A 72,089-nucleotide genomic window follows, 5' to 3' on the forward strand; every position below is an offset into this window, starting at 1 on the left:
CGGATGTCGGGTATTTCGGCTTGGATCTCACCCACATGTCGTCTGACTGTGGCCAGATTTACCGCATTGGCGGTAGTCATGCCGATGTTAAATAAAGTTCCCACAGCCGCGGCAGCTCCTAACAGGGCGCCCAAAAACCGCTTGGAACGCCGGTTGTACCCGCTTAACTCAGCTTGGGTTACGGTCATTTTTTGTAACTGGCGCAGCATGTGTGTCACATCTGCTTGTGCGTGGGCGAAGGCTTCCCGAGTCCAACGGGTGCCTGCCCACGTGGTCTTAGGAGATGGGAGGGTGTAGTGTGCTCGGAAAACGTCACGGGGGTTGAATCGGACGTACACCTTTTGGGTGTAGGTTTTACAATTAGTGATCAATAATCCCGGTTGTTCGCGGAGTACGATCCCTGACGCTGGTCCGAACGTGGCGACTTCTGGCTGGGGTACGACCCCGACTACGCAGAGCAACAGGACGGCGAGTCTGAACATCTTCCTGGTAACAGAGAACACAAAAGGGGACAGTTAGCTATGAGGACCATGGGTGGCGGAGCCGCCTTTATTGTTAACCGAGATTTGTGACAATAGTTTGCTCATAATTTGGCGCACAGTGTCAGTTCCACCTTCCGAATCTATGCTCAAAGGAAAAATGGGTTAAGTTTTGGTGGGGCCTAGAGGAAAAGGAAAGCGGAAAAAGGGAAAAAGGGAAAACAACACACAAAGACGTTAAACGAGGTTAGACGTCAGGGATGATCGTCTCCTCGCAGAGAGGCGGTGAGGACAGGTGTAGGTGGTTTATGTTGTGTTTGTGAAGGGGGTTGTGTGTGTTTTCCTAGGGGGATAAACAAAACAAAAACATACAAACAAAACATAACAACTTGTGTTAGCGTGAGATGTGGTCTGGGCTTGGTCTGTGTCAGTTGGTTTGGTCTTCCCCCTCTTCTGATCTGTTGGAGCCCCAATGTTTCTTGATCTGGTTTCGATGTACCCATCGAAGTACTGGTTCGTTGCGGCCTTGCCTGATTCTGATTCGGTAGGCAACGGGCGAGAGCTTGTCTACGATCTGGTGGGGTCCAGTCCAGTGAGGTAGGAATTTCTTTGACAGACGATAGGGCCCGCTTTGCCATGGCTGGGCAAAGCGGAAGTACCACACTTTGTCCCCAACATTGAATTCCTGATGTGAGGCCTTTTGGTCGTAATAGGCTTTACGACCTTCTGCGCTTCTTTGGAGTTGTTGTTGAGCGAATGAGAAGGTCGTTCTCAGGTGTTGGTGCAGTTCTTCAAGGTACTGGTGAGTGGTGTATGCGGTGGCGAGGTTTGTATCTCCGGGTTGGTACAGCAGGTGTAATGGGAGTGTCATTTGTCGCCCCGTCATCATTTCAAATGGCGGTACACCAGTGGACTTGTGTGGGGTGGCTCTGGCAGCCATCAGTACCAGGGGCAACTTAATGCCCCAATCCTTTTGGTTGGCTGCTACATACTTTTTCAGCATGCTGACCACCGTGCGATGAACCCTCTCAACTTGCCCCGAAGATTTTGGATGGTGGCTTATATGTAGCTTAGCTTGTATCCCGAGCAGTTTCCATACTTCCTGCATTATTTCAGCTGTGAAGTGGGTTCCTCGGTCAGAGTTGATCCTCAGAGGTAGCCCGAACCTTGAAAAGACGTGGTTCATCAGCAGGCAGGCAGTGGTTTCTGCGGTGTCATTAGGGGCGGGGAGGCACTCCACCCACTTGGTGAACTCGCAAACCACGGAGAGGAAGTATTTGTTACCTCGGGTTGATCGCGGCAGAGGTCCCACCCAGTCTATCTGAAGGTCTGACCAAGGGAAGGTGACTCCTTTCCGTTGTAGTGGTGCTCGGTGATTTGAATTTGCTGGTTGGAACTGGCAGCAAACGAGGCATCCCTTCACGTAATCTGCAATGTCTTGCTGCATTCCAGGCCAGTATGCCACCTGTTTCAGCGTATCGTAGGTGGCCTTTGCTCCGTGGTGTCCAGCACATGGGACATCGTGAGCGTGCGCGAGCATAATCCCCCTTTGGCACTGAGGGACCACAAGCTGCGGCGCAGTGAGTGGCTCAGGGACGTATGTGAGGAGACCGTCGCGTAGATGCAGCATGTGCTTGATAGAATGGAGCGTGCGGAGGTCGGAAGACCGTGCTAGGTCGGAAGGAGAGATAGGGTGGTTTGTTGGATCGGAGATATGAGAAATAATAGTCTGTAGTATTGGGTCTGAGGCTTGGAGGGTGAGTAGGTCACTTGGACTGAACTGTGGGGACAGTTCGACATGGGTGGAGGCGGGGTTGTGGTTGGCATTGGCCTGTTGGCGGCGGGTAATAGCGGAGACAGCGGGGTAGGGTGCAAGGGGGGGTGGGGTCCACGCTTCTCCATGCAGTGCACCTGTTTTAGCTAGTGCATCAGTTTGATCATTAAGGTCTTTGTCTTGGCCTGGTTGTCGTGAGTGGCCTCGGACCTTCTTCCAATACACGGTTATATCATGGTTTAGGATGATGGCCTCGCATGCTTGGAATAGCTCTTGATGCTTGACAGGTTTGTTGTTGGCAGTCTTGTATCCATTTTGCTTCCATCCAGCCAGGTGGCATGTGAAGCTCAGGCGAGCGTAGTTTGAGTCAGTGCAGATGAGGAGTTCTTTGATGTTGTGGGATGCAGCCAGCTGCAGCGTGATGAGGATGGCTGCCACCTCTGCATATTGAGAGGAATGCGGGCCTAGTTTGAAGTGTTGTGGTTGGCAGGGGTTGTTGTTGAGCCAGACCACGCCAGCGCCCGCTTTCAAGGTTCCTTGGTTGTTGTAGGAGCAACCGTCGACATAAGCAGTGGGCATGCCTTCGCACACATTCTCATCAAAGTATTTGTGGTTTGTAAGCAGTGGTTGCGCTGGTTCGTTGGGCTCTGTGATTGTGCATTGTGTATCGCTGGAGCAATTCTGGCAAGCTGCAAGTCCATTACCCAAAGCTGATTTGTGGTTTTGGGCATATCGTGCCTCGACATCGCGTCCTTGAAGCGTCATCAGCCAGGTGGCTATGCGTGCGTTTGTTACCACGCCATCTCGGATTCGTTGGCTGTTGAGGAAAGTCACGGGTTGGTGACAGGTTTCTATGATGACTTTCTGGGCTCCGATGTAGTTAGAGAAGCGTTGAATGGCCCAGACGGTGCACAACAGAGCTTTCTCACAGTCTGAATATTTGCATTCAGGTGGTAACAGTGTTTTACTGGCGTAGGCGACCACTCGCTTGTCTTTGTCATGTAGCTGATATAGGCCTGCGCTGAGGCAATGTTTGGAAAAACCTGCTTCCAGATGGAATTCTTTTCCTGGGTCTGGGTAAGCTAGACAGGGAGCAGAGCACAGACGTTGTTTAAGCTCGCTCATCGCTTTGTCCTGGTCTTCCGTCCAAATGAAGGGTTCATCTTTCTTGAGGAGAGATGTGAGTGGTCGTGCAATGTCAGAATAATTTTCAATGAATTGTCTCGAATAGTTGCAGACTCCCAGGAAGCTTCGCAGCTCAGTGATATTAGTGGGGGGTTTTATGGTTTGGATTGCTTGAGTGCGGCTGGATTGCGGTTCGATTCCTTCTCGTCCAACAAGGAGGCCGACATAGTTCACTTTGGTTTTGCACCATTGGCCTTTGTGGAGTGCAATTTTGGCACCTGCTGTAGTCAGCTGATTTAGGACGTGGTCGATTTCCTTTAGATGGTCTGCCGCGTTGGTGTTCTGCAAGAGCAAATCATCAACATAGATTATGTTGCCTCTGGCTCTGGCATCAGGGCAGGCTTTGTTTAGAAAGATGTTGAATTCAGCTGGTGAGTTGGCATAGCCGAAAGGACACCGCGTGAAGGTATATTGTCGGTTGCCAAAATTGAATGCCAGCTTGTGTTGGTCGTCTGGATGTACGGGAATGGTCCAAAATCCGGAGGCAACGTCCATAGTGGATAGGATCGTGGAGCCTTTGATTTTGGGTATTTCTTGGTCCAGTTGTGTCATGGGCCATCATGACAGGGGTACCTGTTTGTTCAGTTTACGATAGTCAATAGTAGGCCACCATTTGCCGTTAGGCTTGAGAACTGGCCAAATAGGTGCAGAGTATGTGCTGTTGCAGGGGCGGATGATTCCCTTTTCTAGCATGGAGTCGATGATTTCCTGTACCGACTCATATGATGCGATAGGAATTTTGTACTGGCGCACATATGTGGGGGGTGCACTTGGGTTTGTCGGAATGCGCACGGTGTGGATGTTGGTTAGGCCACAGTCCAGAGAGTCCTTAGCAAAGGAGTCTTTGTATTTATGTAGGACTTCTTTGAGTCCCTGGCGCTCAGCGTCGCAGTGGAGGGCGTCTGCTTCCTCCAAGATCTGTTGAATCTGTGCGTTGAACCCGGGGTAGGGTTCATCTGTGGGTTGTGTGTTTAAAGAGTTCTGAGCCATGAGGGTCACTTGTTCTGCTTGTGCTGTCAGAGGTTGGGAGGAGACAGCGTAGACTGCCAGGTGTGTGTCATCGGTCAGCTCTGAACGACAGACGCTTTCTTTGGATACAGGCAGCACAGATGTGATGGAGATAGTTCCATGCGGTTTAGTGAAGACTACGGCATCGTCCTCTTCGTCTGTCAGCAGATGGGCTGGTATGGGGCCTATGATAGGTACTGTTAGCTCAAAGTCATGGAATTCTTGGCTGATGAGCCATCCCACGTGGCTGGCTTTAGAGAGTTTGATGTCTTGAGCCGTGCAGTTGTTGACCAAGACGTATACGGAGCGGGATGACACTTCCATGAGGGGCGTGGCTTCCAGGGTCAGACCTAGCCTTAGGTAGGTCCTGGAAGGATGGAAGAAACCTAGTTTGCTGTTCAGAGCTTGTCCTGGTCGCATGTTCAGGCGGACGCTGACGCTCTTTCTGTAGGCAGGTATGGTGACTTCCTGTTCGTTAATCATGGCACAGGCGTCCGGCACTGTCTGACCAGATTGAAGGTTTTGTAGGTTGACAGTGGGGTTCAGTTGGTGTGACGCCGGGGCCCAGATGATGTCATTCACCGTGTCGATGCAGGCGTTGAGTCTGACAATGATGTCGGCTCCAATATATATTTCGTGAGGCAGATCAGGGATTACCAGGAAGTAGTGGCTTAGCAGCCGGTTGTTCCACTGTATGTCTGCTGCACAGATTATTTTGGAGGTAGCCATTGTTGTTGATTCGGGACTGAGAGGGAAGCGGCTATGCTTGGAAACATGTGGCAGGTGCTTTTGTCTCTGCTTCAGCGTTTTGAAAAGGCTTAGACTGATGGCTGAGATCTCTGTCCAGAGAGCCAATACTGCATCGGACACAGGAAGGTCCTGGATGTTTACAGCAGTTCTGATTTGGGGAGGACCTGAGGTTGAGTCCCACGCCTGCAGTGCGCAGAGAAAAGGGTCGAGAGCCTTGTTAGTTGCAGCTGGACTTGGGCTTGGCTCTGACCTTGACCTTGCTTCGTCCCGTCGTAGACGATGGTCGGTGTCTGTGGTTTGACACTGCGGTGCTTGTGGGTTTACTGACTGTAACGGGAGGGGCTCGCGGACCTGTGTCCACATCTTCAGGTGTTTAAAGTCAATTAGAGGTTCAAAGCGATTTAGCAGGTCTTTCCCGATGAGAAGTGGGTAGGTGTTTAGTGGTGAAATGTAAACTGGGTGGATGAGATCCATTGGTCCTACAGTTAGCTGGATCGGGGCCACGTGTTTGAGTTGCAGGCCCGTGTGTGAGTATGCTTGGAGGTTTAGTTCACACCTTTGGAGCTTGAGGGTGCTGTTTGCTCTCCTGTTTCTCTCTTGGATTTCTTCCAGGAGTTCAGTTGACATTAGAGTGATGTCTGCTCCTGTGTCCAAGAGGGCTTCCACTTTGATGTGGCGTTCGATGATGATGGAGAGGTAGAACTTTTTAGCTATACCCTTCTCGATGAGGTCGCCCAGAAGTTGAGGCACTGGAGTGTGGGATGAAATGGGTAGACTATGGAAACTGGTTTGGGTTTCTTCAGAGGCATGGCAGACAACCAGAACGGCACTTTCGGGCACTGTGGTGGTATCGTCAGCAGGTGGTGATGGGCAGCTGCTAACATCCACCGTGCTAGGTGTTAGGTCGGTGTCACCCGCTGGAGCGGGGTGTTCGGGGTGACTTCCCTGTTCACCTGTGGTTGAGATGGTTGCAATATTTTGAGGGTGAGGTGCACGGGTGTTTTGGTCTGAGGTTTGTTGTGCCAGGTGGGTGCTGTCTTGTTGTTCTGCCGCTAGTCAGGCCGAATCTGGTTTTTCTTTCTTTTCCCATTTCCGATCCTGCTCTCTGCTCTGGAAGAACTCTTTCATCATCATCTTTAACAGTTCTTGAGAGTCAAGACTAGTTGATGTCTTTTGCTCTTGTACAGTTTCTGTTTGGGTTCTGTCAGTATGGAATCTCGGTGGGTTTTTCCGACGGTTTCTTGGGCTGGTGGCCCCAGAGCGTGACTGTCGCGTCCCGTTGGACCCTCCGTTAGAGTCCCAAGATCCTCTGCCTGAGTGTTGCGAGTTCCATTATTTTTCCCATCGACCTTCCTGCTGCCGTGGCTGGTTCCGCGATCTCTCCCAGCGTTGTCCAGTTGATGACTGTCCATCCCAGCGGTCGTTTTTTTGTTTTGGTCGGGTGCCACTTTGGAGGTTCCGTTCCTTGTTAAGTGAGGATGACTTCCATTCTTTGGGTCGTGGCTTGACGCTGTCTTGGGGACCGGCGCCCTCCAGTGCCATCCCTTGACTTTGCGTGTTGATGTCAAGAATTGCGGCAGGTTTGGAGCCCTTTTCTGAAGCCATTTTTTGCTTGGCGTAGGCTTTGTGTGCCAAGTCTCGCAGTTGCTGAGATGTCATTGTTCGTGGGCATGCTAGGACGCCAAGGTGGTGGCTTACCCCAGGATGGAGATTTCTGAGGAAGAGAGTTCTGAAATTCTGGTCCTCTTCCATGCCCGGCTCATTGCGAGCTCCGAAGTATGATCGTCTCAGTCGGTTGTAATAAGCTTGGGGCGTTTCGTGACGACCCTGCTTGGTCTCCAGGGCGGCCACCAGTCCTTGCTCTGATTCAGGGTCTGCGAACTCTTTGATGAGGGCTTGGCGGAGCAAATGGAAATCAGTCTTTGTGTGTGAAGGCTGTCGGTCCAAAAAGCTTCGTACCTCAGAGCTCGAAGTCGATCGCAGAAGATAAAGTCTGTCTTTGTCCGTAACATTGGGTCTCATTTCTAGATGAAATTCTATGAAGTCTTTCAAGTAGGCGTGGACGTCTTGAAAACCTTGAGCACTCGGGGAAAACTTGCTTATGTTTCGAGCCAGCTTGTCGAGGTCTTTTAGGTCCAGTCCGTGCGATGCTTGCAGGCCGGCCCGTGGAAGTTCTCGTAGCTTGGGTGTGAGGTAGGTCTCTTCGGAGGGAGCTGGTGAGGGTTTTGAAGTTGCCCCCTCCCCCTTTTGTTCACGTGAGGTTCCAGGGACGGGGGACCCGGGCCTGCTTGGTAGGGGTGAGGCCGGGGCCCGTCGGGTCCTGGTTGGCTCAAGGCGCAGCTCATAAGCGTGTTTGAGTTCATCTCTGACACTTTCAGCTTCTTCTTTTATGTCGTCCAGCTGTTGAGTGAGGTAACTTAGTTCAGTCCTTGCCTCGTTCAAATGAGTTTCGAGGGCTTTAATTCTGCTGTTCTTGTCTTCGAAGTCCAGTTGTGCCTTTTCTAGTAGCTGTTCGGCGTACCGGAGCTTGTCGCTGACTTCCGTGTAGGCTGCCTTTGCTTGTTCCATTTCTTGGGCGGTGGTCGCCAGAGTTTCTTTCAGTTTGTTGATCTCCTCAGTAGTTCTGGGGTTCGTTCCGTCGGACCATTCCTGATGGTCTTGAGCCTCCAGTTCAAGCTGTCCGATGCGTTGTTGTGCGCTTTTGAGCTCCTGCTGGAGATGGGCGGTTTGCCTGTCACTCAGTTTGAGGGAAGCGATGAGGGTGTGACTCAGGGAACCGGTGATCTTGGCTAGCTCTTTGTGTCCATAGCTTTGGCTGGGATCATTCTCCATGATGCCTGTTATGTTGTTGTCCAGTTGGTCTTGTGTCTGATGTTTGACAGCTTCGGCGGCTTTGGGTAAGAGGCTGTCCGTCATGGCGCTTAGCCAGATTTCCAAGTCCTCCCAGTGGCCAATGGGGTCTGTGGTGTGAGACATGTTTCGATGCCGCGAGGGGAGACCAGACCACTGACTGACACAGACCTGAAGGAGAAAGAACAAACAAAAAAAACAAAACAAAAAGAGAAACAAACAGACAAAACTGGAACAGGGGTGTGAGTGTAGTGATGTCAGGTGTAAGTGGTGTCAGGTGTAAGTGGGGTCTGGGCGCGTGGTATGGAGGTGAGCGTGTTTCTCCCCACAGGTGGTTCGCTGGTGTGTGTGGCCTCCAGCTAGTGTCGCTTTGACGGAGGGTGAGGGGAGGTGTCACGGGTGTTGTAACTGAAAAAGAGAAAAGAGACAGAAAAGAACAAACAGCAGGGCCGGCGTGGTTGGCTGCTTCTCCTTTTCCTAAGACAAGAGAGAGAGGAGACAACACACAAAAAAAAAAAAAACAAACAGGAAGAAAAAAAAAACAAAAAAAAAACAAACAGACTGTGCACTTAGGGAAAGGCAGGAGGAGGAGAGAGAGATTGGGGCTTCGCCACGCCTGGACTATGACTGCTATTGCAGCTGCCTCCGGGGAAGGAAGCGTACGATAACAATGACTGTGTCGGCCTTGCAGCTGGTAGAAGTGACACTGTACACCAAACAGAGAGTTTCTGCTGACGGCTTCACGACCGGTGCCTATCGACCTTTGCTGTGCTCAGTGGGGCTTTATCTGTGGTAGTTCAGATGGGGAAAAGAAGGGAGAGTTAAACACGAGTTTAAATGACAACCTCAGGTTGACTGGGTATCGATTAATTGTCTTTTAACAGCCCAAATTCTCTGCTTGCATGATTTTCACAGGCACAATTGAGGAAACAACAGGTCCATCCCAGAGGAGAACGGTTAGAAGGAGAGAGAGAAAGGAGGGAATGAGGGGAGAGTTATCCAATCAGAGAGTGTGGTCTTGCTCCCGCCCGTCTAGAAATGTGACCAGTCCTACCAGGGGGCTTTGCTTCACCGAATAGATTTATGTTTACATTCAATAGTGATGGTTATAAGACTCGATTGTGTAATACTTGTTAGTGTTTTAATCAGTGGTTGTGATCAATTAATCAGTACAAACAATTGAAGTTAAGGATAAGGAGTGACTATTGATTGAGAAATACTTAGTTCTTGTTTCAAATCAATGAACGACTATTTCTGTTTTACAATTTTGAAGACCTCATCAAAATCAGTCAAGCCACCGTCATGTTACTGCTCAAATGTGCATCATATGACATGAGAGTGGAAAAGCAAAAATTAAAAAAAAAAATTATTTTTATGTTATTGTGATTAAACTTAAAAATCAGAAGTGTTAAAATTATAAATTAAATCAATTACTTGATTAATTAATTTAAAAACATAACGTAAGCACCAATTTCAGAATTAAAGATCAATAATCTTAAAATTAGGAATTAAAGTTGAACAATCACAGTCCAAAATTTAAAGTTCAAGATGTAAGATTTAAAAGAAAAGAAGGAAACATAACAAGAAATTAATTTTACATAAGTTTTCCACTTGGAGATGACAGGTGGTGACCAAACCTTAATAATGTCTCATTAACTTGATTACTAATGATCAACATCAAATCAAATCAAAGAAATGTACTGTAGCAAGGAGATGTTGTTATTTATCAGTATTGATCAAAGTAACCAAATTAATCAGCTTTAGTATTTGATTGCAAAGCTCACCGCTTGGGGTCTTTGGACAAACACGCACTCAGCAGGAAATGGAGCTTTTAAATCAAATACATGTAAATAGACAAACCACAAACTATAATGTAATTTCGAGATTTTATAATAATATAATATAATAATGATAATGATTCTGATGGCTGGTTACAGTCGCATCAAGAAGGGACTTAAATTTAAAATGAAATCGTCAGTATTCCTGTCAGATGGGGAGAGCAAAGAACAAAAAGGAATCACTGTGCAGCGATATGAAGTTATGAAACTTTGGGAAGTGAAAGTCAGACAGTTAGACAGAACGTTCAGCAGCTTGAGATTAAGTCACTCAGAAAACGTCACACACACTGCTTCAACTGTTACAGATCCACAACAATCGCTATGTGCTAACTGCTATTCCTCAAAGCTAATGACTGTTACATCGGCTTGAATTAGCTTTAGCTAGCTTAGCTGTTCCGCTGTTGTTTACAATCGTGCAAGGGCGGACTGCGCCTGCGCACCGAGACTTTACCCGGAAAAGGTTTGTTAGGACTTCCGGGCCGTTTCTATGGCTGCGGAGATACAGTCAGCATGAAGTTCAGCAGTTTTAAATACCATGCATGAAATGGCAGCGCATTTCGGATTTGCACAACAAATAAGCACTATTTAGATTCTCATCTTATGGCATTGGATCATCTCAGCTCGTTAGAGTGAGGCACATTTATCCACAGCTTTACTGCGAAAAAATACACAAATTGTGTGCCGTTTTAAACAACACACAGCACATGTGGCCTGAACCACTTAATTCTATTTGATTAAGGTTTCACAGTACTCCCATAAAACTGACGCTTGTGTGCTCGCTTTACGCGGCGCGTCTCAAGTTTACTAGTTTTAAGCAAATATTTGGTAAAAGAACGTTAGTTAGCTATTCTAGCGATCTTAAACGTGGGAGGTGTGTAACGTTAGCCTAGTTGAAAACAACAGTGGAACACGCACCGCGTTGCCAGGCTAGAGCTCTATTTAACAGGAAAACAAGGGATTCGCTTGCTTTTCTATTCTTTTTGTCTCGGCGGACAATTTCTAAACGTTTAATCTGTAGTTTAAATTCTTTAGAAGACAACTCGAGGCACACTTTTCACTCAATCCAAACTGTAGCCACAATAAAACTTGTTAACACAATAACTGTTTCACTATCTGGTCTATTTCTTTCCGGATAAAAAATAGAACAAATACATACAGAATGACTTGAATTTTATATCACAAAGTACAATTTGCCAGCATTATCCTCCACCATTTATGTAGAAATTAACTCAAATTTAATGTTGATTCGGATATAGAATCGAATCTAAACTTCAGGGAAATCAATTTAGAATTAATAGTTTATATTTCCTGACCGGTCGTCCACCGAATCGGTCAAATCAATACACTTTATCAATTCCGAAGTCTATTCACGCTCATTGGCCGGAGCGTAAATAAACTTAAATATTAATTTGGGAAACTAAAGCCAGGTAGCTTGATCTAGGCAAAATAGTACTTTGTGAACACAAAAAGGCAAGACAATTCTCTCAATGAAAACAATGATTTATTGAAAACTATACTAGGATTACAAAACTAAACTACTCAAAACACGAACACATACACACACACATTCACACGCACACTCATACAGTTTCAGAGATGGGATTTTATGAATTTTGAGAAAACCCAAGACTTGTTATATTACTGTTACTAGCTTCTCAAATCGCAACCTCAGAAAATCATCAAGCAGAGATCTAACTTAAACAAAACGCACCAGATTTCAACAAGAAATGGGAGACCTTGTTTACTTTCTCTTGGCCGGAATGGGGATTCCGTCCTGGCTGGAGGCTCGTCTCAGCGGATGCCCTGGTTGGCTGCGTGCTAGTCGGTCTTTCGGATGACGTCTTCGGGAATTCCTCAGGAGCTTAGAGTTGGGCAACGTGAGTTGCTCTCAGAGTTCGATTGGCGCTTGGGTTGCAAGGCGCGTAGGCTCTGAAGATTCAAACCGGGATGCGGAAGTCTTTTGCAGTTTCTTGTGAGTTCTGGAGGGCAAGAATGCCTTGTAGTTGGAACGAGCAGGCGCTCTTCGGCAGAGAAAGTTTAGAGTCTTTCAGGATGTTTCAAGGCTCTTCTCGCTCAGTTCAATCAGGTCAAGTCGGCACTTCAAGCACAATTCAAGTCAATTCAAGCCAAATTTCTGGTTCGGGTCAGTAAGTTTTAAAGGGTCTTCCTAAGTACCACCCCGAGGGCTGCGAACCAATGGGGTGGCCACGGGGCGGGGTCCCGCACCCATGCCACTCCTCCTGGCATGTAATTTTATTTGGGATATAGATTTCTCTGCGATTTAGTTATTAACTTCTGTTAACTAGCGTAATGCATACAATACACACAAAATGAAATTCTCATTCACTCAGACAACCTGCAGTCGTTATGATCTTTCGAAAGAGACTAAATACAGAACTATAAGGTTACACATGGGATACACGCTAAATAACTTGATTAATTAAGGCACAAGGTATAGTAAAGTACATGAATACACGACACCCATTGACATACAGAAAGGAGGGTGTCTTATCCTTTTGCATAGTAAGTTCGAGTGATCGAAATAGCGTTCTTGGTATCTGTTTTTCTGTATCATATTTGTCCGCACATCCTTTGCGCGGTGGGGTATTTCTGGGTTTTGAGTGGAAAAACCCCACGCTGCTTGAGCGGAGGTCAGTAAGAGTTCGGCAGGCCAGAACGGGCAATCTGGAATTGATCAATGTTCTTTGTTTATTCGTGACTCAGTTTATGATGGTCTCGGCCAAAGTGCGCGAGACAACTGGCTCTTTGTGGAATGTCGAGGGGGGAAGACTATCTTTGGGGAATTGTCCTTTTCCGGGAGTTTCACCAGGATCAAAAGATTGTAGTCATGAATTAGCGATTAGCTAGTTTACGCCGAACACAAATCACCGTTGTCTCCCTAATGGGATTAAGTTTATGGCCGCTCTGTTCCCTGCGGCGTAGCAAACGGACCATCGGGTAGACATCGTGACGCCAGTGTTTTCGCGCCGTTTCGGCAAATGGTTCAGACAAAAGAATCTTGATCTTCACATGGAGTATGGAAATTTGTTCATTACTTATGGTTTTTGCGTAACTAAAATCCTACAAATATATAAACTATTTGTAAATATAAATCAATATTTCTTCACCTTATGTACCAAAAATGAAATGAAACATTCAATATAATTAGCACCGTTACACGTGTAAACTACACCAGGCGCGTCTCTGGCCATTAACTCAGGCTATTTCCTTCTAGCACACCTTACGTGCAATATTTGCTCATTAACAGCAAATCGGACCTCTTTTCTTTATGAAACAACTATTTTAACAACATACCTGAATGAAAATGAAGAGAGGTCATCAGTGGAATAAACGTACATCAACTTCTCTCACTCTGGTCACACTCTGAGCAAAAAATGCTAACTAGTTAGCATCATAACGAATTTAACAACATTTGAATTATAAATTAATTCACACCAACAAAACAAACACAATCTGATTCTGCTATTGCTCAATCACGCTTACAGATTCAAAATAATGCACATTTTACAGAAACGAAGACATACCAGAGATATTCACGGAGAGAAGTGAGCAACCCACGCGCTCGTCAGCATCACATACATTAGACTGACGATATCGTACGCACGCGTGGGGAGGAGCTCAAGAGGTGTTCCACTAATAACACTCCATTCGTGCAACAAACACCCGAGAAAAAGTCGGCTACCTTAATGTTTATAACTCATAAATATTAACTAGAACAAAATTTCGTGAAGTTCATTAACTTCATCTTAACACAGAACACAAATTTAAAACATAAACAGCAAATAATATATATACACATAAATAATAATACAATATAAAAAGAAAAAAAACACAAACAAGTCACATTAAATCAATGACTTATTTATACCAGTTACACCATTCTTCATGGCGGATTCTGATTAGCACACGTACATCTCAGAGATGTCTATTTGACGTCTGCATTTACATCTGCAAGACACCTACAAGACGTAGTTTGCTCATCTTCAATATGTCTATTGGACGTTTCCTATCAGATGTCAAATAGACCTCTATTAGATGTTTGTGATTCAGAATGTGTGTAAAACTGACATCTTACTGACATCTGCCAGACGTTTGTACACAGCAGATACTTTCCAGATCAAGAGATCTTTAACAGACATCTTGCAGATGTACGTGTGCTTTGTGCGGTGTACAGTATATTGACACGGAGGCGCCAGAATTGTATCTGACAGAATGTGCGCTGTAGCACGAAATATACTATATTTCTACAAAAGCAGATTGTGGAGACCTTTTAATTGTCCACAATAAAAAAAAATAGTCATACTTCACACCCCTAATTGCCATGCAGTTTGTGCAACGCCGGTACAGGGTTTGGTTGAGAGAAAGAGAAAAAACACATCCAGTTCCAAGTTAAGCGGAGCGCAGTGTCAGTGACAGGGAGTGACTGACGGCTCAGGGCTCGCAAAGTGTTAAAATCTCTGGTAGCCTTTTGGGCAGGTACTCATCAGATTTTGGGAGCCCGAATAACTAGCCCAAATAAAAAATACCTTTTTTTTTTTTAATTTAGAAAATCAGATAGTTTACATTTTAATCAAAAATGTTTATATAAAAAAAAAGATATAAGATTATTTTATATATATATTACGTAATTGTTTAGATTTTTAAAAGGCATATTAACTTTTTTCACATTTACACCTCTATGTGTCTGCTGCATAAAAACATGGATTGATAATTGCAATAATTTGACCATAAAGAGCTGGAAAAAAATTATTGGAAATAAAAAATTATTCTGTCACTAGGGGACGCTTTAGGAGCGCTGAAATATTATTTTCCCTAGTAACTGCTGTATACAACTCAGCATTAACGCTGTTTTGTCAGACAAGAAAGGAACATGCAACACGTTTCTGAAGACAGTCTGTTCCCTTCAGATACATTCATCTATAGACATCCGTGCAGCGTTTTGACTTTGAAACATGCAGTGCACATATTTATTCAATGACATCATTGCCTTTTTGAAGATTTATCCAACCCTATCGCGGTCGTCTTTCCGTCCCCAACTGTAAGACCTCTTAAAATTATAATCAAGACTTTTCTTTTACTATTTTAAATATTTATAACTTTTTATGGCCTTACATTTTATACAAAACTGCGAGTCACCGTTACCCCCCGTGACCGATCGTGCGCTCAGTAACTGAAATTTAAACAAAATTATCAGCAATATTCTAATATACAGAGATGGTGAAACAAATTTCCATGACTTTTCCAAAACTTTGTGGGTTAATTTAATTTTCCAAAACTTTTCCAGGCCTGGAAATTGCCATTTTAAAATTCCATGACTTTTCCAGGTTTTTCATGAACGTACGAACCCTGTCTGTTTCACTTTTCCAGAAGGCCCTATTCTGGCTGCCTCTTCGCTACTCAGGAGTCCCTTTTTTTTTTTAAATCTTTCGAAGCTTCCATTGGAGTGTTGTATATAACCGGTCCATTTTCCAGAAAGACTTTCGCTGGCGGTGGTGTTTGGAAATAAATACCTTTCACTTTCAGAATTTTCCTGATCGGTGCAAATGTCCTTCTTTTCTGTTGGATCTCAGGTGGATAGTCTTGGTCAAAGAAGATCCTTTTTCCATTCCAGTGCACTTCCTTCTTCCTCCAAGTCCTTCGTCCTATACTCCAGGAAAAATACAACTACCGATCTAGGGTATGCATCGGCGGGTGGTTTGGGCTCGAGTGCTCTGTGACATCGCTGAGAGACAGCTCCGTTTTGATAATCGATTCCACCAAACCCTGGCCGTTATTACCTTCGCTTCCTTTTGGGATTCCAAAATCCGGATTATTATTTCTACGTGAGCGTGTTTCAAGATCTAGCAATCTCTCTTGTAAGTATTCTTGAATTTGGATGCTCTGGCCGAGTATCTCTTTGGACTCGGCTGCATTTTTTTTCTCTAATTCTGCCACTCTTTGCTCCGCTTCATTGATCCTCTCTGCCGTGACGTTTAGGTCTGTGACAAGCCCGTTCAGTTTTTGATTGACGTCTTGCTTGAAACTGCTCAGCTCCTCTTTCACATCTTTTGTAAAAGAATCTTGGAAGGCCGTTAGTTCAGCCTTGTTATCCACCCTGAACGCTTTAATGTCTGGAGGTTGCATGTACCTTTGACTCTAGTATGAGGAAGCTTTTATGACCAAAGTCATTAAATATCAACCACTCTTAAATACTATTTCAGAGATAGGTTATCGATGTCGTCTGTTTGTTTTCATATTTGGCAGCTTGGGACATGTACACAGGCTGGTTGTAAAAGGGCTTCAACAACTTAGGATGCCCAAAAAGAGGGCTAAACGGCTAGCAAAATATTGTGCCTTGTCTGCTATTATAGGCAGTTGCCAGATAGGAGACGGTGTTATTTATACCCATAACAATAGGGGATATGCTTAATGTTGTAAAGATATGATATATGCCATTGTTCCACAATTTTTTTTTACATGTTTTTAACTGCATCTGCGTCAGGAAGGGTATCCGGTGTAAAACTTGCCAAATTGGCTGTGTGGATCACTCCGCTGTGGCGACCCCTGATTAGAAGGGAGTAAGCCGAGAGAGAAAGAAGTGTAACCTTCCACTTTTATTATTGGCTAAAATCTCTTAATAAAGTCAGATAGAATTTTTGTTTGATGAATTTTCATCTTGTCCTCTTTTCAATTTTTCCTCGTCTTTCTCTAAATTTGTTGAATTTTATCACCTAGAAGACAAAAATGGCAATAATTGAGGTCAATGGCAATGGCAATGGCAACTTTATTTATATAGCACTATTTCTTACAGCCAGAGTTGACCAATGTGCTTTACAATAAAAACTAAAAACAGCAGAGGCACAATAATGATAAATACATAAAAAAGGTTATAAAACCACAAGAAAAATAAAACACATTTAACAAAAACATAGGACAAAGATATAAAGTGCTTCAACCAGAATTAAATGCCTTATCGAACAGATAGGTTTTTAGTTTAGACTTAAAAATAGCCACAGAAGAGGCCATTCTAATAAAAATCGGAAGACCATTCCAGAGTCTTGGGGCAATAGAGGCAAAAGCGCGATCGCCCCTGCACTTCAGCTTTGTCTTTGGAATGGACAAAAGTCTCTGGTTAGAGGACCGGAGGGATATGGTTACACTGTGCTCAGCGAGTAATTCTGAAATATATGGTGGAGCAATACCATGAAGTGGTTTATAGACTATGAGTAAAATTTTAAAATCTACTCTGTAACGCACAGGGAGCCAGTGTAGGGACTGTAGAACTGGAGTAATATGATCCCGTTTATGAACCCCGGTCAAAAGACTAGCTGCCGCATTCTGAACCAATTGTAATCGGGATAAAGCTGTTTGACTAATCCCAACATAAAGTGAGTTACAGTAATCTAATCTTGTAGTAATGAAAGCATGGATTACCTTCTCAAAGTTTTTAAATGGAAGAAAGGACTTTACTTTAGATAGAAGACGCAGCTGAAAAAAGGATGATTTGACCACAGAATTTATCTGTCTATCAAACCTCAGATGTTCATCAAACACCACACCCAAATTTTTTACATATTGTTTAACACATGGGGATAACCCACCAAGGTTTGGATTTGGAACATTTAAAGAATCTGAGGGTTTAAAAACAATAATTTTAGTTTTGTCCTCATTAAAATTCAGACAATTTAGTGACAACCAAGCCTTTACATCTGTTAAACAAGCAAGGATAGTATTTAATCCATCTGAATTCCGGTTTATTGGCAGATAGACTTGTGTATCATCAGCGTATGAATGGAAAGACAGCCCATATTTTCTTAAAATGGAACCAAGAGGAAGCATATATAAAGAAAAAAGAATAGGAGCCAAAATGGATCCTTGAGGAACCCCACAAGGTAACATAACACTTCTAGAAGAAAACTCTCCTTTCTTCACTGAGAAAGTTCTATTAGTAAAATAAGATTTAAACCAGTCCAATGTAATACCTACATAACATTCCAATCGATCAAGAAGGACAGCATGGTCAATAGTGTCAAAAGCGGCCTGAATCACATGTTAAAAGAATATCATTAAAAACCTTCAATAAAGCAGTCTCTGTAGAATGATATTTTCTGAATCCAGACTGAAAAACTTCAAAAATCATGTTGTCCGCTAAAAAGGTTTGCAATTGTTCAAAAACAGTTTTCTCCATAATCTTTGTAAGGAATGACAAGTTGGAGATGGGCCTATAATTTGATAAAATGGTGGGATCCATGCCCTGTTTTTTAAGCAGTGGACGAACTATTGCATGTTTTAGCAAATCAGGTACAGTTCCAGTTTCTAAACAACGATTTATCAGAAACAAAAGATGTGTAACCACCACATCCAAACCTTTTTTAAGAAAATTCGGGGGAACCACATCTGTTGAAGAGCCAGATGGCTTAAGATGTTCCACTAATTCTAGAAGATATGTTTCAGTAATGGGAGTAAAATGCAGACATGGGGACTTGTGACTTGGTGACTTGGACTCGAGTCGCTATTTTTATGACTTGTGGCTTTACTTGACAAAAAATAAAATACTTGAGACTTGGACTTGGAAGTTAAAGACTCGGGACTTGACTTGACTTGAGACACGATGACTTGAATGACTTGAGTGTTAATCACATCATGTTTTCAGTTTGAATATGAAATATATAAATTATTTAAAAAAAATAAAGTTGATTACCCAGCTGGAGTGCAGGCTGAGAATAGCGTTGTCATGACTGGATCACGACACTATAATCAGTCATGCCCTCTCGTACCTTACGCACACCATGCCCACTTAGATCATATATCACATCAACATGTCAGCCGGAGGGGTACCGAGGGTCATCACTTTCGGATTAAATTTTTTTCGCAAGATGGCAAAAGAAGAACAGCGCTTTGCAAGACATGCCATATAAAAATTGCAGACAGCCAGACGACAACCTCCAATTTCGTCCGTCATCTGAAGAGCCATTCTGCCCAGTATGTGCTTGTCTATTTGTTAAAAAATGGCCCAAATATAAATGATCACATTCATCTAATCTTTCCTAACGATCAGTTAGCTCGCTGCCCCATGCAGGCTGTCAAAAAACGTGTTTCTGTAGCAGGGGTGGCGCTAGGGCTGGGCTAAGGGGGCTTAATGTTTATAGTAAAGCCCCGAATATTTTGTTACCTTGTCTTTCTCATAGAGCAAAACAATTAATCAGAAAAACAAATTTGAATAAGACTACAGCTGCCGCGATTACCTAATCATGAAAAGTGCATATTACAGTTTTATATATATTTTCCCCTTTGAATTAAATGTACTTGCGCAGTGCTTTTGCAGCGTTAAGCATTGTAGCCACTCACAGACATGTCTGTTGAACGCATTGGCCAATCAGAGGAGTGCAAATGAGTCGCCGTTCTGAAGATGTGTTTTGCGCGAGCTCACCAAGTTCTACACTTTCACAAACCTGTCATTATTATTGGCAATAAACTTAAGATGCAAATAAGAGGTTCACTGCAAAATATTTGATATTCTTGATGCTGCTCTGATGCACTCCATTACGCACCGCTCTGTTTGTTGTTAGGAAGACTAAAAGTTCAGCGGTCTATCATCATTGACAAAATTATTAAAGAGGTGAACGAATGCCTGGTAAAATGTAGTTAGATAAACATTTAACATTTTTAATTATTTATTACATTTTGCCTTTTTGAATTGAAAATATGCTATAATGTCCTTTATTCATTTAGAGACAATGCATGCATAATTAAAAATAAAATATTATTTGCAAATAGTTAAAATTATTTCACTGATACAATAAGCCTTCCTTTCTTTTTCTTAATTCATTCATTAATTTAAATAAAAATAGAGTGTGAGAGAGAGAGAGAGAGTGTGTGTGTGTGTGTGTGTGTGTGTGTGTGTGTGAGAGAGAGAGAGAGAGAGAAGAGAGAGAGTGTGTGAGTGAGTGTGTGAGAGAGAGAGGAGAAATGTAACAAAGTTTAATATTGTACGTAAACTCTGTGTTTGAGAGAGAGGTGTTCAGAGGAGTCTGTTGGATTTTAAGCTGTTATTTGTTTTATGGACTCAATGTTGGAAATTTAAAACATTTCAAACACTGTTGGCAGAAGTGAAAAATAAATGATTTTATGAAGTTACAATTTTGTTTGATTCCATGATGTATTTTACTGAACATGAGTATTTACAATGCAAATCCAAATTATTGTAATTTACTCAGTTATTTATATCTTGTCTTTTCACTTTATTAAGATCAGATTCTGCAGGTAAAATTACAATAATAAGGTGACTTGACTTGACTTGACTTAGCCTGCGACTTGACTTGACTTGCCCAAGAAAAAAATACTTGGGACTTACTTGAGACTTGAAGGTTAAGACTTGAGACTTACTTGAGACTTGCACATGTGTGACTTGGTCCCATCTCTGGTAAAATGACTTAAAACAGCAGTACAACTAATGGGAATCGTAGGGTCAGACAGAACAGTATTTACCCCTATTCGTAACGCATATTTATCTTGTTTACAAAAAACTTAAGAAACTCATCACATGATAGTAAAGACACTTCAGTATAAGAGCAAGGAGAAGGACTAATAGTAGCATTGATAATGTTAAAAAGTATTTCTGGTTTATGGCAGTTCTTATTTATAATTTCTGTGAAATACCTTGATTTTGCTGTTTTTACAGCTTTCTGATAGCGGAATAATGAGTCTCTAAACATTTGCAAGGAAACCTGGAGTCTATCCTTTTTCCATTTTCGCTCACATCTTCTACAGATTTGCCTAAGACAGCGAGTAAAGTCATCTAACCATGGCTCAGATCTCGATTTATGATGAAGTGTCTTTAGGGGTGCCACTAAATCTAAAACATGTGCACAGGTGGAATTAAACCGAAAAAGAAGCTCTTCAGCACTTATATCACAGTTTAAAACATCCATTAGTAAAGACACTTCATTAAAAGATGAGGAAAAAGCTACCCTGGTACTTGGAGTAATAAGCCGAGACCGGCGAGCAGAACAAATCGGCTTAAATACATTAGACATAGATAAAAACGTAAACATAACAGTCTTATGATCAGAAAAACCATTTTCACACACCTCTGAACCACAAAGAGAAAAACCATAAGTTAACACTAAATCTAGTGTATGACCATGCTGATGAGTAGGTACATTGACCTGACAAGTTAAATCAAAAGCATATAAAAGATTAAGAAATTCCTTTGCTAGAGAATCAGCAGCACAACAAACGTGAACATTGAAATCTCCTAAAATTAGGAGTTGCTCATATTTCGGTATTACATCCCCCAAAAAGTCTGCAAAGTCCATTAAAAAGTCCTTATTATATTTTGGGGGTCGATAGATCAGTGCAACCAAAAGAGGCTCACACAGCTTCACTACAAACAGCTGCAATTCAAAACTATTATAATTTTTTTTTGACACAACTGGACGACAAGAAAACATATCTTTATATATATAACATATATATACATACTAATGCTGCCTTCATGTGATATGGGAAAGATGATGCTTTCCACTTGTGAAGTGGAAATTACCAGTGTGTCGTGTTCAGGTGCTTTTGTTGTCGTAGAGAAGAGAAACATGGCGGACTCGGAATTTGTCCTCACATGCTATTTGGGTAAAAGTTTTAAAACGGTTATAAACTCCCTAATGCATCTGCTACAGGAAGATCAAAACGCAAACGATAAATGATAGGCTGTCTATCTTATTGATCATGAATAGTATATTTTTTAAAAAGACAATACTAACTAATGATTCTGTTTTAGCTAGCCTGTATACGTTTTTATATAAGCCTATGTAAGTATATATATTTTATATAGCCTATATAAGTTTTTTTTTTTACTTTTATCATCATGCAATGTTTACCATTCAGTATAGTTTCGTTGCTGTCCGCCATGTTGAAAGGTCAAAGTTTATCCCATCTCGGCAACTCGGGTATCATAAAAAATTTCGAGCTTTCCAGTAGAAATTATAACGTGAGTGAGTGTTCATGTGCAATTTCGATGTCGGATTTTGGTATTTACCATAATTACGATAGCACATGAAGGCAGCATTATTCCATACTATTGTTACAACTGAACCAGATGCATGATGTCTACACACATTATTCATTAATATCTTTAATTTCAGCTTTGAGAATAAAATCCAAGATACCTGATGATGTTTGTTCCTCAGTATCTTCATGTTTGACTCTGAAAGTTTCTTCAATCTTAATGTCTTCATTCTCCTCTTTAATAAACGCCATCTTTATAATAGTGTGTCACATGGATCTCTGTTGATTCTCCAGGAGTTTTTCTGTGAGTTTAAACACTTTGTCCTGTTTAAGATGACAATAATAGAGAGAAAAATCTATGCAAACTAAATCTCTGTGTGTCTCAATCAGCTCCTAGTCGTATTGTTTGTTGTTGTCGTTTGTAGTCCGCATGCCGCTGAATCGAATCACTGAATAATTTCACAAATGATTCGATTCAAATGATTCGGATTCTCAGTTTCTCTCATCACTTCTTATAATCACACGATTGATTCATGATATATAGAGAGAGAAATAAGACGCATCTTCTCTGTTACTACAGGCTAACGTCTTCAGTAACACTAAAACATTACAACGTTAAATTTAATAATTATGATTTATATTACATAGCTTGTAAAAACGCTTTATTGATGCAACAATATGCATTGGTTTAAAAACTTTAAAGCACAAACCTTTCTTCAGGTGAATCACAACAGATGAGGAGCTCAGCGCATCTTTATGACGTCACATCACCAGAGCAAAATAAAAGTCCCATTGGTGCACTTCTCTCTAGAATCACAAATACACATACTATCAATGTTCAATCGTGAATCTATCGAAATTATTCTCTATTTTTATGTACATTTATAACACTTTGTTTTATGTTGATATACCTTATTCATTTAATTCACATTAAACTAGTTCATGCAGGGGCTTCCGGTGTGGCGCTAAAGCAGATGGCAGCTTAAAATAACCTCTCGTAACCGGTTGATTCAAACCCCCTCAGAAATTACATTTAGAAAGTTGAATTTATATTGAAAGTGAATATGGAAGGGGAGAAGCAAAAAAGGGGTAAAAGCAAAACAGGCTCGAAACGCGAAAAAGGAGAAATAACCGAAGACATCGAAGGCGTTGAAGAAAGCCGCGGAAAAGATGGCGAACAGGGAAAGGCTAACGAAGAAGCAGCTATCTCTGGCATAAGGGCCTGGCGGGACGAGATAAGAGCGTTCAGAGTGGATTTTAAGAACGACATGGATGAATTCCGTCTGGCTCTTCGGGAAGATATGCGGATGGAGTTGAACGAGCTCAGAGAAGAAATTAACCAGAAATGTAAAGACTTTTCAAGCGATCTACAAGCTACCACAGTCAGAGTGACTGAAGTAGAACAACGTACAGCCGATATCGAGGAATGGAATGGAGCGGCGAACGACGCACTTCTTGACGTGTTGGAGAAACAAAGGGATTTGCAAGAAAAGTTAACCGATTTGGAAGCACGCTCGAGACGGAATAACCTCCGCATACACGGAGTCCCAGAGGGATTTGAAGGTAGTAATCTGCAGGAGTTCGTGACGAGTTTTATAAAATCGGAGTTGGGATTGTCTCTAACGGACACGGAGCTGGGTATCCAGCGCTGTCACAGAGCGCTCGCTCCGAAGCCTCCTCGGGACGCACCGCCTAGATCATTGGTGCTCTGTTTTTTAGAGTACAGAGTGAAAGAGCAGGTGCTGCATACAGCATGGAGAAAAAAGGAGGTAAGACTTGAAGGAAAGAGGATATATTTTGACCACGACTATCCCTCGGAGATTCTAAGGAGAAGAAAGGCCTACGCGGGGATACTGAAGGAGCTCAAGACCAAAGGGATCCGGTTCCAAACCCCACACCCAGCCAAATTAAAGGTGTTCTTTGAAAATGGCATTACAATCTACGACAGCGCGGCGGATGCAGCTAAAGACTTGAGGAAAAGAGGATTTTCTGTGGAAAATGTTAAAGACTCCACATACTGGAAACAGCAGAGCACGGCAATATGGAAGAGGGCAGGTGTAGATCGACGTCGCACAGCAGTGGATCAAGATCGGATACGGGAAAAGTTACAGAGCTTTCAACGTGTCAGGATGGAATCTGATAAGTAAAATTGATCCCTAAAAGTTGATCCTTAAAGTGATCGTGGGGTAAGTGACTGATGTCATAATCCTCCACGATAAGAAACTTTAAAGACTAAAATACATGGTCTTTAAGTTTGAGGATAACGTGGACAATCTAAAAATTTATTAAGATAAATGAAGCGGTAATATATTTTGGCAAGTGAATATTTGACGAGAGAACTTAGTAGATGTCACTGTAATTCATGTAAAGGAGATATTTGGTTAATTTTGAGCCTGTAAAATTTGAATATTGAAACCGATCGAACGGGAGAAACTAGAATAGTGCATTGAACATCTGAGAGTGTTTTTCTTTTGCACTGAAGAGAGGCCCTTGACGAACGTGAGGATTCCCTCTCAAACTGGAGGTTTTATGTTAAACCTTGGACTTGGAAGTCTGTTGTTTTTTGTTGTGTACTTTCTTCGTTTTGTTAAGAATGTTCAAGTATGGTTTATGATGTTTAGTCGGTTGTCATGGAAAATGTTACAAAAAGTTATGTGGTCGGAAATGAATAAATGCATAGTCAGGAATATAAGGTAATTACGCTCAATGTCAATGGTTTACATAGTCCAATTAAGAGGAGCAAAATTATTGCTAAAATGAAACGAGAAAAAATACAGGTAATTTATTGGCAGGAGACTCACCTACCTGCATCGGAACATGAGAAATTGAAGAAATTGGGTTTCCAAAATATTTATTACTCTTCTCATAAATCTGGACGCCGGAGAGGAGTTGCTATTTTGATTCCTAATATGATAAGATTTGAATTTGTATCCGAAATTAAAGATGACGAGGGTAGATATATCTTAGTACGGGGCAAACTAGATGATAAAGAAGTAACGTTGTTTAATGTATATGCTCCGCCAGGAAGCACTAAAAGATTTTTCAAGAAAATATTCAATTTAATAGCTACAGAATCGCACGGAATCCTGATATGTGGTGGGGATTTAAATGTCCAACTTCAACCCAGGCTTGATACAACTAGTCCCTCTAAAACAAAGAATCCAAATGCTAAAATGGTTCAAAAGTTGCTTAAGGAATTGGGTATGTTCGATACATGGAGAGAATCTCACCCAAAGGAAAAACAATTTACTTTCTATTCAGCATGCCATTCTGTATATTCAAGAATTGATTATATTTTTATGAATAACTCAGACAGACATAGAATAAAAAACTGCTACATAGGGATCAAGGATGTATCTGACCATGCTGGGGTATACCTCACCCTACACTTAGAAAATCTAAAGAAAGATACACTTTGGAAACTTAATACAAGTATACTGAATGATTTAGCGATCCAGAAGCAGATCCAGAATGAATTCGAAATATACCTCCAAAATAATGATAATGGTGAGGTATCTCCTAGCATTTTGTGGGACGCTGCTAAGGTAGTAGTTCGGGGTAGGATTATCGCTCTTTCCGCGTCACGCAAAAAAGAAAAACAGAAAAGATTACTGAATTTACAAGCGGAAATTAAAAATCTGGAGGCTGAGCATGCTGAGCGGAAAGACCCACAAATAAGGATTCGGTTAAATAAACTAAAACAAGAGTTGAATGGGATATACGATATTGAAATAGAAAGACAAATCACATTTGCCAAACAAAGGTACTACGAAACAGGCCCTAAAGCAATGAAATTATTATCTTGGAAGATACGAAAACAGCAGGCAAAAAATATAATAACTAAAATTAAGAACCCTAAAACACAGAAAGTATGTAAAGAACTAAAGGATATTCAGGAATCTTTTGAATCATTTTACAAAGATTTATATACCCAACCAGCCAGGGCAGATAACCTAACCCTAAAAGTTTTTTTGGATTCATTGGACCTACCATCAATAGGGGAAAGACAGAATAAAGAATTAATGGCTGAAATAACGACGGAACAACTAGATTGTGCTATATCAAATCTGAAAGCAAATAAAGCACCGGGCACAGACGGTTATCCGCCTGAATTTTACAAAACATTTAGAGCCCAAATAATGCCCACACTGCTTAACTGCTTTAATTATATACTTAGAGGAGGGGAAATTCCACAAACTTGGAAAGAAGCTGTTATCTCAGTTATCCCAAAGGAAGGGAAGAATACGAGTGATTGTAGTTCATATAGACCGATATCGGTCTTAAATGTGGACTATAAATTATTTGCTTCTATCTTATCTAGGAGGCTGGAGGGCATTACTCCCGAGTTGGTAGATCTAGATCAAACCGGATTTATACAAAATAGACATACACAGGATAATTTAAGGAGAACGCTACAAATAATGAGCTATATTAAGACAGAAAATAAAAGTACGATCTTGTTGAGTCTAGATGCTGAGAAAGCATTCGACTCGGTTGGGTGGGATTATTTGTATCAAGTCCTGGAAAGATTCGGATTTAATGATAAATTCATCAAGTGTATTAAAATGTTATACTCCTCACCGACAGCTAGGATTAAGATCAATGGACATTTATCTAAAAGAATTAGCTTGGAAAGAGGGACACGTCAGGGGTGTCCCCTAAGTCCGTCTCTGTTTGCATTATTTATTGAACCTCTGGCGCAAGCAATAAGAGAGGATTCTGAGATAAGGGGGGTCACAATTAAAGGAGACGAACACAAGATCTGTATGTATGCAGACGATGTTCTTCTATTCCTGACAAGCCCGGAATCTACCATTCCTAAATTGATGACACTTTTAAAAACATATAATTTATACTCTGGATATAAAATAAATGTCCAAAAAACTCAAACACTTACATATAATTTTAGACCTAATTCAGATATAAGGCAGCGATATAAATTTAAATGGAATTCTTCTTCACTAAAATATTTAGGGATCAATTTAACAAAGGATGAATCAAAACTTTTTGTCAGTAATTATGGTCCTATTTGTAAAGAGATAAAATCAGATATTGCTAAATGGACTCTGCTCCCATTAGACATGAGTAACCGAATAGAAATAATTAAAATGAACGTGTTACCACGGTTACTTTACCTTTTTCAATCATTGCCTCTGGACATAGCACAAAACCAATTTAATGAATGGGATGGGATGATTTCGAGGTTTGTCTGGAGTGGAAGAAGACCTAGGATAAGGTTTAAGACATTGCAGTTGGCAAAAGAGAAGGGAGGGAGGGCCCTACCTTGTTTTCAGGATTATTTTTATGCTGCACAATTGAAACCTTTAATATGCTGGTGTATACCGAGCTACGAGTCTAGATGGAAAACTCTGGAAATTACACAGATAGATAAACCTTTACAATCATTACTTGGGAATAAAAATTTAGCTGAAATGAGTTACAGGGAATTAAATAATTGGACTGTATTTTCAGTGAAGTTGTGGTTTAGGGTCTTGAGGAAAACACAATTAGAAAAACAGGCTGGGTTATTAAAGTGGATAGCATATGATCCAGATTTTGAACCGGCTAGGTTAGATGAGAGATTTAAACAATGGGTCTGGAGAGGAATTACATCTTATTGCTCAATCACCTCTAATGGAAATTTATTAAGTTTCCAGGCCATGTCAGAAACATTTGGATTAGAAAAGCAGGATTTTTATAGATACTTGCAAGTTAGAGATTATTTTAATAAAAAGGTCAAATGCGCAGTATCAAGTGATGACAATTTGATCACTACATATATTAATGCATATTTAAAAGAAGACAATAGGAAGTTGGTATCAAAATTATATGGATATATACAAGCCAGCAAAAAACATTCTTCAAATTACATAAAACAGAAATGGGAGAAAGAATCAGACTCCCAAATTACGGAGGAAGTCTGGACAGATATATGCGTTACACAGGTAAACACTACAAATTCAAGATCCTGGCGGGAGTTTGGATGGAAGAATTTAATAAGATTCTTTATAACTCCCAAATTAACAGCAATACGCACAGGCGAACAGAGTTTGGGTTTTTGTTGGAGGCAATGTGGAACCTCAATGGCTAATCATTTTCATATTTTTTGGGCATGCCCAAAAATACAATTTTATTGGCATGAAGTGGCAGCTGAAATTGGGAAAATATTAGGGGTAGAGTTGAATTTTTCATTCATAACATTGTACCTAGGAGAAATACCTAAAACAGTTCTAGACAGGGATAAATACTTATTAAAAATACTTTTAGCAAGCAGTCGGAAAGCCATAACACGTAAATAGTTTCAAGCTGACCCTCCAACAAGAGACCAGTGGTTGGGAATTGTTAACGAAATATATTGTATGGAGAGACTTACATTTACTGTTAGACTTAATTTGGATAAATGGATTGTGTATACATGCCATTGAGGATAGGTGTGAGACTGTACTTCAAAGAATGTATGGAAATTTGAGTGTCTTGACTTTGTAATGTCCATGATGACCTCTTGTTCTGTGTTTTCAATAAAAAAAAAGTAAAAAAAAAAAAAAAAAAACTAGTTCATGCAGCTGTTTAACGGCTACAAAGGAGGTGTGATGGGAAATTTAATCTATCTCTCTTTGGACTATTGTAATAAATCTCTTGTTATTTTGTTTGTTTGTTTATTTATTCCTGTTTTGGAAAGTTACTGAAAGACTGTCAGGGCTATTGAGGCAAAACTTTTTTTTTTCAGTTTCTATTTACCATATGACTTACATTTCCCCAGAGTATTATTACTTTTTTTTAATTTGGTATAAGTATTTAACCCACAATGCCCCAACCTCAGTCTACAGTTTAACTGAGTCCCTACAGGATGGACAAGTACAAAAACATTTGTTTCTAACTTTAGACTTTAGAACAGAAAAATTTTTCTACCCTTGATTTCCTTTCCTCTCTGCTATTCCTTTATTAACCTTGATTATGACCTTTTCTGCATCTTTAATTGGAAAAAAACATGTCAACATATTCAGTTGTTTCTCCTCATCTTCACTTTTAACAGTGAACAGTTCAGTTAATAAATACAAGATACAATACCTCTTGATTGAGATGTTTCTGTGTGGTGCTGCAGTCATCCAGACTGACTAAACACTCAATCACTGTTTTATTCAGATTTCAGGATCGTCATTAGAAGATAAAATATGCAAAGGATGTAAGCAGTTACAGGAATTTGCCCAGTTTTTCAGTGACTCTAATCCAATCAGCAGAACTATAGACTCATTATCACAGAGATCAGGGAAAGTCTCACCTTCAGCCTCTGCATTCATATTTAACTCAGATATTGATCAGAAACAAAGACACCAATTAAAGAAATGAGGCAGAAACATCAACAGCCAATAAAGACAAAAGATGACACTTACCATCATTTCACATTCATATTCACACACTTCTAAAGCTTAATAAATTCATTTTAAAATTCAAATGACATTTATCTTTCTGCTGATTTTCTAATGCTCTTCAATGAATGTCTTTTGCAGATATTACACCTTAAACACATCTGTTTAAAAAATCAGCCTAATTCTGTGGTTCCTTTAACCTAAGATGCTAGAAAATGTAATGTTGGGCCAATTAGTCTTTTCTAATTACTTAAGATAAATTTCAGTCAGGTTTTAAGTCTATTCATAGCACTGAGTCTGCTTTGCTGACTCTGACTCCTGACTGTCGCTTTTACACAATTTACTGTGCAATCATTAAATCAAAATAAAATAGAATATCAAGATTTAATAAACATATTCAAACAATCTAAAAATTCTTTCATTCATATTTTTCATAAATAGTAATGAAGTACTAAGTATACACTGTAAAAAGTTTGCTGTAAATTTTACAGTAACTTACTGGCAGCTGGATGCCAGTAAGTTACTGTAAAAATGTTTACAGTATTAATACTGTAAGTGCATTTACAGTACTAAAAGGTCTTTACTGTAATTTCATTTACAGTATTTTTACTGTAATTTCATTTACAGTATTTTTACTGTAATTTCATATACATTATTTTTACTGTAATTTAATTTACAGTGTTTTTACTGTATCTTCAATTACAGTATTTTTACTGTATTTTCAATTACAGTATCAGTACTATAGAGTTTATTTTCATTTATTTTAAACATTTTTTACCTGTAAAAACAATCCAATTAACCTACAGCACTGTAATTCAAGATTTTTACCACCCCAACCCCATAAAAATCACAATAACTCATAAGCATTAGTTCTGATAATATTCTTTTTAATTGTTGAACATTTTCTTTTTAAAAGTACAGAGACTTTGTATCATGGCAAACATACACATACTGAAAAGCAAAAATAAGTAAGTACACTACCAGTCATAAGTTTTTGAACACTAAGATTTTTTTAAAGAATTCTCTTCTGCTTACCAAGCCTGCATTAATTTGATCCAAATTTAATTTATTCCTTTGATCAAAGCTGAATTTTCAGCATCATTACTCGTCTTCAGTATCACATGATCCTTCAGAAATCATTCTAGTATGCTGATAAACATTATTTAATTTTTAGATTTTTCAGGATTCTTTGATGAATAGAAAGATATTATTTAGCAAGGATGATTTAAATTGATCAAAAGTGATAATAAAGACATTCATAATGTTACAAACTATTTCTGTTTCAGATAAATGCTGTTTATCTGAACTTTCTATTCATCAAAGAAACCTGAAAAAAAAATGTATTTTAGCATTATAATAATTTCAGCAACATCATAATAATAGTTTTTGAGCAGAAAATCAAATTATTAGAATGATTTCTGAAGGATCATGTGACTGCAGTAATGATGCTAAAAATTAAGGTTTGATCACAGCAATAAATTACATTTTAAAATATATTCAAAAAGAAAACAGTTATTTTAAATAATAAAAATGGTTCAAAAGTGTACTGTGTTTGCTGTACTTTGGATCAAATGAATGCAGGCTTAGTGAGCAGAAGAGACCTTCTTTAAAAACATTTAAAATCTTACTGTTCAAAAGCTTTGTCTGGTAGTGTAAATAAAATAAAATCATACAGTAAAAATGTGTTTGTGTTGTGTTAAATTTTAGTAGTTTTGAGTCAAAGTTGACAAGCTCTCTGATGAGAAACGGCAGAATGGGATTCAGGCTGATGCTTGTTGTTTGCACCCTCTTTCCAGAAGTCCATCTGATCTGTGACTGTCAATGCATTTGCTGCCACAAAGGTTGACTGTCTGAACAAACCTGCAAGCACAAGAAAAACAGTGTTTAAAGAATTTGCCTCAACTGTCAAACTTGGTGCTGTATGCATTTAAAAAAAAATGATATACTACATACGAACGCAGTAGTAAGAAAAAAAACTGAAGAAACTTTTTCTTGAAATTTTTTATAAAGAATTTTATGAATGGGTCAGTAAGTCACTGATTCTAGGTGTTTAAAAAAGGTAAATTCATTCAGTAATGAAACACTGCTGTGTGCAGAGATGCACAACATGGCTTTGTTAAGAACCGTTTTTACTAAATGGAGCAAAAAGACAATACTTTCTTCATGATTTAAATCACTTAATATTACATTCTTGTTTATTGAATTTTGTTGCCCTGACACTCAAAAGTCTGCCACAGACCATGCTAAATGCTAACTAATCTGTTCATATAAACATTCTAAACGTGTGTTTCCTGGAAAGTCTGTGCATATAATAAGCCTACTATGATTAAAAATCTCTAATTGTTGCTTTACAGTAACAATAATGTAAATTGACAGACGGTAAGATTGCTATTATGAATTTAAAGGTTACAGTAAGTTAAAGATACCTGAAGCAGCTGCATTTTGCTGTTTAAATGCTGGTTTAATAGAAATAATTTTAATGTGCATGCAAACTCAATCTTGATGTGACAAGACATGGTAATAAAAAACATTCCCCGGAAATAAATACCTTTCAAATGTGTACTTTAAATACAATATAACTTGCTTAGGATAAAAGCATCTGAAAATGCATGAATGTAAATGCAATGTAAAACAAAAATGTTTTGGGTTACCTGATTCTGCATGTCTGTAAAATGGACAGCTGTATGATGATTCTGCCCCTGATGGTCAGCATCCAGTTAGTGCTTGGAGAAATCTCCTGTAACAGACAGTGTCACAACACCCTTTTAGTGTTACTATAGTTTATGATCAGAAAAGACAACTACTGTACAGTAATAAAATCTACATTTTTAATAAAATAAACATTTATAATATTTATTAGCAAAACTTGTTATATTAATATATTGCTAGCCCGTTACTCTCTTTAAAAGGTTAACCTGTTCTGCAAGTCAGTGGAGAACAGCAGCCTGTGGCTAATTTGGCTAATTTAGTAACGTTAACATTAACTTAGTTAAATTGATGAAAGGGGAAGCTCACCTGTTGTTTGCACCGCGACGACGGCAATCACCAGAAAAGACTCTAATACACCTCGATGCAGACGACATGACCACGAGACCACAAACTTGAAAATAAAACACAAAAGATGCAGTTAACCGCGGTGTTCAGTTTTACCTCAGTGTTTCATGTTAGCGCGCTGTTTATGTCACGTCTGTCACTGAAGGGACCGTCTATAAAGTTACATACGACATTCATACACACATTTCTTACTTAAACATCATTTGAAGAGAATTACCTTGCCAGCTATAAAGAGGCAGCGTTTAAAAGATATTATGCTGCTCTGTGACTAACGTTAAGTTTGTCAACTTCGGCTTACTGACATTATTAGCTTACCAGTTCATTATCGTCGATACTATGGCAGTCATTCACAGAAGAAGATCCAAAATACACCTCCGCGCTCCGACGTTACAGACGACATCCAGACCAGAAACTTGAAAATGACAAGCAAAAGAAGGGCTTGAAAATACAGTTTAAAATCTCCACAGAAACAGTGGTGTTGCTTAACGCACTTTACCTCACTATTTCACCTCAGTTTGCTGTTAAGCTTGAGTAAGGGCTCGTCAGACGAACTAACTTGCATTAAAGGGCAGCCGAATATACAAACGTGTTTCTCAGTTTAAATAAAGTTTATTTCGACTAATATAGGTCACCTTAATTTACTCACCAGTCCATGTTTTCACCGTTATGGCGGCGCCCCGGCCGCCAGTCAGAAAAAAAAAGGCTACCGACATGAAAAACACGATGAATATTGTTAGTTTGCTGTTAACAAGTGAAAACAAATTAAAATTGTTCAGTTTTTCATAAAACAGAAATAATATACTAACCTTTTTGTCGTGTTATTGATGCAACATTTCTCTTTTGTCCTTTTTACCGCCACTTCCTCTCAACAGGAGAAAAAAAAATCTCCCTTGCCATTGGTCAATTTTTCGCGGGCAAGTTCACTACTGTAAACGGATTTACAGTAGTGGAGAATTACAGTAGTGATCATATATTTTCCCATAATCCTTTGCAGTTTACAGTAAAATACTGTATATACATTTTACAGTATCTTACTGTAGATATTACAGTAAAATACTGTTCAAATTACAAAAATCGGTTACAGTGTACTTACAGTTGACTAAGTTTGGGTATAAATAAAGACGTATACATTTACCTTTATGTATAAAGAATCTTGAAGTATTTTATTTATATAATCACTATTTGTACTTTCAAATAAGAAATATTTACTATTTAACACAGGTACATAAAGTAATTTTTAAGGCACTCAAAATCCTCTTTTCCAAATTTATGATTGGATATTTACTATTTATTATCATTTCAATATCATTGTCATATTTCATAACACTACAGAGCGGGGAACGTGGAGACAAGGAAACGCTAACTTGAAACAGTCTTTAACAGACAAACTAAAACAACTCAGGAGTACAACAGGAAGACATTCACTTGGAGGATGCAAGACATCAGAGGAGAAAACCACAAACAGAGCACTCTTAAATACTCAACTAAACAAAGAAAAGACAAGACACTCCTGAAATCAATGGAAACAGGAACAGGAAAACCAAATATAGGGATTAGATAACACCAGGAAAAACAAGGACAAGGAGAACATGGCAACAAATACCAACACAAGGACAGTCAGTAGCGTACGGGACACCCCCGCAGCCCCCGCGGTGCGTGGGGGCCCCGACCCTTTGGGGAGGCCCCGTCGCAGGACATTCTAAAAGGCAGTGACTTCGAGATGCTGCAAAGGTAGTGCAGTGGAGCGAGTTTAATGTTCTATAATAACAACTGTGGAAAATCATTTTTCTCACATTTTACCTGTCTTTAACACTATACTTCTAAAACAAACGCGCCATATTCAACGAGGATGTTTACGCTTAATGTGGCGTACGGAGCCCCAGGGAAAAATTTTAAAGCATGCGCACAATAGTATATGTCGCTCCCTCGTTTTACTAAAACTTAGGCCTACTAACTCGTTCCCTTGTATAAATTGAGTGCACGATATAATAATTTGTTCGTTGATGTGATTTAACTAAATCCTGGTCACGATTTGCTAATGTTATGCACAGTTTAGTAACATTAGAAAATACGAATTTGTGCGGACGATTTATTTTTCCCCTGCATATCATGTGCGTTGTTCTGTATGCTAGGCAGTTTAAGCAGGGCTTAAAAAAAAAAACAAAACAAAAAAATTTGGTTCACTCTGAGCAGAATCGATATTTCACCATTTCTGTTCATGCGTTCTCTGTATTATTACTGTTCAGCATTTTCTTACTCAAAAAGAAAAAAAAGAAGAGAGTCTTGATCTGGTAACCTACCTTGTGCTTAATCATAGCCAAGATAGCATCATCTTTTCTAGATTTTGGCCAAATGTTTTAAACGGAAGAAAAAGCTTCAAATGCTTTAAAGACATTAAAGTATTTTTTCAAGATATTTAAAATATTTGCTTTAAAGTTACGCTAAAATTCCGTTTAGAGAGGAAAAAACATACGTCGCATTTAATTATTACATTCAGAAATAGCTAATGTAGGCTAAAATACCGGTAGCCTAAATCAAAATGCACAAACAAACATTATAAACACCTAGGTTATTTACTTCCCTTCTCTCCACAACATTATCCTTCACAAAGACTATAACAGCACTGTGAGGCTTTTTTTTTTTTTTTCAACTCGTAATTTAGTCATACCAATGCTGGTTGCTCGTGGATCGTGTCACAATGAATGAAAACCCAGCACATTTTTCTCCTTTCCTTTTGTTAATCTGTTAATGATTTAATTGACATATATTTATGTTTTTTGGGCTCTGATCCGCTTCTGCGCTTCTGTGTTGCTGTTTACTGACGACTTGTCACCAGACTTTTCTATCCGATTTATTGTTTGTTCACGAAATTGAAATGATCAAGACATTTCTCCGGAGCACAATATTGTTACAAGAAAGACTGTCCAGTTTAGCTCTTCTAAGTATTGAGAATTCCCGCGCTGCAACATCGACATAAAATCTGTAGTCAATGTCTTTGCACATCAAAACGCTCGCGATAGATTATTTATTCCTGCATGGATTTCAGTCTGATTGAAAAAAATAAAATCAAAATCAAATACGCACATTGTATGATATATGCTATTAATAATAACGTCAAATGCATCAATACAACGATAATTCACCACATTCGTTACTGAGAGACAGACATCACTGCTGGTGGGAGGGGCCCCATCTCGTTCTTTGTGGGGGGGCCTCTAAGATGTGCGGTACGCCACTGAGGACAGTCCATAGGTGTGACAGTCATTACTGCAAAACACAGTTATTTTGGTTGAAATGAAATTATTGCCTAAATTCAGCAGAAAGATAAATGATAAATTCTAAATGTATATCTTTTGCTTTAGGCGACTTGCTAGTCGTGCTAAAATCATGCTAGCGACTTGCTAGTCGTGCTAAAATCATGCTAGCGACTTGCTAGTCATGCTAGAATCATGCTAGCGACTTGCTAGTCATGTTAAAATGTTAGCGACTTGCTAGTCAGGCTAAAATAATGCTAAAATCATGCTAACGATTTGCTAGTCATGCTAAAATCATGTTAAAATCATGCTAGCGACTTGCTAGTCATGTTAAAAGGTTAGCGACTTGCTAGTCAGGCTAAAATAATGCTAAAATCATGCTAGCGATTTGCTAGTCATGCTAAAATCATGTTAAAATCATGCTACCGACTTGCTAGTCGTGTGCTAAAATCATGCTAGCGACTTGCTAGTAATGCTAAAATCATGCTAGCGACTTGCTAGTCATGCTAGAATCATGCTAGCGACTTGCTAGTCATGTTAAAATAATGTTAGCGACTTGCTAGTCAGGCTAAAATAATGCTAAAATCATGCTAGCGACTTGCTATTCGTGCTAAAATCATGCTAGCGATTTGCTAGTCATGCTAAAATCATGCTAAAATCATGCTACCGACTTGGTAGTCATGCTAAAATCATGCTAGCGACTTGCTATTCGTGCTAAAATCATGCTAGCTACTTGCTAGTCATACTACAATCATGCTAGTCTTGCTAAAATCATGTTAACGACTTGCTAGTCATGGTAAAATCATGCTAGCAACTAGCTAATCATGCTAGCAACATGCTAGAAACATGCTAGTAACCACCCTGGGTACCCTAGTAACCACATAGCAACACCCTAGCAACTACCCCGGGTACCCTAGCAACCGCATTGCAACACCCTAGCAACTACCCCGGGTACCCTAGCAACCGCATAGCAACACCTTAGCAACCACCATGGGTACCTTAACAACACCTTAGCAACCACCCCGGGTACCTTAGCAACCGCATAGGCTATAGCTTCCTTTTCAAATTGAAATTGGGCTATCAAAAAATATTTTAATTAAAACTTACCACAGACAGAAGCTCTGATGGTTTTCTTTCGCATTAAATCTTTATTAAAAACAATCCTTTAAAGAACTTTTCTACCTGGACAAGTGCACGTATTATGTTCCCTTCTTCTTTAAAACTGCACTTTTCCTTATTTTAAACCTAGCCAAAAAGCCACGTGTTGACTGTGAAAAAGTGGACTTCATTTATATGCATTTATGGGACATTTTCGTGTCAATCCATGTTCATTTTTACAGCGAACAATGCGCTGTCACTTTAATTAAACAGTAATATTTTTTATTAAAAATTGCAGCACAGCAAAAATAGACTGCCGAAACGATCGCTGCTCTGCTGCAAACGCACTGCTTCTGGAACGCACTGCTGGACAGCAACCGCGTGCAGTGTGAACGCTCCAATCCGTTAACATGGGTGCGGAAAAAAATACGCAACGCACAAGCACTGTAGACGGAGTATGTATGGAACAGGCGATGCAGAGCGCAGCTAAAGAACAACAACAACAAAAAAAAGAAAGCAGAAGAAGAAAACGACGATCTCCCTCGTGCGGCTAAGGTGAACTACACATAAATTTTAATCAAGAGTCTATAGCGCACTGAAAAATAGTGCTCGATTTGGCGACCCATACAAAATCTCCCGCGACCCACTTGTGGCCCCGCCTTTGGGAATGACTGCTTTAGTCAGTCTGGATGACCACAGCGACACACAGGACCAGCTCTATCAAGAGTTTCCTAGTCTTCATTTTCCTGCAGGTGTATTAAAGGTATTTTGTTCTCAAAACATTTAATTTCACTAAAATCATAACACTAATACAACATAAGATATTTTTTTGTTTTTCTGGTGGATGTAATTCTAGAGTTTGTGTATTTATTACCTAAACTTTTCACTGTTAATAAGGGAAAAATCTTTGTTTGTGTTTTTCTGAGGAAACAAAGTCACCTACATCTTGGATGCATTGGGGGTAAGCAGATAAACATCAAATTTTCATTTTTGGGTGAACTATCCCTTTAACTCAACTTTTTTACAGAAAGGACCAGGAAGAAATTGAGGAGTATCCCGGCAGAAACCGTCCTTCTGGCAAATAAAAATGATTTAGGACGTCCTTCATTCCAAACTCTTAACTCTGCAAGTGACTGACAAAATTCATGCAAAGATTGACATGAACCTTTTTTCTTATGTGACTTTGTCTGTCCCCTTTTCACATTTATGGGGTTCTCAGAAATTGAAGTAGTCATAGTTTTTTAAACTGCTGTGGAAATGGAAACTGTGACAAATATTTTGTTTTTGCTCCAGTAGCAAAATAAAGTAAAATAAAATCTCTGACTGATGTAATGACTTTCCAAAAGAGGAATAAATAAACACACAAACAAACAAAATAACAAGACATTGATTGCAATAGTCAAAAGTGTGATAGATTAAATTTCCCATCACACCTTCTTTGTAACAGTTACTCAGCCGCAATAACTAGTTTTATGTGAATTTAATGGCAATTATAGTGTAATAAATTCAAATAAAAAATAGAGAAAAATATTAATAGATTTGCGATGTTAATAACTTTAGAAAAGCATCATCATATGGGTACGGAATTCTATTCTATAATCAACATTTCTTTGATATATTTGTGATTCTAGAGAGCAGTGCACGAGCGGGACTTTTATTTTGCTCTGGTGATGTGACGTCATAATGATGCGCTGAGCTCCTCATCTGTTGTCAGTCGACTGAAGAAAGGTTTGTGGTTTTAAAGTTTTTAAATCAATACAAACTGCTACATGAATTAAAGCATTTGCAAGCTGTATAAAATAAACACATCATTATTAAATATAACGTTGTAATGCTTTATTTAGTGTTACTTAAAATGTTAGCCTTTAGTAACAGAAAAGATGCGTCTCATTTCTCTCTCTCTATATCATGAATCAATCGTGTGATGATAAGAAGTGATGAGAGAAACTGAGAATCCGAATCATTTGAATCGAATCATTTGTGAAATGATTCAGTGATTCGATTCAGCGGCACGCGGACTACAAACGACAACAACAAACACAAACGAGTGAATCACAACCGAGAATGATTTCATTAAAGATTAATATATTAGATATGAACAAATAATTGAATACCAAATATAGATCAATATAGTCTACTTAAATATCAAGCTTCTGGCTAATTTGTATATTTTATAAATTTTATATATTAGTCTGATTGAGACGCACCCAGAGATTTAGTTTGCATTGATTTTTCTTTCTAATAATTATTCTCATATTAAACAGGACAAAGTGTTCAAACACAGAAAAACTCCTGGAGAATCAACAGAGATCCATCCCAGGTAGCCAGCGGAATCGGGCCGATTGCGGCTGAGTGCCGGCTCACTCGGCTGTGTTCTGGCAGCGGCTCGCCAGGAGTGAGCCGGCTCTGGCCCAGCAATGGTTGCCGGATTTGGCTAGGCTTTGGATCTGCGGATCTGGCCCGATTCTGGTTGAGAAACGGCATATTTAGACACATTCAGCCTGACTATGGGCCATAAGTTTAAGTCCCCAAAATGTTAAAATTTCAGGTTTTACTCTTTGTGTAAATATTTGGTCCCCACAATAGAGATTAAAACACATAAACACTTAACTTAATTACAAAATTGCTAAAATATTTTTTTTTTTAACAAAATGCCTGAGATGTCAATTTTTTTCCCTGTCAATGTTATTTATTTAATTGTATTACTATTTTAAGTAATATTCTATTATTTTTGTCAGGCCAACCATGGACTTTGTTTATAATTTAAAAATGTTCACTTCATCTAAATTATGACACTTTCATGTTGTTCTGCACCCCAAAAATAGAACCGTAGGCTATATGTCTGTAACAGAGCTAATAAAATGCTTTCAACATGTTTCCCCTTTATAACACCAATTTCAGGCTTTATAATCATAATGTGGCATAATTGCAAAAACTTTTTGCAAAATTTGATTTGAAATGTTATGACCGTGATTTAAGGCCAAACACAAATCCAAAAGCAAAATTTAAAGAGTAGTATGAACCAATTGCTGACATCTTCTGGTTATGAAATAAGTGAGTGACACTGTTATGATATTTTATTAATAACTGATATGTTATATATTTAAAAATAATTGTACATACATTTTCTCTCTCTCTCTCTCTCTCTCTCTATATATATATATGTATATTATGTGTGTGTGTGTGTGTGTGTGTGTGTGTGTGTGTTTATTTTTTTTTATTTTTTGGGGGGGGGGCCAGGGAAATATAACAAGGTATAATTAACTAAATGTACACCTCAGATGATAAAAATTAAATGAATAAAATTGTTATAAATATAACTTTGACTATTTTACGCCTCACGTGCGAAGCCCGCGAAAGAACCAGAGGCTATATAAGCTGCGATCAGTTCACATCACGCGCACAGCCGGACTCCCTTTGGTTGAGTGGACATCGCTCGACGGAAGAGCTTTCTTCAGGTAAAGTATTTTTGTGTACATAAGTGTAAAATCAACAGACTGTTATTTGAATGTACAATGTCTAAAACTACTGTTTACATAAACGAGTCTTTCCGTCTTATTTTTTATGGCCCGCTGTTCAGCACCGTTGATTACCGTTAATGCCGTTATCTGTATGACGTCATTTGCGCAGATCTGCTAGAATTGAGAAAACCTCACATTCATGTCGGTCAAGGTAACGTTAGTTAAAAAATATATTAATTTTACAATTATCAACAATAACATTATCAGATTTAAGTTGTGTTGTCTCAGATTTGACAGAGCGCGCGACACTGACGCACACTGAACGCGCGCGCTCTCTCTCTCTCTCGCTGTATGTGAGATAGAGCGAGCAAGAGACAGCAATGTAGCCTATCCTTATGAGAATAATAATTCTTTTTTTTTAATAACGAATTACAATAAAAGTAAAACATTAGGCTTGCATATACAGGGAATAAAAGTCATATACAAGTAAAATAATTAATTTTAATAATGAAAACATTATTTCTTTTTCTTTCTTTTTTTTGTCAGATTGTCATCCGATTGTTGTAAGTGATCAACTCATTCTGCATCTTGGATTTGCCATGTTCAACACACTGATGAGTAAGTAATAACCTATTAAAAATCAATACATTTCAATTTGTACAGATATATGCATTGTGTGACTCATTTCCCCCCCTTGTTTTTGTGTCAGTAGCAGCTGAACCCCAAAGGCTCCACAGCATTGAGCGCCTTTGGCTTTGCAGGTATATTTTTTTCAGCTGACTGTCAAACTAATTCACAATATTTGTATACAGCAGTTTTTATTCATGTATTCATTAGTGTTAGTGAATAGTGAAATAGTGTGCCTTTCTGCTGTACTTCTTCTAATCTTTTTGTGATTGCTTTTTCATATTTTTTGTCAGATTTGTCAAGATCATCTGAAAAAAGTGCATCTGTGCCATGTAAGTAATTTAATGTTATATTTTGCCATGTGTAAGTATATGGTTTATTTTAGGAAATTCAAATCAGATGGTCCATAATATCTTAAGATTAATTTTGTTGTACCAAGTCAGGGTGTTGTGAGTGTTTATTTTAAATTTTACCGACATTTTTACATGTTACATTTTAAATACTCTTATTATTTGTATAGCTGTAAACTGCATTGTTTCACAGGCTGTGATATTTGCCAATAAGTTAATTGCCAAGTAGTGACACACAGAGTGCCCAAACTTTTATAGGACTCTTTCTTTTTGTAATTTTTTAACTGTAAAATTGTATTAGGTTAAAATGAAATAATAAATTAAATATGTTAAATATATTAAACATACATATTATTAAACATAATAAAGTCTGAATAAGATGACTGTTTAATCACATAAAGTGATTTTTTTAATCATCTCCCTACCTGGTCTTTATGCTAAGCTTCATGTTTAAATAGGCAAACTTGTGCCCCATATGACTGACAATTTTCTTTTAAAAATATTTTCTGCAAATATAGCAGTGTGATGTAGAGAGAAACCGAGAAGTTTATAAGAGTGCCATAGTGGAGGAAGAGAGCATGTCCTACAACAAAAGAATTTCTTCCTAAGGTAAGCTCCAAATGTTGTTTCCATTTACCACCGAGATCACTGAGACCTGACTAATATGTGTCAATATGTGTCCCCTCTTTATCTCTTTCTTTCATTTATTTATTTATATATATATATATTTCATTTATCTCCTTTAGGAAACTTTGAATTCCTGATCGTTCTTAAAGTTTCTATAGTGTTTTTATGCATTTGTTGATGTTTTTATTTTTTTCAATAATAAATTCAATAAACGTTACTCGTACAGTATTTACATGGTGTCATTCTTACTTGGGGGCGGGGGTGAGAGTGAGTGGCATGTGTGTGTGATATTTAGGCTATATACTTTAGCAAACAAGCTAATATTGCTTAAATTTCGTTATTAATTAACGTTAAATAAATAGGTCTGTATTTCATATACATTTCCATTTGGAATCCAGACTCGGGCCAGTGCCTGCTAACTGTATAATGTATGCCGGCGTGATTGCGGCCCGATGCCGGCAGTTTCGGTTCAGTTTTGGCAGCCGGACACGGGCCAGTACCGGCTAACTGTATAATCTCTGCTGGCGCGATTGCGGCCCGATGCTGGCAGTGTCGGCTCAGTGTCGGCACCCGGACTCGGGCCAGTGTATTCGGGCCGATTCTGGCGCGTCATTCATTACCGGAATTCACAAGAGTCCGGCAACCGGATGCGGGCCGAGTCATTTCTTCCGGCTTGCCGGATTTGGGCCGGTACCAAAGAACTTATACTGCCGGTACTGGGCCAGATGTTTTTGGCTACCTGGGGCTGCTTTATGCGCAAATGTTTTATGCGATGTTCCAGTTTTGCGCATAAGTTAAATTCGCATTTTTGGATGGAAACATAGCTAGTGAGAACGACATTTAATGTGCATACACACATACCTGAAAGCGAACTCCAACGCGAGTTTGCCACCCGCCTATACCACCAATTCCGCTATAATTAAACTATAAATAGTGCATATTAGCTGTAGCTGACATTGATGGGTTAGTTATGTGTATTTGTTGTCTCAGGGAATAATGTTTCCTTTTCTCATGACTGAACACTTTAAATGTGGATGGTGCATGTTTATCTTAATTTTGTTGGTATTGTGTTATCGTTTGTTTACGTTGAATGTCACGTGACCTTTATTGATTGATTTAACCTGGAAGTGTTAGCGTAAACGAAATGACGAGACTTGATTCAAACACGCATGTTAGAGCTCCACACCATTCTACTGCTGGTTACCAGGCAAACACGGTAAATGTATTAATGTTTGTTTTTCTATTTGTTTGATGTCCTTTGAGTTGTTGTGTAAAACTATTTTTTTTGTTGTTTGTACGTAGTTTTCACGGTGTTCCATATACAAGAATAAAACGTATGGACATCAGTATTAAGAAGCGTGGATCGATTATTAACCAGCGAGTAGCTACATTAGCCCTAAACTATTCCCGCAATTACACTGTCAGCAGAATCTCATCGTACCTGAAAACTAACAGGAACTGAAACGGAAAGTGTCACGTCAGGAAGGGAAGAACCAAGAATCCGTCAGACACTTCATAACCCATCAAAATAAGAGTCCTTAAACAGACTGCTTCCCCTTATTAATCTACTACAGGTCCTTCTAAAAAAATTAGCATATTGTGATAAAGTTCATTATTTTCTGTAATGTACTGATAAACATTAGACTTTCATGTATTTTAGATACATTACACTAATAAAATTGTTGATTATAGAATAGAATTTTGTACCCATATGATGATGCATTTTTTTTTAAGTTATTAACATCGCAAATCTATCGTATTTTTCTCTATTTTTTAAATGTACTTACTTTCTGTTTTTATACCTCGGCATTAAATACACATAAAACTAGTTAACGCTGCTGATTCAAATATGTAAAGAACATAACACAAAGAACACAAAGTCTCCAATACGAATTTTTTATTCATTCAGATCTAGGATGTGTTATTCTAGCGTTCCCTTTTTTTGAGCAGTGTATAATACAAACTATATAAATGTAAATATTTTCAAATATATATACTATGAGCGTTTTATACAGGCTTATACATACTAAATATACACAGCACGTACACATGTGAACAAAAACTTATTTTGGATGCGATTATTTGCTACTGATAGTTTATTAGTCATTAGTCATTTATTTATTGTAAATAATAAATGCGTAAAATATAAATTAAACAATTTAATAAGTATTGAATAATAGTGATTTAATAATTACATTATATATAATTAGCTGTTTGCTGAATTATTTAATAATTATATAACAAATGCATAAACATTTATTATCATATATATTTTTAAAGAACACAACTAGCCGTTGCTATGGCGATGATGTTATAACTGAATCAGAACATTCTCCAGTCGCGAGCAGAGCTAAAGCCCCGGTCAGACTACACGATTTTTTTGTCGGTTCCGACAGTCACTGTGTCAGACTATGCGATTTTGACAGGTTAAAATCTTGTTGTGTCGTGGGTACCAAACATGTCACACTACACGTCGCTTTGCGACCAATCATTGCGTGACGTCTACGACAAGTCGCACCCTACTTCCGTAAACAACAACAGCGGCAATGGATCCAGAAGCGGCGATTTTTGTACTGGCTGTGTTGATATCTGAAAAGCGCAAGAAAAGAAAGAAAACTCGACAGTGGGCACGTTCCTGGCTTGCTCGAAGAGGACAATATGGGCTGTCAATCCTGCAAAGAGAACTTGAGGTAAAATATCGTTGTTTAGCCAGACAAAAAAACGACCGTTAAAATGTAACGTTTATGAAGCAGTAGGGGAGAACGGGGGCGAAAGTAACATTTTTCAAAGATAATGTTGTAGACAAAGATATATATTTGCTGTTGTCTATCGATAGTAGGTGGTATTTTGTACAAATGTAGAAAGACTATAGTATAATTTTACTTTGAACGTAAGTGGCAAAATGTTACTTTCGACCCCGTTGGTTGGTTGGGGCGAAAGTAAAACACAGTCGGGTCAAAAGTAACACACCAGTACAAACTAGATTTTTAGGCTATTCTTGTCTTTATTAAATATTAATCATTATGATCTTGTTCATATGTACCTGCAAACATATTTTGTCCTTTATCTTTACAAAAAAATATTAAATGGCATCTTCATTTTACATTTTTAGTTTCATCAAATCAATGATGAAATCACAAGATATTTCTCAGCTCCATCAAGAGTTGTGTGCTAAATACACTGTCATAGTTTGGAAAACAAATGTAGGCAGGGCTCTGAGAAAATCGCTGTGTTACTTTCGTCCCACATTACTTTTGCCCCCCGCTCTCCCCTAACGTTTATGAAGCTCCGGTGTTTTTTTGTTTGTTTTGTTTTTTAAATTAATCTCCAATGTAATATTAAATTTCAGAAGTACAAATAGTTTTATGTTGTCACATTGTTTAAATAGTCTTATTAAATCTAAATGATGATGATACATGGGGCAACTTATTGAGAAATGTTACTTGGGTACTTTTCCACTGAGAATGGTTACAAATTTCTATCTGGATAGTTTAGATCGGTTGTGTGCCCTGTGCCCGGTGACAGCAACATTGCCCGAAATTGCCCTGTGTATAATCAAAAGTATCAAAAGTAGTCACAATACAAAACTTAATTGCACATACAAATTACAATGTCATTTGCATCATTTTATAGCATATGCCAATTTTGTTGTTTTGACAATAAAATAGTTAACTATTGCTTTGAATTGTAACAAGACTGCTTGACTTTCAAAAGTTTTTTATGTGCACTGACTGCAGGACAGTGACAGAAAGGGATTCCGTGATCTGCTAAGGATGAATGTGGAGGATTTCAGCTACTTGCTTAGAAAAGTTACACCACTCATCCAAAGAAGGGACACAAAATTAAGAAGAGCCATCAGCGCAAGAATACGTCTTTCTCTAACATTACGATTCCTTGCAACAGGCAAGTCAGTTAAAAAAATTCATGCAGTGTATTGTGAAATGCAAATGTTGGGTGTGTAACGCAATGATAAATAAGTAAATAATATTTTCTTTGAAAAACAAAACAAGGGATTGGGATTGTTAACCCCAAATTAAGCTGTCATCTTTTAGTTACCTCCAGGTTATGTTAAGCCTGTATAAATGTCTTTTTTTGTTGAACACAAAGGAAGATATTTTGAAAAATGTTTGCAACAAACAGATGTGGAGTACCATTGCCTTTCATAGTAGGAAAAAAATTCTATGTTAGTTAATGGTGCCCCATATCTGTTTGGCTACAAACATTCTTCAACAGAACAAAGACATTTATACAGGTTTGACATAACCTGATAGTGGTTAAATGAACTTTTATTTTTGGATAATTCCTTAAAATTTATGTTTTTGTGTAACCACCCTTTTAAATATTTTGATACATTTTAAAAATATATAATATTTTGAAATTAAATGCAGTATTTTGTGTCTATCTTCGTATTGTTGAACATGTTGAGTTTGATATAAGAATATAATCATTAGTACAGATATCTAGTTACACTGATGATTTAGGTAGTATCTAGTAATTACTTTTAACTAACAGACCAATGGAAATTCACAAAAACATGCTCCCCTTCACAGGAGAGACATTTAGGTCTCTGAGTTTCCAATACCGGATCGGCCGTACTACCATCAGTGAGATTGTAATGGAGACATGTGAAGCCCTGTATGATGTCTTAAAGGATGATCACTTGAAGGTAAGGCATTTGATATAAACAACAGGCAGACTGATATTTCAGTGGGTGGCCACAGAGTAGACTTTTCAAATCTTAGATCAGGGGTGGCGAACATTGTTCTTTGAGAGCCATTGGTCAGGTGAATTTTTATTAGGGTTGGAGCTAAACTGTGCAGGGCTGTAGAGTTCACCACCCCTTAGATTGAGCAAGGACTAGGCCTTAATTTAATAAGACATTTAAAAAGTTTTACAAATGTTCATACATGCATACTGAGACAACACAATGGCACTGACATATTTTAAGTCAACTCAAACATGCTTTTTAGTCTAGGACTAGGTTTAAGCCTCATCTGTTAAACCGCACAGATGTTTTTTAAAGTCAAAACCAGAGTATGCAATGTTAATGTTTCTAAATAATGACACTTACCCCCGGTTTCACAGACATGGCTTAAGCCTAATCCTAGACTAAAACGTACGTCTGAGCTGTCTCAACTGAAGGAAACTAAAACTGACTGATCTTTAAATATCTCAGTGTCTTTGTTATTTCTCAAGACACACACGAGTAATGTTTTTTCTAAGGTATGTTTACAATAAGTACTTAAATGTCTTAATTAAACTATGGCCTAATCCTGGTTTAGGCTAAGCCCTGTCTATAGAACCGGGGCCTTGAAGTCTTAAATAGCATTATAAGTGGACTTCAGAGAAATATACATTTAAAATAAATTGTCATGATCTCTGTAAGAATGAAGGGAACATGTATTATTTTTTAATTTTTTTCCCCAGACACCTACAACAGAGGCAGCATGGAGAGAGGTTGCAGCAGGATTTGAAACCAAGTGGCAGTTTCCTAATTGCTTGGGTGCCATAGATGGCAAGCACATCTACATCCAGCCACCTGCAAACTCTGGAAGCACCTACCATAATTATAAATCACGATTTTCTATTGTGCTCATGGCAGTAGCTGACGCCAACTACAAATTCATCTATGCTAATGTTGGCATACAGGGAAGACTGTCAGATGGAGGAGTATTTGGCCAGTCAGACCTCCGAGCTGCCATGGACAAAGGCCTACTGAATATCCCCCCTCCAGAGCCACTACCAGACAGTAACATAACTTTGCCTTACGCATTTGTAGGAGATGAAGCATTCCCACTCAGAAATGACCTGATGAAGCCATTCTCCTTCCGAAATCTGGACCATGAACAGCGAATTTTTAACTACAGACTATCAAGAGCAAGGCGTACAGTTGAAAACGCATTTGGAATTTTAGCCAATAGGCTCCGTGTTTTCCTTTCCAACATTGCTCTGAAGCCTGACAAAGTGACAACTCTAACACTAGCTGCACTCTGCGTGCATAACTTTCTCAGGGAGAAGGCATCGGATGCGTACCTGCCTTCAGCATTTGCAGACGCAGAAGATGAGAACCACAATGTGGTTCCTGGAGCTTGGAGAAAGGATAGAGTACTCCCATCTCTGCCAGGCAGCAATGCACGGAATGCAACAATTGCTGCCAAAAAAAATCGAGACAATTTGAAGGCATACTTTCTGTCACCAACCGGATCTGTTTCCTGGCAGGAAAATATGATTTAAACATGTACATTTAGAATATTTTTGCAAGTCAAGTAGAAAACTGTCTCAGATGGACTTCCTGTTTGTTTATTTATTTTTAAAAATGCTAGCACAAAATTCTCGAGTTAAAAAAAAATTAAAACTGTATGTAACTAAAAGTAGCAGAATGTGTAATGGTCAAAATGAACATGATTGAGTTGTTAAAAAAAGTCACAAGATTCAATTTAATAATTGTAAATTGTAATGCATTTTTATTTTAATAAATAGAATTACAACATTTATTGTTATTAAATTACACTTTCTTTCCTTGCAGTTCACAAAAGTTAAGTAACTTTTATACAAAGGGGAATATAACAGAACTCTTTCAAAATATTCAAATAATGCAGAATAGCACCTTAAATGGCTTGAAAAGTGCAATAAACAAATGGCCTTTGAGACACAATGTGACTGCAGTGTAGCTCTATTATGGAAAAAATAAATAAAAGCAATAGTTCATGCAAAAAATTTTATTCTGTCATCATTTAATGAGTTTTTCTCTTCTGGTGAAGATGAAAGAAGATATTGTAAAGAATGCTGGTAACTAAACAGTTGACAAACCATTTATTTCCATGGTGTGAAAAAAAAACTACACAGTGGAAGTAAATAGATACAGTCAGCACTTTAGTTACCAGCATTCTTTACAATATCTTCTTTCATCTTCGCCAGAAGAGAGAAACTCATAAAGGTCTGGAACAACCTTAGAGTAATTAAATGATGACAGAATTTAAATTTTTGCATGAACTATTCATTCAAGAATTGAACTTACACCCTCTCTCTTTCATGGTCATATGACTCTTCTACTACTCTGAGGTAGCTTAATGGAGGTGTAACAGGAGGGACGTGAATTGACGCGTTTTGATTGTGTTGGTTATAATTTGTGTGTCCCTGCCAGGGCGTTTGTAATGCTAATCTAGCCTCATTTTCCTGTGCATCATACAACATCATCAGGATGTTACGACGCAGCCTCATCTTGGTGAGCGGGTCTTTGATTAGCTTTATTTCAGAGACTACCTGTTTGCCGAATGTTTGATCAACATCTTTGCTGGCATCTACTAAATTTTCAGACACATTTTTTAAAATGGTCACTTTCTCCACTTCAAGTTCATCTGATGATTTCTCTCGTGACTTTTGTTTGGCCTTGTAGTGTTTTTTTTCAGGATTATTATTTGCGACTTGATTACGCTGGTTAGATAATGAGGAATCAAGTGAGGTAAGTGGAGTTAATGATCTGAATGCTTGGAAGGAGGTGGATGACTCAGACAAATCCTCCTCTGTTTCCAGGTCTTCTCCTCCCTCATCAGCAATGCTATTTTCCAAGTCGTATAACTAAATAAAAACAGTTGTATAAAATAAGTTTTAGGTCACTTTAAAATGCATACGTTTCAAAAAGTTTAAAAGCATATTGATCAGTGATGGGCAAATCCAGTCCTGAAGGGCCACTGTCCTGCAGAGTTTTGCTCCTGCAGATCCTAATCAAACACTGAAGCCAAACTCTGCATGACAGTAGCCCTCTGAAGTTGCCCATCCCTGAGATGGGTAGATGGACAGATATATAAGTGATTCTCAATTCCAGTCATGGGGGCCTTTGGCTTTGCACATTTTGCATGTCTCCCTTATTTAACATACCTTATTGAGATCATCAGCTTTGTAGTTCAGTTCTTGGATGTCTCCTGATGTGTTAAAAAAGGAAGACAAGTAAAATATGTAGAGAAGGGGGCCCCCAGGACTGGAATTAATAACCACCGAGTTAGAGATGGATGGCAAATGTAACAGTTTGAAAGAATTGTATCAACCACCTTGCTTACATTTAGCGTAGACTGAGATAGTCGTGGTAAAACAAAAGGTTGTAAAAATTGGAGGTTTTTTAAAATCCATCTCTGTCTTGGAGTTAAGTCCTTGTCACTGCTGCCACTTGGTTTTGGACGGAGTAGTTTCCCATATTGCGTCCGGAGGGAAGCAGCTTTTGTTTGGATCTCACCGACTAGGTAGGAGGTAATTAAATTACAAATCAAGCACATCAGAATGTTACATTTCTCTGTAATTGTATATAGAGTGTTTCCCACAGATGGGTTTTTCTATACTATATGGGTGGGTTTTCTGAACGAAAACAGTACATTCTGTGCCAACGGGAGGCGCTTTTTGAGACACAGTCAGAAATAGCGGTTTCCCGGCAACGGCTATAAACAAAGTAGCCCTTGGCTCATAAATGCTAACGATAGTGGAAATTAAAATGACATCGAAACAGGTTATCTTGATAGATGCATTTGTATAAAAAAAAATCATGTGTCGCCGCAAATAAACCAATGTATGGGGAACACTTTGACGATATTGTGAATGAGAATCATTATTAGTTACCAGGTTGCTGAAGCGCCTCTGCTATTGATCGCCAACACTTGTCTTTTTTAATTCTGTCGTGGTAGTCCCTTGATGACACATCAAAAAGGCAAGCGTACTGTTGCCATAGCTCCACAAAGCTTTCTTCTAATTCATAGGTCCACCTAAAGTCATCTCTCTTTCGTTTCGCCATGTTCAAAAGCTGTGTACGGAAGAGGTTCTGTGCTCCTATTGGTCAACGTCACCCATGTGACGGAACTCGTCGTGGAGGGCCGGAAAAATATTAAACATGCTAGTCTTTCTCTGAAGACGTCGTGGAGCATCGCAGACATGTACTGGACTATGTCACACTACACGATATGAAACGTTCGAATCTTGTGTCCCGACGCCCATTGTCGTATACGATTCTCCACGACACCCTACGAAAAGCAAATCGTGGCAAAATCGGGCTAAAATCGTGTAGTCTGACCGGGGCTTAACGTTGCATTACTTGAGTTCGCACTCACAGACTGTATAGTTTTTGTTTGATTGATCATTCAGCACTTTCACACATTTATAGCGAGTTATTCAAGTGAACATCTATTATCAAGAGTATTAGGAAAAAAACTGAGTTCTGCGCTCAAGTGTACACCTCCCATCCAAGTACACCCCAAAATTCAGCACCGACGCGGCGTTCAACCGTCAGCCCCTTTCACGCCGGTTTCACACTGCACGCGTAAGCAGGACGTAAGCAGCGCGTACACAGCGCGTAAGCAGAGCAGAAGCAGCGCGCATCTATTGGGCTTTCACACTGGCAGCGTTTGTCGCGCGCAGCTGAACCGCAGCTTGTGTACTGCAAATATAGACGAGTATCGTTCATTCGGTCCCACATTTCAGGTGTTCTCCGACCACGGTCTGTCATGTGCATTGAATTGTGATATGGTTGTATGTTGTAGATTAAGTAGAAAATGAGAAACGCTAAAATATTGAATATATTTTTAGACAAAGATCTTAAAGGTCTTAATGATTACCAGTTTGGTTTAAGATAATTAAAGGCAACAGTTTTTCAATAACGAAAAGAATATGTAAAAGTATGATATTTGGGGTACTAATCGCCCCGGCTGTTGGGGCTAAAGGCACAATAATTTACAAGATAAGTAATAGATGACTGACTTTTACATTTGTAGACTCATGGTATATATATCATATTTTTTATGGTGGTTGTCCAACTTTGAGATAATGAAATCATTTTTAAAAACATGATAAGACATATATAAAAATATAATTTGTTGTTACTACTGTAAATCTATATAAAATTATTATAGGATCTCCTTCAATACTTTCAGAATCTTCACTTTTAAAAATGATTTTGTTTCTGTATTTTAAAATATGTTTTATATTAACATTTTAATGGCAGTAATATTTATTCTTGTATATATCTTGTATATATCAAAACAAGCAGAAAATAGTACAACCTTTGCTAACGTGATTGTTTTGAACAAGTAGGCTAACTAGACATTATTTACAAAAAAGAAAAACATTAGTTTTATTGGTGAGCCATTTAAGCCGTGATTGTGTTACATGTGATACATGATTTTATGGTGAAATTGTTCATTTTCGTGTTAATCAGGCCAGTTTTTATCAAGATCGATGCACTGTGGCTTTAACCCAGCGTAAGCGGCGCAGCAAAAATAGACTCGGCGCCAAAACGATCGCGGCACTGACGCTTCTGCTCTGCTCCTGCTACGCGCTGCCGCGCCGTCCCTGCGTGCGGTGTGAATGCTCTAATCTGTTAACATGGGCGCCGAAAAAAATACGCGCTGCTTACGCCCTGTTTACGCGTGCAGTGTGAAACCGGCGTTAATGCTTGAGAGGAGGATGAGGAAGAAGAGTTTGGAGAAGGACAAGGCTACTTTTAGTGGTTCAAAGTCCAGTCCAGCTTTAGTTAAAGTCGACATGATGGCTGAAGGTGCGTTTACTGCCATAACCAAAGACAGTTTCATAAACTACTGTCAGATCTTGATATTTTATGTCAACTACAATTATCTGTTTTAAAAACTACATTTTGAGGAATGAAGCCAGTAAAGTGCTCTGAGAGGAAGATACAGCGTTGGCTATGAAAGGAGACACTTGGAGGATGGCTTTAAGGCAGGGCCGGATTTAGCCAGCCCCAGTAGGGGGTGCATGTAGAATATTGGGGGGGGGCGAGTGTGGGTGAGCTTCTCTAATTATCTATGCAAAGACTAACTATGCTGTCATCATATTAGTCCATATCCATATCTCTATCTTCTCCTTTGATCCATTTGATTTGTCTTATAGGTTTTATGTTTGATGCCCTACCCTCTGCATTTACCCGGGCTTGGGACCGGCACAAATAGGACACTGGCTTGTGCCCTATTGAGGCTGCATTTATGTTTTGTTTTGTTTTTTTAATGTTTTTTGTTTGTTTTTTTATTTTTACTTTTTAAATGTGTCTATCTATCTATCTATCTATCTATCTATCCTTTGATTTTTTTTGTCTTTTATTTTATTTATATATTTTTTATTTCTTTTTTTTTTGTGTATTTTTTTTTTTGTCGTTTTTATTTCTTAGTTCTGTACACAGCATGGCTTATAACAATCATTAAAGCATCGGTCGTCTGCTTTTCTGTGCAAAAAGACTAACAAATGCATCCATATCTAGGCCTGTGGTTATGCCCTTCTCCTGAGCCAGAATAACTAAATTTCTTTTTCTTTCGTGTAGCAATAGTGCGGCGGAAGGGAGTAAGAACACGAGACAAAGTGGAGAAAGAGCTCTCGCATGATGCAGATGATATTCCAATCACAAGGGAGGTCACATACATGCGATGGAGCTGAGGAAAGGCATTCTTATACCCGTGCAGATATTTTCAAACGGTGGAGAGGTCTACAAACTCTACATTGCCATCATCATCAGTCTTTTTAAATTATTTTCCAGTCTTTTTGCATTTCAGTTTTCACAGACACTAGTCCATATCGCGATTTGAATTAAGTGACAGACCAACTTTTGATTTATTAATCCAAAAATCGACGAATTCCGTGGTATTCCGCGCTATAGTAAAGTCGGTTTTAATGAATGGAGTCCGCGATCCCATCCGTGTTTTCGCGGAGGAGACATTGTAAACGCGCGATCACGTAGACACAGAAATGACATGCCTTCGTGTAAATAAGATAAATAACATAAGGCTATTTAGTTTGTTTGTTTTATGAAATTCTGAATTTTGCATGCCTTTACGTTTGGGGGGCAGTCACAGCATTTAGGGGGGCATTGCCCCACCTTGCCCATGCCTATGTCCGGGCCCGCTTTAAGGTATTGCTATTATTTTCCTTACTGTATTTATCTGGTTATTTCACTAATACATAATTACTCATTGTTTTAAAGCTGTGTTGTTACCTGAAAGATCCACAGCTGTGTCTTTTGTTTAGTGATAGTTTATCATGAGTCCATTGTTTGTCCTGAACAGTTAAACTACCCTCTGTTCCACAAATTCTGTTGTTTTTCAGCATTTTTGAACCCTTTCCAACAATGAGTGTATGATTTTGAGATCCATCTTTTCAGTCATATGCAACTATTACAAAGTTTAAACTCTCAGTGATGCTCCAGAAGGAAAAACAATGCATTGAAATTTTTGAATTTGAAGATCAGAGTTAATTTAACTTATTTTGTCTTATAGGAAACACCTATCTTCTGTTTTTTTTTTTTTTTTTTTTTGCTTTTGAAATTTAGTATGTATATATACTGTATATAGGCAAAATAAAAATAAAAATGTACACATTGTCATTCTGTCAAAAGTTTTCACCCCAACTCTTAAAGCATAGTGTTTCTCTCTGGAGCATCAGTGAGCGTTTCAACTATTATTTTCTCTCGTGTACTATATGTAAACATCTTTAATGTGAAATATCTTATTCAGCTCAGTACTAAATAAAATAGTAAAAATGAACCCTGCAGCAACACAGTGGAACACAGTGAATATAGTGCAAAAGGATTTTTGATAAGGATAGTGTAGTGCTAAAATATAAAATACAATGACAATGCACCAATGCAGTAACAGGCAATAAATAGAGAGTATGTTTACCCAGTTTAACAATTAACACTGCAGAAACATTGGAACACAATGAAAATAGTGCAAAAGATGTTTGCTAAGGATAAGTATAGTGCTCAGATATAAAATACAATGACAATGCACCAATTTGGGATTATCAATACTTGACCTTTTTAAATATTTATCCATTGTGGATTCTAGCCTAGTAACGTTAGGTTAGCGTTTTTATAGTGCTTTGACGGATTGACGTAAGGTAACAACAAAGTTTCTATTGGCCCAGAATTAAAGCGGGGGTGTGCTGAACAACATAATGCTCCGGTTTAATTGTCTTTCATTCATTAGACGTGAAGTTAAAGTCTGAGGGAAATGTTTTGGCAGATTGATACGGTGACGCATTGCTGCCACACACATTTTTTTCCACACTTAGCTATGTGGTTATAACGACATCTTTTCTCGTAAAAACGACATCTTTTCTCGTTAAAACGACATCTTTTTCTCGTGATAACTTCTGATTCTGATATTATGTCATAAAAACTATCTGATATTCCTGTTATAGATGATATGATTATATTATGTGAGCGAGCAAAGCGTTTGTCCGCGCTGCCTTCGCCACAGTCCTGACATAAAGGAGGATGCACGCTGCTGGAGTTATATAGAAATACACTGTTTTAATAATTTTAATGTAATGGTTTCAATTGTAGCGGCATGTTTATTAGGATTAATCTCCAATCTGCCCTCAGACCCAGAGGATTTAAGATGATCAGATCAAAACTGTTATTTCTGAATAATCGACTCTGAGCTTGGAATATTATTTGGATGAAAGTTAGATTTTACAGAAAATTGAAATACGATCATAAAGAAATAAAAGAGAAATGACAAACGGTTTGATTGTATTATGATAATAATAATTTCGTTCAGTTTCAAAAATGAACAAAATTAATAAAAAAAAAAAATCAGTTTTAGTATTTTTGTCTGTGGGTAAAAAGAGAGCTTTAATAATTATGTGGGCGGCAATGAAAAGCCACTTTTCAACTCAACCTGTCTTTACTGTCTATCGCATCATCCAGAATAAATACAAATACAAAAATCTAGCTTAATTTCGTTTTCCTTTTCTCAAACAAAACGAAATAATAATAATACTAATTAAGCTATTATTATTATTATTATTATTATTATTAGGCCTATTATTATATTTTTTATTATGAATTATATTTATTTCTGCTCGTATTTCGATTTGCTGTTAAATCAATCAAAAAGTCGATTATTCAGAATTAATAGTTTTGATTATCTTAAGATTTTATAATAAAAATAATAATACGCCTAATACTAATAATAATAAGCATAATAAGCATTATTATTATTTAATTTTGCTTGAGAAACGGAAAAACGAAAAGCTCGACTTTTCATATTTTTGTTGGGTAAAACACATGAGCTTATTGCTTGAATATTAATTTAACATGCCTGGGCGGCCTTGATACTTAGTATGATTATATACAAATGATAAATTATTTATTATACATTATTATCTTTAGCTGAATCAAGCCACAAATCTGTACTAAAGACTGAACACTACCTCTTGTTGGATTTATATGAATTAAATAAACACAATTTTGTTTTCGATTCTTTTATTGACGTAGACCTTTCAAGCTGCATAAAAAGACATAAATTGCGAGAGCGCACCCTGTATTTTTACAAAGGCAATTTGTTACGTTTAGTTGTTATTGTGGAAGTACATAAAATAAAGCAAACTTTTATATTTCTTTCCTCTGTAATCACAATGTAAAGGGTGCCGCCGACCCGAGAAGTGCAGTGTTGCGCTTCATATATGAGACTTGCAAAGAAACGTTATTGTGACTAATTTGCAGAGCGGTACATTAGACGAACATGTATTCTGCATGATGGGATAGACTGTAGACAGGCTGAGTTGAAAAGTGGCTTTTCAGGGCCGCTCACGGACAAATATTAAAGCATAAGCAATCTTTTCATGGAAAAAATAATAATTTATTTTTCATTTTTTAAACAGAACGAAATCATCATCATCATAACACGATCAAACGTGTGTCATTTTTCTTATTTATTTCTGATACTATTTAGGCCTACATTTTCTGTAAAATCAAACTTTCATCTAAATAATATTCCAAGTTCAGAGTCAAAAATAACAGTTTTGATCTGATCATCTTAAATCCTCTGGGTCTGAGGGCAGATTAGTATGGAGATTAATCCTAATAAACAAGCCGCTATAATTGAAACACTTACATTAAAATTATTAAAATAGTGTATTTCTATATAACTCCAGCAGCGTACATCCTCCTTTAGGTCAGGACTGTGGCGAAGGCAGCGCGGACAAACGCTTAGCTCGCTCACATAATATAATCATATCATCTATAACAGGATCATCAGATCAGATCAGATCAGGTTTTTATGACATATCTCGTTATTATGAGAAAAAGATGTCGTTTTAACGAGAAAAGATGTAGTTTTTACGAGAAAAGATCTCGTTATTACGACATAGCTGAGTGGGAAAAAAATAAGTGTGTGGCAGCAATGCGTCACCGTAGATTGACGTAATGTAAAAGCCGAATTCTCATTGGTCTAACGTTTCACACGCCTGAGTAATGATGATGGTCCCTGCACTTTCTCCGGGATTGATTATATTTTGTAGCAAACTTTCCACGGACCCCCAGGAAGTGCGTCAATGACCCCTAGGGGTCCGCGGACCCCACTTTGAGAACCACTGATCTAGATTAATCTAGATTAAATCTTGGAATTAATCTAGATTAAAATTAGGGCTGGGCAATATGGCAAAAATGTAATCTCGATAATTTTTTCCCATATTAAACGATGACGATATATATTTCGATATAAGCTGTTGATGCTGCCAGCTTTAAAATAGTATCCCAATTTTAACAAAGCCACAAAAATTAATTAATGATTCATTAAATTACATTTTTAAGTATAGTTTATTAACAAAAGCAGATTACCGATTTGGCCTTAAAAATTAAAATAACTTACTAAAATAAATGAAAAAATAAAAGTTGTGACAGAGTATGGTAAATGAGAGTAAATGTACAAAATGTAAACAAAATTATTGTAAAAACATAATTTGTAACATTTTATTTCTTTATTATTTGTTATTATAAACACAATTGTTTATTTTCTCTATTATAGGTTGAGCTATTTAAATTAGAGGCAACCACTGCATTTTGAAACAATCTACAGTATAAATATCAAAAAATTACGACACAGCTCTTTCTTAATCGTATTAAGTGCAGACAATTCAGCCATAATCAAAGTAGGCTACTCTCTCATTATTCAAAGTGCAAACAGAGACGGAATATTTCAAGTATACATGATACAGAGCTATAGACATACATAACCTATTATAGTCTACATTCTGATAACAGCCTAGATATGTCATTTAGCCTCATTTGCGCGCATTGCGGAGTCACTCTCTAAACAAGGGGGCTTAAAATTACGCGTGCGTTTTTTGCTTTCGGTTTCAGTTTTAACAATCGCGCTTTTCAGCTAGTCAAACCACTTACGGAATTCGTGCTACCTTTTTTTGTCGACAACTTCAACATCTTTGGATAATAACTCGAGGTTAGTTTCTCTTTCGTTGCTGCTTCCACTCTCTTTTTTTTTGGTCGTCCTGGTGTAGGGTTGCTTCGCAAAGTGCTGTAGGAAATGAACTTTGTACTTTGACGTGCACGCTGCACACTGATTGGCCGCTGTCGCATATTTCTGCTGTGTGTTTGGCTCTTAGATTAATCCATATCGAGCAAAAAATGTCTAGAGCTTATCATCGTTATTAACATAAATTTTATCGCGATTCGATATGATATCGTTTATCGGCCCAGCCCTAATTAAAATGGCTCATTTGAATTCTGCCGAAGGCATTCAGAATGTGTTTGCTTCCAGAGTAATGACTAAAAGTAAGTCTTTGAGAACAGGTTTCTCAAGCCAGGTGGTGCATTAGACCAGGGGCTCATCTCGTGAAAGTAGAAAAAATAAAATCTTAAGACATGTCTATTCAAATACAAGAGTTGATGGGAAATAGTGAAATGAAATTAAAGTAATGAAATTAATGAAATTATTGAAAGAATTAAATTAAATACAAATATAAATAGACAATTCTCCCAATTGTATTAAAAAAAATTAATAATCAACAGGCAATTCATAATAGTGACACCTGGTGGTAGTTTGTGGTATAACACAATTGTGATGTCCCCACCAGAATAGAAAAACCTGACAGAAATTAAGCTTTCTAAACTTGAGAATTTTTTTATTTTTATTGTATCTTTTTATGAACATTTCAACAAACAACATACAACAAACAAACAATGCCGATCTTTTACAATGCTAATGAGAAAGGAAAGAAAAAAAATGCATTATTGCATACCAAAACTCAAAATATTGCTTAAAAAGACATCAATATAATCCAAGTATGGAGTCCAAACTTGAGGAAAAGCCTCAGTAGACATATGAATAAGACAAGATAAAAATTCCAAGGGAATCATTTCCTTAATAATCTCGTGCCATCCTTTCAAAGAAGGGGGTTTGTCACTGATCCAAGTTTACAAAATTTTTTTCTGGCAGCGAAGGCTAGAATATCAAATAAACGTCTGTTGAAGTGTCCAACTGGAAGACCTAAAATCAAAGACAAAGGGTCCAACTGTAGCTCAAGTCCAAACATACAGCTCATACAAACAATAACTTTTGACCAATGAGCTCTAATTACAGAACAGTTCCATAATAAATGGGTATAATCTCCCACCTCCACCTTACATTTAACACATAACGGTGAATTGCTTGAATCAAACTTGTTTTTAAGAAGGGGTGTGATATGTAATCTATGTCATGATCGGGGCTGTGGGTTTTCCCTCAGCCACCTGAGGTCGCTGTTTGCACTGCACTCTGATTCATCACGTCTGTTTTGTCATTAACACTGATTCACACACAGCTGTTCACTATCTGGACTCTGTATAAGAACACTCACTCTTCATTCCGTTTTCAGGTCTGCATTGTCTTGTGTCTTTGATGTACTTTTGTGTTCCTGATATCCCTGGTTTTTGATCTTGTTCTTGGTTTTGTTATTTTGTGTTTTAGTTATTAGTTTTGTGCCGTGTTGGCCTTTTGTCTTGGTTTGTTTATTTGTTTTATTAAAACACCTTTCTCCCTGCATTTGGACCCAGACCCTTATTCCTAACGTGACAGAATGCAGACCTCCACATTGGGTCCAGCGGGGGAGATGTCATTTGAGGCGGCGTCGGCCGCTCGGTTTGAGACCATCTACGCCTGTTTGGCAGCTATGGATGCCCTTAATGCTGAGGCGGCGCGGACGCGCCCCTACTTTATGGCGAGGGCGGAGGCGTTTTTTCGAGGAAGGGCGTCTGCTCACTCTGTGCCTGATGCGGTGGTGACCGCTCTCTCTGTTCCGGACGCGGCGGTGACCGCTCTCTCTGTTCCGGACGCGGCGGTGACCGCTCTCTCTGTTCCTGACGAGGCGGTGACCGCTCTCTCTGTTCCGGACGCGGCGGTGACCGCGTTCTCTGTTCCGGACGCGGCGGTGACCGCGATCTCTTTTCCGGACGCGGCGGTGACCGCGCTCTCTGTTCCGGGCGCGGCGGTGACCGCGCTCTCTGTTCCGGATGCGGCGGTGACCGCGCTCTCTGTTCCGGACGCGGTGGTGACCGCGCTCTCTGTTCCGGACGCGGCGGTGACCGCTCTCTCTGTTCCGGACGCGGCGGTGACCGCGTTCTCTGTTCCGGACGCGGCGGTGACCGCTCTCTCTGTTCCTGACGAGGCGGTGACCGCGCTCTCTGTTCCGGACGCGGCGGTGACCGCTCTCTCTGTTCCGGACGCGGCGGTGACCGCGTTCTCTGTTCCGGATGCGGTGGTGACCGCGCTCTCTGTTCCTGACGAGGCGGTGACCGCTCTCTCTGTTCCGGACGCGGCGGTGACCGCGTTCTCTGTTCCGGACGCGGCGGTGACCGCTCTCTCTGTTCCTGACGAGGCGGTGACCGCTCTCTCTGTTCCGGACGCGGCGGTGACCGCTCTCTCTGTTCCTGACGCGGCGGTGACCGCTCTCTCTGTTCCGGACGCGGCGGTGACCGCGCTCTCTGTTCCGGACGCGGCGGTGACCGCGCTCTCTGTTCCTGACGCGGCGGTGACCGCTCTCTCTGTTCCTGACGCGGCGGTGACCGCGCTCTCTGTTCCGGACGCGGCGGTGACCGCTGACGTTCCTCTAGCGGCGAGGCCAGCTCGCGTTCCTCTGACGGCGGTGCCTGCGGACATTCCTCTGGCGGCGAGGCCAGTTCACGTTCCTCTGACTGCGGTGCCCGCGGACGTTCCACTGGTGGCGAGGCCAGCTCACGTTCCTCTGGCGGCGAGACCAGCTCACGTTCCACTGGCTGCGGTGCCCGCGGACGTTCCACTGGCGGCGAGGCCAGCTCACGTTCCACTGGCGGCGAGGCCAGCTCACGTTCCTCTGGCGGCGGTGTCCGCTCACGTTCCTCCGCTGCACGGGCCTGGCCCGCCATCCCTCCCCCTGATGCACCTTCCACCGTTCCTCCTCCCTCCAGAATTTTTGTTTTGGGAACGTCTGGTAGCCGTTCCCTAGAGAGGGGGTACTGTCATGATCGGGGCTGTGGGTTTTCCCTCAGCCACCTGAGGTCGCTGTTTGCACTGCACTCTGATTCATCACGTCTGTTTTGTCATTAACACTGATTCACACACAGCTGTTCACTATCTGAACTCTGTATAAGAACACTCACTCTTCATTCCGTTTTCAGGTCTGCATTGTCTTGTGTCTTTGATGTACTTTTGTGTTCCTGATATCCCTGGTTTTTGATCTTGTTCTTGGTTTTGTTATTTTGTGTTTTAGTTATTAGTTTTGTGCTGTGTTGGCCTTTTGTCTTGGTTTGTTTATTTGTTTTATTAAAACACCTTTCTCCCTGCATTTGGACCCAGACCCTTATTCCTAACGTGACAATCTATGCACAATCCTAAACTGAATAGCTTTGGCCCTATTGCAAATAGAGATCTTATTTGCCTGACTCCAGACCATTTCCCATTCCTCCTCTGTAATGGTCAATTGAAGCTCCCCCTCCCATAAACTTCTAAGCTCCTGGGTGTTCACAACTTCATATGACCAAAGAGTGTTATAAAAAAAAGATATTTGCTTACACGACGGGGGGTTCAGCAAAATCTTCTCTATAACTGACATGGAGGAGTTAATTAGCCTGGAAAAATCCAGACCCAAATCTATTAAGATTATGGGTCTGGGATCGAGCAATGAAAACTGCCTAACTCGAGGGGCGGGACCGAGCATGCATTTGAAACTCTAACTGCACGCAATTGGATAACGCCACGACCAATCACAACAATACACGCTTAGCTACCAGCAGAGCTAAATGATGTTCATTAACAAAGTTCGGGAGAAGCGCATCAGATGCTTAGCGTAAACATCACAAGTCAATCAGCGCCATAGGTTTAAATACAGCTGACTCACCTCAATTCACTCGATGGTTTATCAGTAAACCTCCACCACCCCATCTCATCACTCCGAGTTCTCGCTACTCCTATTGGGGGGTAAAGTACTCTGGGTTCGGGCCACTCCCGAGTTTGGATTTTTAAGAGGGCAAAGTGACTGTGAGGCCTCTAAATCAAACCAAGTAGATTTAGGGTCCTCTTTAAGCCATTCGGCTACGAATTCAGTTGACAGGCCAAACTTGAGAATTTTGAATAATAAATGTATTTATTTTGGATCAATAATTCCTCTTGACAAATCTGACTTAAAATTATGGCTTTACTGTATTTAGAAAGTGCGTCCCCACATGTAACCTTGTGTGTGTGTGTGTGTGTGTGTGTGTGTGTGTGTGAGAGAGAGAGAGAGAGAGAGAGAGAGAGAGAGAGAGTTTGAGAGAGAGAGATGAGTGATTGTGTGTGGTCCCGTTTGCATATGTGTGTAGGACTGCTTGTGTATGGGTATACAGTGTATATGGGTCGTACAGTGGCATCTCCGTCTGTAATCTTCGACCCGCATGTTTTACATACTGCAATTCGTTTTTTTTGTTGACCACCTCGCAATTTTTATAGCCAAACGAAACTACCTTCGGTATCATTTCGCAAACAGGTGTGCTCACGTTGTTGTCACGTTGGACGCTGTCGAATCAAAAGAATCTACGGCAGCGGTTCCCAACCGGGGGGTCGCGACCCACTAGGGGGCCTCAGTGATCCTCCAGGGGGGCCGCGAGATATCTTAAAATTGATGTAAATATTATCCTATAATTGTTTAATTTCATTATTAATGCGCTAAATGAGAATAATAAAAGCACAGCCTCTCTCGTGTTCTGTGATTGATTGCTTCAGACTCGGCGCAGCAAGCCTCATCGCACTGTTAAATACAGACTGAATGGCGGCTCAAAACTTCCAAATGCTGTACGCAAACTAATAGGGCTGCACGATTAACCTTTATCGCATCGATATTGAGGTTTTAACTCCCGCGATAACCTAACCTCAGGAGGCTGAGGTTTTTTCCCCGCCTCTGACATTTGAGTGACAAACCTATTAGCCAATCAAAATGGTCGAATCTTACGTTCCTGGCTTGCTGGCCAATCAGAAATGGCAATGGAAACAAGGTTGTTCGCAGTGCACCGGCTTTCTGTCAGCAGCAAAGCAGCTTCATAGTTTTACATTACATCATATCTGTCCCAAATCTTTGTTAATGTTCATAAAGATTTGACCCTGGAAGATTAAGAATTGTGCATTTAAGCGAAACGTTTGTATTTCTGTAGCTCTACGCACTTAATTTCACAATGCCAGTTTTCCTTGGTCTTATTTGATTTAAATAACTGATCAACAAAAATATGAATTAAACATTAAGATAAAAATTATACAAAACTAAATTCGTTTAAGAAAGGATTTCCCACAAATAAAAACGTACGAAGTTGTTAAAAAATTGTGTCTGACCCTCTCCAATTCTCCCGGCTTATTGCCGTCCAATTCATACCACGTCGTCCTTCATGACATTTACAAGTTACACAAACTTCTTTCGTTATAAACAAATAATATTTAAACAATGTAAAACAGTAAAAAAAATCTTAAATGGCTACAACAATATATATCGCTCTTTCTCTTTTCGTTTGATCTCTTTAAACTAATCTTTGCCGCTTTTTTGATAATTCTTTAAGTAAACATTTGCCGGTTTGGTGATTAAATAAACAGTTTTATACTTCCCCTTGAACTACACGCGACGCATCCTGTGTGTGTGTGTGATACCTGCGCTGCGAGTTGTCCGCACAACGCAGTGCTGCACTTTTGCACGGTTTCATTAAGGGTGGGTGAAAAATGGATTCTCCGATGCATTGCAATCCTCTTTTCAACTGTGTTTTTTCCCGCATATGGCACGTGTGCTTGCTAGAGACGCGGCGGGCTTCATTGCATAGAATTTGCACTATGAGACATGTGCGCATTGCTTGACAGTGTGTGCATCCACCCGCAGTGTTTTACTTTAGATATGCCTTCATTTCTGCCGTTTGTAATGCAGTACTATTAGATGCACAAAACTCGCGCACTGACAGACTTTCACTTTCTCTTTGTGTTTGTTCATCCTAAAAAGCTCAATTGCAGATGCGGTTAAATGCACTTGCATTTTCTAATACTTTTATATGAAACTGATGTAAACACAGCCAGTTATGTTTAAAGAGCAGGACAAAACATCTGATATATCGAAATAGATCTGTGCATTCATTGAAGCCTGTTAAAGCAGCCACTGTCATATGTTACTGTCTATTGTTTTAAAAAGTAGCCTGCTTATATAAAAAAAATAAAGTGAATTCTGCACGAATTAAATTTAATATAAAATCTAATTAAACTGAACCTTAATTTTAAGATGGCAGTACTGACATACAGAGATTACAAATATAAACAAAAAGCATAGAAACTGCTATTTTACCTATTGTTAAAATGTAAGGATTTATTTTGTTAACATTAATGAACTATAAAATAACTTTAATGATCAATATATAATTCATATTAATATTTTTATTAATTTACAAAGTATGGTTTTGTACTTTTTTAAAAACTAGTAGAGCACTATTTTAGTTTCCTTTCAGTATCCATTTTCAAAAACTATCGGTTAATTAATCGATATCGGCCAGTGTGGTCCAACCTAGCTATCGGTATCGGTAAAAAACAATATCGGTCGACCTCTAGTTTATTTAACCCTCTGTGTCGTAAAAGTAACAACATATTTTATTCATAATTTTTGTTTTATGCACCTAATAGTATTGAACGCAAAAATCGAAAATCGCATCGCAATCGCAATATTTGTCAGAAAAACCGCAATTAGGTTTTTTCTCAAAATCGTGCAGCCCTACAAACTAATGTTACATCTCTCGGCTGCACGCATGAAGCAAACCGTCGTAAAGGTAAAAGGTAAAAACGATTAGTGTCATAATAACTGTCATAGACTGGTGCTGGTTAGATGAGACGGAAGCCAAAACTCGAATAATGAACACTTTTAATCTTGATCTTCACAAGCAAAGACAGGAGGTTACCACACACGTGCTACATTCAATGACCGACAAAAGAAAGAACTCAAAGACAGACTTATAAAGGCAAACTAATCAAGAAAACACAGGTGATACAGATGACACTAACGAAGACTAATCATAGGGCTAAACCAAATCATCACAAACAGACAGGGGAAGACAGCGGGAGAAACCAAATGACAAGCAGTGCAAAAACAAGGCAAAAGACACGAAACATAGGGCTACATATGACACTACCTCCCCCTCCCGGTAGGCGCGTCCCGCGCCGTGACGGAAACACCAGGGAGGGAGGGCGGGCGCCCTGGAGGCCGCTACGGGGCAGGACCTTCCTGGGTTGGGGAGGCCTCCAGGGCGGAACAGGCAGTTCAAGGAGCCATGGCGGGTCAGGGGGCCATGGCCGGACAGACAGTTCAAGGAGCCATGGCGTGTCAGGGGGCCATGGCCGGACAGACAGTTCAAGGAGCCATGGCGGGTCAGGGGGCCATGGCCGGACAGACAGTTCAAGGAGCCATGGCGGGTCAGGGGGCCATGGCCGGACAGACAGTTCAAGGAGCCATGGCGGGTCAGGGGGCCATGGCTGGACAGATAGTTCAAGGAGCCATGGCGGGTCAGGGGGCCATGGCTGGACAGATAGTTCAAGGAGCCATGGCGGGTCCGGGGGCCATGGCCGGACAGACAGTTCATACTGCCATGACTGGGCAGCCCCCGTGGCCCTGGCCTTAGTCCTTGGCCAGGTCACGTGGACTAGGGGTATGTAGCCCCCCCCAAAAATTTTTCTTGGGGAGATTCAGCAGTTCATAGGGGGAATACTCTGGACGGCTGGATGGAACCAGCTGAGACTCTGGACGGCAGGACGAGACCCGCAAAGGCTCTGGACGACTGGACGGAACCAGCGAGGGCTCTGGACGGCTGGACGGGACCAGCGAGGGCTCTGGACGGCTGGACGGGACCAGCGAGGGCTCTGGACGGCTGGACGTGGCCAGCGAGGGCTCTGGGCGGCTGGACGGGGCCAGCGAAGGCTCTGGGCGGCTGGACGGGGCCAGCGAAGGCTCTGGGTGGCTGGACGGGGCCAGCGAAGGCTCTGGGCGGCTGGACGGGACCAGCGAAGGCTCTGGACGGCAGGCCGAGACCAGCGAAGGATCTGGACGGCGCTCTGGAGGAGCGGGCTCAGGACGGCGCTCTTGAGGAGCGGGCTCTGGACGGCTGGACGACCCCAGCGGAGATTCAGGAAGGCTGGGCGTCTCCAGTGAAGACACAGAATGAGTTAGCTCTGGGCGAGCGGTCACTGGCGGGCGCTCTGGAAGGCTGGACAGGATCAGCGGAGTATCAGGAAGGCTGGGCGGAACCAGCGGGGATTCTGGACGACGGGATGAGACTGGCGGAGATCCAGGACGGCTGGGCGGAACCAGCGGGAACTCAGGAGGGTAGGAAATTATTTCTCCAAACCAGTCTATCAAATCCTCGTCAACATTGTCCATAATGTCGATTTCACCCCTCTTGGCCGGAGACTCGGGAACATCGGCCATCTTGGCCGGGAAAACCGGAACATCGGCCATCCTGGCCGGGAACTCAGGAACAGTGGCCTCTTTCAACAGGAACTCAGGAACTTCGGCCCTCTTGGCCGGGAAATCAGGATCAAAGGCCCTCTCGGCCGGGAATTCAGGAACGAAGGCCATTTCAGCCACTTTGTATGCAGACTCGGGCGTTGCAGCCTCCTTGCATGCAGACTCAGGTGTTGGCGCCCTCTTGCGTGCGGACTTAGGCATTGTAGCTGCCGGTGGTACTGAACTGAGGGCGACTATGGAGCTTAAGAGGACTTCGGGGTGTTCGGGGCGTGGTAGGCGGTCTGAGACGTTGGATCGGCATGTGGCAGTTCTTGGCTTCGGGTGAGCTGGTGCGATGTGGCATGTTTCTGAGGGGGCTGGGCGATGCGTCTGAATCTCTCCCTTTATTTGTTCTACCTCGAAATTAGAGCAGTTTAAATAAAGAATGAAATTGACCAATTCGACAAACGGAAAATCGTGATCAGGAATATCGCACTGGATTATATCCTCGTCCAGCCCCGACAGAAACACAATGCCGAGAGTGGTATCGGGCCAGCTCACCAGATGGTACAGCTCAATGAATTCTGTCACATACCGCTCCAACTCTCGTCCGCCTTGCCGCAAGCTCCAAAGCCGCCCTCCAGCCGTCATGTTTAGGTCGGTCATTCTGTCATAGACTGGTGCTGGTTAGATGAGACGGAAGCCAAAACTCGAATAATGAACACTTTTAATCTTGATCTTCACAAGCAAAGACAGGAGGTTACCACACACGTGCTACATTCAATGACCGACAAAAGAAAGAACTCAAAGACAGACTTATAAAGGCAAACTAATCAAGAAAACACAGGTGATACAGATGACACTAACGAAGACTAATCATAGGGCTAAACCAAATCATCACAAACACACAGGGGAAGACAGCGGGAGAAACCAAATGACAAGCAGTGCAAAAACAAGGCAAAAGACACGAAACATAGGGCTACATATGACAATAACGAACTTGCGCGTGCCTAATGTCTCGTGTAAATCAGAGTCGTGCATGAGACACGCATAAGTCTGCTATTGATTCACAAACTATGCGCGCTCTCGGGGCTCTGATCCCTATCGTATTTTTGCGTGAAATTACAAACATTTGCCTAGTTGTCCAAATTAATGTGAGTGTTTTATAATAGATGCTCACCCATAGAAGAGGAGTAAGGCTCGGTGTTTATGAGTATCAGGCGCGCACTGACAGAGTTCACTGATCCCGTCTTGGTCGAACCTTCACATCGATGTGTTTCAACAGATTTAGAATGTATTTGCTGTAGTTTGAATTCGTGTATTATTTTTTTAATGGATACAAACAGTAGCTATTCAGTCAGTCAAGTTCAAAGGGATAGGTTTAGTGGTCTTTTGGTATCTCCCTGTTGTAGAGCAGGTTCACTTATTTAAGAAAAAGTACTCTTAAGTTGTAAAGAATGTCTGAAGTAAAATAATTTTAAAAGTTAGAATTGAGCAGAGGTTTTCTTTAAAGATTATAAGGTATATTTGAAGTTTTAATTTAAATTTAATTTGAATTTTGAGGTTTTTTTTTATAACATGCAGTAGAAGAATAATTAAGGCAAAACAAATGTTTTGGTTAATAAAAAAGTTTTAAAAATAAACGTGTCAGGCATAGGGGGGCCTTGCAAAATTGGCCGGAGAAGGAGGGGGGCCCCGGAGTAAAAAAGGTTGGGAACCCCTGATCTACGGTACTTTGATTGGATGTTGTGCCGAATACGCGCATGCTCTCTGTCGTACACACACACACACACACACACATAAACATAGATAGAGCGGTCCATGTCAACATACTTTTTATCTTTGGGCTTTTTATGGAAAGTAGCAAGTCTTTACAAGTCAATAGGCGCAAGTCCAAGTGAAAGTCACAAGTTATTTATGTTAAAGTCCAAGACGAGTTGCAAGTCTTTTTATATTTTGTCAAGTCGAGTCTAAAGTCATCAAATTCATGTATAAGTCACATGACTCGAGTCCACACCTCTGGAACAATCAGAACTCACTCAAGCCAAAACTGGAAAACAACAAGGCCACCACAGAAGACAATGCTGAGGAGGTAAACTCACTGCAGAACAACATGAACAACGTGTAGTAACACCCTTTTTGCCACTGGCTGAGACTGTGACTGTAGCAAGACACACAGTCAATTGTCATTTGATACTTTGAAATTACTAAAATACCCTAATTAGAGGACTAAACATTGACATCTCACTCTCTTCCTTGCACTCACTTCAAGATGGCTCAGTGTGGGCTTGAAAACACGAAGCACTGAACTAGCATGCTAACTTTTATTTGTACTCTGTCATCACATGGTGGAGTTCCTACTGCCAGAGTACCTTACTAGCACATTCACCTTTGTCCTTGCTTGTTGTCACTGCTGAAGTCACGCTGCATCATGTTATCCCTGCTGAAAAAAAAAAACAGCATATGCTGGTTAGGTATGTTTTGGTGCTGGGATGCTGGTTTTAGCTGGTTTATGCTGGTCCTTGACTAGCAAAATTACCAGCATAAACCAGCAAAGGACCAGCATAAACCAGCAAAGGACCAGCATGAACCAGCAAAAGAACCAGCATGAACCAGCATAAACCAGCAAAGGACCAGCATAAACCAGCTAAAACCAGCATCCCAGCACCAAAACGACAATACATCAAACACTATCTTGGAGGCAACAAATGGTGTTCCTATCACAAATTTAACCCAACAATTGTGACGCATATGCTTTGTGGATAGTATTTTGATGAGTTCAGTAGTTTGCATGATCATTTTAAAACCACAGGGAAGACTTGGCCTGTGTAAAATCTACGTAATTTCCTAGTAAAATAATCACTCAAGGTATTTTTGCACATATTCACACACTCCTGACTTCATCCGGTTCAACAACTTTGCCATGAGTATAGTTATTATAATAGAATTGGCTGTCTGCAGTTTTACATGTATGTCCTCCATGCCCATGGTGTTTGATTGGTAGGCAGACAGGCTCTTTAAGCCCATACATTTATACTGTGCAATATTTTTTAGATGACCAGGGGAATGCTGCCTGTGTAACTTCTGGGTCACCTCATCTCCCTGACTCGGTTACTCAAGGTATTATTAAAATGTGGTGCCATGTCCATCACAAGGCACACTTGCTACTGTGCAGTCAACAAATTAATAATATAAAGCATATAAATAATCTGGATGTATTTAGTTTTTAACAAGCAGTGTAATGAAATGTCATGTTAATGAAAATAATCAAACTTTATTTTTAGCAGATCCAAAGTCAATTTATTATCACGCACATTTTGACCTTTTTTTTTTTAATTGTTCAGGTTTCCGATCAAGGCGGTTTGTGAAGAGACCATGGTCCGAGGAGATACGAGCTGTCATGAAACAAATTGAAAGGCCTTTTATTGAAAACGGTGTCACTGTCACCAGTGAGCAGTGTCTGAAGTGCAAAGAAAAGGAACAACCTATCTTGGAGACAAGATCCGTTCAAAACATTCGAGATTTTGTACGCAACAGAGGCGTGGCCTTTAAAAGGCATTCAAATGCTAAACACTAAATGCACTTTTGGACAGCCTGAGCCTTTACCTTTCTAGGCATTTTTTAAAGGTTGCTGTACTGTGTTCAGAAGGGGGGGGGGGGGTATTGCTGCTCTCCCGCTCTGGATGCACAGGAAGTTCATGCCCAGAACATAACCATACCGCCAATCCAAACTATATATTAATAGTCAATCAATCATCTTTGACGATAGTGGTCCTGACATAATTATATTAATGTGATTGGGTTGTCTGAGAAATGAGGTCGTTTCATTGTATTGAGACTATAAACCTACAAACAGGACTGGTTGAATTATGTTCATCCAAATTATGAATTCTGTTATGTTCTTGTTGCAATCTATAAACCCTTACTATTAAATTTGCTAGTAAAGCTGATGAACTCTGATAGAGATCCTTTTTAAATAGGTTTTAACATATTCCCTCACTTTATGTAATTTGTGACAATATACCAAAGTAGATGTTTTTGAAGAGTGGGTTGGTAAGGAGCCAGTGTAGTTAGTTATATTTGGAGAAATGAGATTTCTTTATGCATGTTGTTGATGTTAAAAGTACAGGTCTCTTCTAAAGGTAGATTTTATTGGCTATGGACCAGTAAAATGTATCGTATTTGATCTGAAAGTGAGAGAAGTGATTGAACTTATTTCTTTGTACTGCTTTTATTGTTAAACATTTTGACCAGTGATAATGTTTAATCATTTGGAACAATAGAGTTACTCTGAAAAAGCTCTTTTCTCAGGTCATGTATGATCCGGTACAATGGGCAATGGCAGATCCTGGACACGCAGATCGTAGTGTGGTTGTGAAACCTGATTGCAGGTTGGCAGTTGGTTTAGGACATGGAAAAACCCCATAATACATGTGCCGGTGGGGTTGAGTTCATCCTAGTGGATGCAAGCACTCTTTTTGTGTTATGCTCCTAGTTGTTTTAATGACACTTGGCTCACCTGTTAGTAGATACCATCAGATAAGAGTTGTGGTGTTTTCTGTAAACATTTGTAGCTTGACAGAATTTGATTGGAGGTGCTGAAGTTTTCTAGAGGAAGAAGTGTAGAATGGAGTGATTGTGTCCTTTCAAAGCAGGTTATACTCTGTGTGCGTGTATGGTGAACTGGCCTTACAGACCATGTGTCCTTTCAAAACAGGTTATACTCGGTGTATATGTATGATAACATCACTGACCTTGTACACCACACTGTCCTTATAGACTGTGTTACAGAAAAGTCTTTACAAACCACCAGAAAGCCTTTTTTATATCTCAGTTGTGCAAAGAAAATCTTTTAATTTTAAGTTATGTATAGGTTTGCTGATTTTTTTCATGATTTTTGATGTTTTTTTGTAGTTCTAGTACCACTGGAACCCAGTGTTCCCACAGCCCAATGCCCAGTATGATTTGTGAAAAATGTCAAAAATTGTCCCTCTAGCCCGACAAACGGGGTGTGTGTGTGTGTGTGTGTGTGTGTGTGTGTGTGTGTGTGTGTGTGTGTGTGTGTTTATTTATTTATTTATTTATTATAGACGCTCCTTATATGAATAGGCTTTTTGTTTTGAATCTTGCTGTCTTTCCCTTGAGTCTCTTCAAACTGTTTTCCTCTGAGAGCGCTGTACAAATTTCAGATGATACAGATAAAAATACAGTACAAATACAGATAAATTGTGCACACACTTTAATATCAGGTAAGATTTACTTGTTTTATTTGATGAACTGAATTCAGAAAAAGTCTGTGCACATCTGTGTGGTTAGATCAGGGAGCTCAATAATTTGTCTTTGACATTTATTGTGTATGTGCTGATTATTACTGTGTTGTAAATAAAATACAAATAATCTAAAAATCTATTCTTTGAATCTTCTCACATTGTTTATTACCTGCTATAGTCAAGTCAGTCATTGATGGGGCCATTAGGGAGGGCTCTTTTGTCTCTCAGGTGTGAATTGCTAAATATTCATGGGTCATTGCCACACCTATAAATAATCCCTTTTGATCACAAAACATGTTTTAGAAAATTTACATCAATATATTGTTTTCTCTGAACGAGTGAACGAGATGATTTTCACATCATTTGGTTGA

This window comes from Garra rufa, chromosome 1 (assembly GCF_049309525.1).
Source record: "Garra rufa chromosome 1, GarRuf1.0, whole genome shotgun sequence".
In the NCBI taxonomy this organism is placed as follows: Eukaryota; Metazoa; Chordata; class Actinopteri; order Cypriniformes; family Cyprinidae; genus Garra; species Garra rufa.